Source organism: Numenius arquata, chromosome 1, assembly GCF_964106895.1.
Source record: "Numenius arquata chromosome 1, bNumArq3.hap1.1, whole genome shotgun sequence".
NCBI lineage: Eukaryota > Metazoa > Chordata > Aves > Charadriiformes > Scolopacidae > Numenius > Numenius arquata.
In genome coordinates, this window is record NC_133576.1 from 65,091,590 (window position 1) to 65,163,678 (window position 72,089).

A 72,089-nucleotide genomic window follows, 5' to 3' on the forward strand; every position below is an offset into this window, starting at 1 on the left:
GAATCAGCAGCTTATCTGATTAACTATTTACAGTGCAGCTGGTATGCTTGAGGAAGCTGGATTCTCTTCCCTTTAATTAGGGGAAAACATGTTCACTTGAGCATTATAAGTCTGCAATTTACCCTTAGTGCAAGCCTGTTATGAAGTTACTATGCTCTTACTATTTAGAAAAAACTCAAGTGACCACTTAGGCTTTTTATGGCATTTTTAGCTAAAGATGATGTTATCATTCCCCATCACAGTGTGATGATTTCCATTTGCTAGTCAAAGGTACTTTAAATCTTTAAAATATCTGAAAGCATGGATAAAACTCTCAGGACACATCTGTAAGTTCAAAAAGCCACATTGAAATCAAACTAGTAATAAATGCTCCTTGACTGATATCTTCGATGCCAAATTGTACTCTGGAAGCATTTTTTATAACCAAATTCTGAACTCTGAAATAGAGGTTTATAACGGAAACAATTACAAAAGCAAGGCCAAATCCCTGCATCTGGATTCAATGGGAGCACCGTAAGGCTTGAATGTTCTTCGTGTCTGTACAAAAAAATGTTAAAAACTCAGTAGTGTAGATATAGTCATGTAAAAGTCTATGGAGGCATACAGTTTTTTGTTGAGGAAAATAAGAAAGAGGTAGTAATAAGCAATAAATATTTTTAAATGTATCTACTTTTTACATAGAAAAAAATGTATTTTTTTATTTTTCAAAATATTTTTTTCTAAATACAGTGATGTAGTACTTTAAACTCAATGCTATGTCTGTACTGATACATTTAACCCCACTCCTAAGTATGACCTCTGAGTGTCATTTGGGGTGTATTGTAGGAGAAAGCCTGGATTTTTGCTATGTCTGTTTATTAGAGCAGCTGCATGCTATGTATGCTTCTCTCATACCAGCAGGAAGACAAATCAACTTCAATCAACAATCAGACTTTCTGAGAAGTACCCCTTGGTTGTATACTGCATGGGATTGGTATGGAATGGGACCTGTAGGCTGCTTGAACTGGGAATGCTCTTATAACAACAACATCTTACAGCTAAAGATGTGGATAAGTCAAGTGGAGTCAGATAGCAAAGTGGCTACTCACTTTGCTCTTTGTCTCATACTCATAGAAATAATTTGCTTACCATCTGGTATTACTAAATAAATGCATGTGATGTGTGCTACCAAAAAAAAAAAAAAAAAAAAAAGAAAGTAAAATCATACATCATATAGAAACTCTGATTTCTAATATTTTGGTCCATGGTCATTTAGCCATTCATATAATGTAGACTTGTCTAATGCTGCACTATTAAAAAGCATCTTAAAACTGAATAAGGTACAGCAAAACATAATCTAAATCTGCACTTATCTGCCCTTTTCTCTTTGTTCACATTCTGTTATGCTATTTACAGAGTTCCCACACAAAACAATTACCACTGTTCATTCTGTATGAGTATATGTAAATAAATCAAAAAAACTGTTAATTGCTAAAATTCTGTAACCTCTAAACTTAAACATTAGGATTGGTCCATTCAGTTCAGTTCTTATAGAGGGTATTAAGATATTTGTGGCCTATAGGAATCTTCCTTTCCGTAGGAATCCTGATGGAGCAGGACACATATATCACAAAATCACTTCTCCAGGGTTTGCACTTGCCAAAGTGTGATTAAATACCTGGCACCAACTATTCAAAGCCTACTTCAGTATGGCTACTGTCAGCGCTACAACAAATACATTCAGTGACAATGCTGCTGGGGATCCACTTCAGGATTTTGGGTTTGCCTTCAGGCATGTAAAATCCAATGACTGGAGTGTTTCTTTGTTAGTCTTCAATGCAGAAATACATGTGTGAGAGTACAAAAAGAGGTAGGAGAGGCATTTGTCTAAATTGAGGGAGTGTTTGCAAAAGCAGGGATGGATAAAAATTGAGAGTTGGAAAATGGTTTCTAACTTAATATGCTGGAATAGCTGTCCAGTGAAAGTAAGAGGGGAAAGATCTCTGATTAGTTTTTCAAATAACCTTGTTAAACTTCTGAAAAAGGTTGTACATCAGTGTAGCCTGTGTTAATAGGAGGCTAAGTTCATTGAGCTGAGTCACATGTGCTTGTTAGTGTGATAATGAGAAGTGACTGCAAAGTGTTTCAAGAGTACATCATATATCTGGGCATGTTTAGTTTGGAGAAGACGAGGCTGAGGGGAGACCTCACTGCCCTCTACAACTATCTGAAAGGAGGTTGTAGAGAAGTGAGTGTTGTCCTCCTCTCCCAAGTGAATAATGACAGGACCAGAGGAAATGGTATGAAGTTGCAGCAGGGGAGGTTTAGATTAGATATTAGGAATAATTACTTTACTGAGGTGGTCAGGCACTGGAACAGCCTGCCTAGGGAGGTGGTGGAGTCACCAACCCTGGAGTCATTAAATACCCAGGAAGTATTTAAGAAACGTGTAGACATGGCACTTCAGAGCATGCTCTAGTGCCCAAGATTGTTGGGTTGGGTGTTTTGTTTTGTGTTTTTGTTTGCTTGGTTGGTTGGGTGGGTGGGTGGGTTTTTTGTGTGTATGGTTGGACTTGATGATCTCAGAGGTCCCTTCCAACCATAAAGATTCTGTGATTCTGTGAAGAGCGTTAGCAACAGGTGGATCTTAAAGGGAAGCCCACTGCTAAGAGATGGATATTTGGTTCTAGGTTTCATTGGCAGAAGGAACTTGTGCAGCTGAGCATTGGATTGGCAGCAGACTTGCAAGGACAGAATTTGTTCTTCAATTTGAAATGTTGTTCTTCAGTACAAAATGCACAACGATGGCTGAGAAGGTTAAAACTGAGGAAGTGGAGGAACATTTCATAATTTGCAATGCCAAATAATGCGGTGCAAACCACAGTCACCCCAGTAAAGTGAAAGAGACTCATGTGGAGAATGTTTCCTGCACGCTGCCACAGATCTGTATTGCATTCCTTTTTTTTTTTTAATACCTTAATAAACTTGAATTCTTGGCTAAGGAAGGAAAGCCCATGAAGTAAAGTTCTCATCACCTCTTTTATTTCAGCTTTTCTTTTGAAAACAGTGAAATATTTTTCTTGCTTCGGTTAATTCTTTAGCTCACAACATAAAGAAGAGAATGTGACTCTGATACGTTTCATTTCATAGATGTGAAAGTAGCACAGAAACCACCCAACAACTGTTTCCATGTTATTACTCCTGGATTATTAACGGTCTGATAGAAGTATCCTATGCAGCTGAATGAAAAACTTCCTCTTCACACCATTTCACTGGGAAAATAGAAACAGAATGAGAGGAAAAAAGAGATAAAGGAAACTAAACCTACTTCCTCCGGTGATATCTCCCATTAAAGATTGCAGCAGATTCCTTCACTCATCCTTCTCATCACAGTGTACCTTTAAACACCTTCACTTGTTACTACTTTCAGGCACCACATCATTTGCTGCCCTTTTGCTTTGTCATTTAGAGCACAAAGGTAAAGCAGCGCTATATCTCTCAAAGTACCAAGAGGAATGAACTTGCCCCCCAGGTTTTAATCCAGATCACCCCTCAGATAAACCAGGTACAAATGGGCTGCACCAGTTTGGGGGAAGCCAAAAAGCCCTGTGTAGCTGCAGCAGTGTAGATAACACTTTGTCCTGTGCTCAAAGATCTCCGGATGTGAGTCAGTCTGGAGGTGCCTGATGGGCAGAAGTGTTAGTGCAGCACTGTGCTCAAGCAAACAAACTCCATGGAAAGACAGACATGGGATCAAGCTAACACAGCTACACAATCACCGTCTGGAGCTGGTCTGCATCCACAGCCAGTGGGCTCCCGCCACCCACCAGACATACCCAAAGGCACTGGAAACGAGGACTGTCGTGTGACATCTTTGTTTGCACTGGCAGAAGAAAACAGTTCTGTTTTGCCGATGCCAGCTGAGAGCCCACCAAGGCTGCAGCAGACCCATTGATATGATCTATTATTAGTTCCCTGCCTTCCCTTGTTGCCTGGGTTTTCTGCATACCTTGGTGATTATTGGCCTATCATTGCTTTCCCTCCCACACTGCTGACCCTCATTTTTCTTCATTTCTTGTTAATCAGCATTTACTCCAATTAGTTAGTCATAAAACTTGTCAGGCACTACAGTTCAAACACGTGAAATATCAAAAAGCAAATAAAAGAAACACTGGGACTAGAGTCAGCATGCTCTCCCAATATAAATACCCAGCACCTGAAGACAAGTAGAGAACAAGTCACAACAGCACACAAGTATTATTTCTGTACGTTAACAGTTTGTTTTTCTGCATCACAGAATTGAATTCAGTCCATCAACTTTTCTAGAACTCCTCATTTTTTCTGCTGGAAGTTAAACAAGGCCCTAATTCATCTGCAGAAATTTATTCCCAATTCCCTGCCAAGTGGTAAAAGCAAGAGTTAATTTATTACCAGCTCCAACAGAAAGCATTTAAAAACTGCTGCTTTTTCACATATGTACCACTCACTGGATTTCAGTCTTCTGGGCTCCATCCTCTGCTGTTTAGGAGACAGCTGGGAAAGTCAACTTGTCCATCAGGTATATTCATCAGTGGGACTGTGACGGTCTATTCCTCTCTCGGTTGACACACAGCAAATAAAAGTATTAAGCTTCAGCTTCAAAAAGCCTGTCCTGTTTAGTAAACAGAAGATCTGTACTCTCCCTTCTCCCTCCGTGAGGCTGATTGACAAAGGAAGCCGAGAGAGGAGCCCGGGTCATCGCTGTGAGAAGGACAGCACTGGATGGAGGAAGGAAGGAAGGAAGGAAGGAAGGAAGGAAGGAAGGAAGGAAGGAAGGAGGGAAGGAAGGCAGGCTGAAAGTTTAATGCCATATGCAGCTATTCTTTAAGAAAGGGCTGTGGGACAGATCAGTACACTCTGATATGTCAGGAAGCAGAAGCTGGGGCAAGAAGAGTAGCTAAGCAATGGAAAAACAACTCCAAACAGGAAGGCCTAAAGGCAAGGAGGAGATAAGTTGTCTGAAGGAGAGTATAGAGAAAAGCACTTGCCTGAGAGCAGCGATATACAGGTACCGCAGCTGCAAGGAAAGAGCAGAAATGATCCTCTCCTGGAGGTTCGGAGAATAAAGATCAGTTGGTGAACCATGAGGTCATAGGAGGAAAGAGGCACAAACCTTCCTATGCAAGCATAACCACATGGATGTACAGATGACACTTCCCTCCTTTGACACTCTCACCCACATGTTTTAAATTGTATAAATCAGTAACGACAGGGACTCTCAGGAACCAGTAGCATTTATCTCTCAACTCAAGCAAAAAGCCTTGAAAACTCCCTTGATTTTTTTCTTTTTTTTTCATTTGGCTGTACTGATCTATACCAGTCTAGAAAAGAACAAACTCTCCTTACAATTCTTTGTTATCTGGAGTAATAATTTACTATGGTGTCAGATTTCAGACTAAGAAAGCCCACTGATTTTTATTCATTTAGAGTCATAAATTCATGTGCTCCCATTTGAGTAATCTCGTCTAGTGAAAGGTCTACCTGCCCATGGCAGGGGGGCTGGAACTACATGATCTTTAAAGTCCCTTCCAACCCAAACCATTCTATGATTCTATGATTTCTATATCAGCTGTGGGCTTTTATACTACACTACCTTGTAAACCACAATACTTGACTGACAAGATTTGTAAGATTATGACTTAAGCAAATGCCCATTATTCAGAAATTTGGTTATATTGAAATCTGTAAAATATGAATAATAGTACGTTTTCCTATCCTCAGCTATTACAAATATAGTTGGTGACTTTATTAAAATGTAAATACAGAATTCCTTTTTTTAACAGAGAAATTATTCCTCAAAATGCCCAGAACCTCAACCTACTCAACCCTCACTCCAGATGTCTGCAGACCAGATGTCTGCAGGCCACCATTGCCTCACGGTATACATGCGTTCCTTACAAACTGCTATTGCATAACTTGCTAATGCTTTGTTTCAGTCTTTGATTTGGGTTCCTTGGTCCAAACTGTCAAAAATACTTAGGCAAGAGAACTGGTTTCTAGAAAACCCAAAACTTTGTTCCTGAGAGAGCATCGGTGCTACAGTAGGTTACCAACACCCTACTTTGGCATTGGGTCAAGAGGAGAAGGTAACTTCGGAGGCTGTAACTGATACTTAAGGTAGTGGAAGGGTAGTGATACTGATGGAAGTTTCCCTCAAACACTGCTGATCTGAACTGTCACAGCATTTCACAGTAAGTGAAGGACAGTGAAAATAAGAAAGACAGCTGTCTAATAACACCCTTTCTCAAACTGTCATCCTTGATTTACCCTTCATTGCCTCCTAGTCTTGTCCAAAAGCATGTAATTAGTTGCTGCCGTCACCCTCTTACAACAGACAGATTCTTGTTCATGTGAATAGCCTTTTACCTTGGGGCTATCTTTCAGAAATGGCTGTATCAGCAACTCCCCTGGTGCTCCCTACAGTTGTCTGGTAACTCAGCTTTACTTCCCTTGATCTTTTGAGGCATTTTCCTGTCACTTTGCAAACACTGTGTAAGCAGCAGGTACCGCAACTAGAATGGCACATATCAGTGGCATGGATGATTATCTTCACCATTTATTTGCTTTGCCTGTCCTTACCCACTGCATCAAAACTTCAACCAGCATAACTAGAGTTTATAAAGAGGTTTATAAAGTTATAAAGAGGTTTTCCAACCATTCACTACAACAGCTACCAGACAATCTTGCATCACTTGATTGACATCAGAGAAATTATACTGATGTACAACAGCTGTCAATCTAGATACCAGTAAATGTCTCTTGTTGAAATATAACTGAAACCTCAAACTATAAAAAATATTGGGGCCACAGAGCTGCCCAGGCCTATGTAGCATCTACAAGTTCCCTATCATGGACAACCTTACTGCTAAGTCCCTAATTGTATCTGCTACACATCAATTAAAAAATTCCCTGTCCTTAATACGTGTCATTCCCATAATTTCATAACTGGATTCAAATGGATTCCATAAAAAAAAAATTGTAAAACTTTGGAATAAGGTAAACATATAATAGAGCTGGATGGACTTTATTGTCAAAGTAGTGTGGTTTTACCTCATGAAATGTTGATGCATTTACTGTTAATACACAGTTGATACAACAATATGGTTTGGTATTGATATTTGCTTGTCTGAAAAATTATTTACATTGAAGATAGTGAACATCATGTTAGTGATGCTATTTTAAAATGTCACTGTAATAATTTATAATATAGTTTAAAAACTTGCTCTCAAACTTTAGCACATCTTTTTGAATTATATCTTTTCTCAAATTTCAAACTCCAAGTAATGAAGAATTTACTGTATAGACCTAGCGATCTGGATTTCTGCACCTTTTTTCCCCAGTTCTAGTGCAGATTTCTACTTCTGCTTGGCCTTGTGATTTATTTGAATTTCACTAATTTTCAGAATGAACATGGAATCATAGAATCACAGAAAGGTTTGGGTTGGAAGGGACCTTAATGATCATCGAGTTCCAACCCCTCCTGCCACAGTCAGGGACACCTGCCACTAGACCAGGTTGCTTACTGGTTTTGGAAGGGGTGGAGATAACGTTTTTCGTAGCAGCCTGTATGGTGCTGTGTTTTGAATTTGTGACCAAAACAGTGTTGGTAACACAGGGATGTTTTATCTATTGCTGAGCAGGGCTTACACAGAGTCAAGGCCTTTTCTGCTCCTCACACCACCCCATCAACGAGTAGGCTGGGGGTGCACAAGAAGTTGGCAAGGGACACAGCCAGGATAGCTGATCACAACTGACCAAAGGGATATTCCATACCATATGATGTCATGCTCAGCAATAAAAGCTGGAGGGAAGAAGGAAGGACATTTGGACTGATGGTATTTGTCTTCCCAAGTAACCGTTACACGCGGTGGAGCCCTGCTTTCCTGAAGGTGGCTGAGCACCTGCCTGCTGATGGGAAGCAGGGAATTAATTCCTTGTATTGCTCTGCTTGTGCACATGGCTTTTCCTTTACCTATTTATTTACCTAAATATTTCCTTTTCCTAAAGGAAATATTTACCTATTTCCTTTACCTGTCTTTATCTCAACCCACGAGATTGTCACTTTTGCCCTTCAGATTCTCTCCCACATTCGACTGTGGGGCAGTGACCGAACGCCCGGGTTGGGCTGAGCTGCCCACCAGGATTACACGATGACAAAAAAGAAGTTCTGCAGCTAACACCATGGAAATAAGTTTATTTCATAAAGTGAATCTTTCACGGTGCATTTTGAAGATATGACTTGTCCAGATTCTGATGCCAACACCAGCTTATCACTAACAGTTGAAGAAGTTTCCTACACTCACACTTTTTGATAATCACACTTTTTACAGGTTTCAAAGCCAAAAATGGTTCATTAACTCATATATCAATTCCTTCTGTAAGTTTGGTGATGATACACTTGCCACAGCTTTACAGTCTAGAATGTAATGCCATTCGCTATATTTACTTACCTGGAAATCAGAATTTGAAAGCTTCACGCCAAAACTCAGAGGGATTCTTATGGCTTAAGATGCATCTATACTGATTTCTGCAACTCTTTTGTGTCTTGAAAGACTAAGTTCTTTGCTTTTCTAGAACAAACGAGGGTAACTGACACATCAGCTATCTAGAGAACAGAAAATTGTGTGTATCCAAAAACCACACAGTGGAACTAAGTAGATGATAGTACATGGTCTTCTGTGATACATTTGAATGTTGCATTTTTCACTGGACCAGAAGTAAGTTTACTTTCGTGTACTGAAAAAATTGCTAATACAGGACGGAAATTGGGGAGAGGAATGTTAATGATTTAATGATTCTAAATTCAACTAAATTCTTCTAAATATTGACGATTTAATGATGCTAATGATTCTAAATAATACTCTGTGAGCAACCTGGTCTAGTGAGAGGTGGCCGTGGCCATGGCAGGGGGTTTTGAACAGGATGATCTCTAAGATCCCTTCCAACCCAAACTCTATGATTCTATGAAATTGAAGTTCACTTTTCTGCTGGATTTTAAAGGTAGAAGTCAATTCATGACCAAGTCTACATTCAGTCTGGTTCATGCTGTTAGTGGTTGCTACTTTTTCCTGTATCGTTGTCATTGCCTCTCCATTTATTTGAGTGGGTCTCCTCAAGTAAGATGCAGGAGATCAAGTTCTCACATACAGACTGGATAAGGGTCTCTGCAGCAGTATTGCGCCAGTACGCTCTAACGATCATGATGAGGTTGGTTCTTTGTGTTGTGATGGGACACCTATATCACTATGAGAATAATAAGAAATCCAGACCGACTGGTTCAGTTTTGGGATTATATCATAGAATCATAGAATGATTAGAGTTGGAAGGGACCTTGAAGATCATCTAGTTCCAGGCCCCTGCCACGGGCAGGAACACCTCCCGTTAGAACAAATTACTCAATTACTCAGCCTGGCCCTGAACACCTCCAGGGAAGGGCCATCCATAACTTCTCTGGGCAACCTGTTCCAGTGTCTCACCACCCTCACAGTAACGAACTTCTTCCTAGTGTCTAATCTAAATCTGCCCTCTTTCAGTTTAAAACCGTTACCCCTCGTCCTATCGCTACACTCCCTCTATATGCTGGATTCTGTGCGTGTGTGTGTGCGCGCGTGTGCGAGTGCACAACGCGGAGAGCTGCTCATCTCAGCATTCCAGTAGTGCTGGACCCGCCCAGGTCCCAGCAACGGACCTTCCGTGGGCTTCAGGTCCCGGACCCAGGCGTGAACTCCACCTACCCAGCTGCGGCCGCAGCTCCCGCGGCACCCCTCCCCGGGCTCCGGCGCCCACCTCCTACCCCCATTCCCCCCCGCCCCCCGGTGCGGGCCCGCCCGCAGCCCCCCGCCCCCCCCCCACCTCCCCGTGGAGGGGCCGCCCACCCCGCAAGAGGAGCCGCTCCGCCGCGCCCTCCCCCGGCACAGCGCCCGGCGCGGGCAGGCGGAGCGGCGGAGCGCGGCGCCTCGGCACCCCGCGCCCCTCCTTCCCCATGCCTCGGAGGGCGGCGGGAGGCTGCCGCCGCGGGAGCTGCGAGCCCAGGCAGCCCGGCAAGCGGCGGGGAGCCGCCGGCATCGCCTTCTCGTCCGCTCGCCCACGGAGATCCCGCAGCGCCCGGAGCGACGCGTTCGGCTCCCGCTGGGGCTGAGGGGTCGCGGTGCCCCGGCTTTCCGCGGGGTCTCGGGGCTCCCGCAGGAGGCGAGCGCTCAGAGAAACTAACGGCAATTTAAAAAACAAACACCGCAGACGGTGTCCTGCCTGGCCGTCGCGCATCGCTTATGCTTATTCGGGGGGACACACGCAGGGCGGCGGATCCCGCAGGATGACGGGCGATGAGGAGCCCTAAGGCCGTGTCGAGGCGGGCCGCCGCGGGCGGCGATGAGCCTCGGCCAGCCGGTGCCGGAGGGTCGGCCGGGAGCCAGGTAGCCGCCGGCCGCCCGCCCCGCCGACCCGCGCCGCTGGCCGCCCGTAGCCCCCCGGGGGCATGGGAGCGGCGGGCAGCGCCTGCTGAGACCGCCGCACCCGGCTGCAGGTAAGGAGCCCGAGGGCGGCCAGCGGCGACGGCTCGGGCCCGGTTGGGACGGGGTGGGGGGTTGAGGGGTGTGGGCGTCCCCGGCGGCTCGGTGCGGGAGGAGGAGGAGGGGAGCGGCGCGGCTGCCGGGCTGGCGGCGGTCGGCCCATGCCAGCGCCCGCTCCTCAGCCCGTCCGCTCCCGTCGCGCAGCCCGGCGGGGACATTCTTCCCTAATGGGAAGCATCTGCCCCTCCAGTACGGTCAAAAAAAACGCGGGCCGGGGCGGGGGTCGGGGGGGAGGGGGGGGGGGAAACGAACCGCGCCTCCTCCTCCTTCATCCCCCTCCTCCATGGCCGCGGGGCGGCGGGCGGAGCAGCAGGACTCCCCCCGTGTCCCGCCCGGTCCCCCCCACGCAAAACTTCCCTGCGGGGCGGGCGCGGTCCCCGCCGTGGGGGCAGCGCCGCGGCGGCCCGAGGCTCCGCGCCAAGCCCCGCCTCCCTGCTGGCTCCTGCCCAACCCCCCGCAGCCGCGCCCCGGCGGCGGTGGCGGAGCCGCAGCCCATTGGGTGACCCGCTGCGCGGCGGCGGTGGAGACGGCCAATGAAGGGGGCGGGGCAGGCGCTGGAGGGCGCCCCCGGGCGGCGGGGCGGCGCTGAGAGGGTGCGGCCTCGCTCCGGGCCCCGCGGGTCCTGGGGTTTCTCCTGCCAAAGCAGCCTGGGCCAGGGTGTGGAAGGCCCTGCGCTCGGCCACCGTTGTGCCTCACCCGGGCAAATCACGGGTAAGCCCCCCCTGGCCTCCTCCTCCTCCCCAGCCCCTCACAAATCACTGCCATTTCCTTGTAACCTCGGCGAGCACCTCCTGTAAGGAAACGCGGTATGCCCCCTCAAAATGGGCAGGATGGTTTTTTAGAGGGAGCTTTCATTAAAGAGAACATGACCACGCGGACAGCGACAGCGGCAGCGGTGAGTGCTGCAGCTTTAAACTCGAGCTAGAGGGGGCTTCCCGGAGACGGAGAGGCCGAGGGAAGGCGGAGAGGCCCGAAAGGACTCGGGAATCGCGAGAGGGAGCGAGAGGCTGACGTGTCTGGGGGCGGGCCGGGCGAGCCGCGGCAAACTTAAAAGCGGCCATAGCGCGAGCTTCGCCCAGACCACGCGGACAGCGACAGCGGCAGCCAGCCGCAGCAGAGTCAGAGCGCCTGCCGGGTGCGCGTGAGAGCAAGGGCAAATATATTAGCGCACGAGCGCACAGCGGGTGGGAGCAGCCATCAGTTGTCGATCCCCTCGTGGCTCTAGACAAGAACATGGCCCCAACACGTGCAAAATGCCCCACAAGGAAGAATGTGGAAACTCAGACGGAGGTCCCACAAAAACACGTGTCTGTGCAGGTCTCCAGCTGCAGTGAATGCCTCAGCCTGGCATGTGTTCCTAATGGAGCCAGAGACACCGCATGTGTGCGGTGTGATCAAATAAACCACCTACTCAGGCAGGTGGTTGAACTGAAGGAAGAGGTGGATAGACTTAGAAGTATTAGAGACAGTGAAAGCGAAATAGATTGGTGGAGCCGTACACTGAGGCGTAGGAGTGGGGCAGAGGCTCTGCAGGATGTGGATGATCTCCCTTCTGCTTGTCACCAGGCAGAAGAAAGGAACCTAAGGGACAATGAGGAATGGAGGCAGGTCCCTCCTCGGAAGGGCAAGCAAAACTCCTGCCAGCCCCCGTCACCTTCCCAGTTGCACCTACAAAATAGGTACGGTGCTTTGGAAGTCGAGGGCCAGGCATACGAGGATAGGGACAAGGATTTAGACAGTGAACTACCCAGAGTCAGCCAGCCACCCCCACGCCTTCGGACTTCAGCAACAAAAAAAAAGAGGAAGGTAATTGTGGTGGGTGACTCTCTTTTGCGGGGAACAGAAGGCCCCATTTGCAGACCGGATCCTTCCCACAGAGAAGTCTGCTGCCTCCCTGGGGCCAGGATTAAGGATATAAAGAAAAATCTCCCTGCCCTGGTCCGCCCCTCGGATTACTATCCATTATTGGTATTTCAAGTAGGCAGGGATCAGGTAGCTAACAGTAGTCCAAGGGCCCTGAAGAAAGACTTTAGGGCCCTTGGACAGCTGGTTAAGGGATCAGGAGCACAAATTGTGTTCTCCTCCATCCCATTACTTGCAGGGATTGATGAGGGTATAAATAGGAAGAGCCAGCAGATTAACTCTTGGCTCCAAGGCTGGTGTCACCGTCAGAACTTTGGTTTCTTTCATCATGGGATGTTCTATAGGACATTAGACCTGGTGGCAACTGGTAGGGCAAGCCTTACCCAAAGGGAAAGAGGAATATTAGGACAAGAATTAGCAGGGCTCATTGAAAGGGCTTTAAACTAGGGTTGAAGGGGGATGGGGATGAAAGCAGGATTACTAAGGAGGAGCCTGGGAGCAGATTACCAGTGCCGATGGGTAAAAGTGCTAGCAAGGTCTTGTGGCCTGTTGCCTCAGCAGAGGTGGAGGATGGTAACCCATGTGGTAATGACATGAGGGACAGTGATAGGCTGGATACCACAGAAGGGTCTGAGCATGGTCAGGGAGGTGTTGGGCCTCACCCCCCCATAAAAATGGCAAGAAAACTAGCCCAGCTAAAGTGCATTTACACAAATGCACGTAGTATGGGCAACAAACAGGAGGAGCTGGAAGCCATTGTACGGCATGAAAGCTATGATGTAGTTGCCATCACGGAAACGTGGTGGGATGAATCGAATGACTGGAGTGCTGCAATGGATGGCTACAAGCTCTTCAGAAGGGACAGGCAAGGAAGGAGAGGAGGAGGAGTGGCCCTGTATGTTAGGGAGGAATATGAATGTGTGGAGATAAATGAGGGTAATAGTAGAGTTGAGTGCCTGTGGGTACGAATCAAGGGGAGGACCAGCAAGGCTGATATTGTGGTGGGAGTCTATTACAGACCACCCAACCAGGATGCAGAGGTTGATGAAATGTTCTATAAGCAGCTAGCAGGTGTCTCGAGATCACTTGCACTTGTCCTGGTGGGTGACTTCAACCTACCAGATATCAGCTGGGCACTCCATACAGCTGAGAGGGAACAGTCTAGGAGATTCCTGGAGTGTGTTGGGGATAACTTCCTGACACAGCTGGTGAGTGAGCCAACTAGGGAAGGAGCGCTACTTGATCTGCTGTTTGCAAACAGAGAGGAACTTGTGGGGGATGTAACAGTTGGAGGCCGTCTGGGGTACAGTGATCATGAAATGATAGAGTTTCTGATTCTCAGGGAAGCAAGAAGGGGAACCAGCAGGACTGCCATCATGGACTTCCGGAGGGCAGACTTTGGTCTTTTCAAAAGTCTGCTTGACAGAGTCCCTTGGGAGGCAGCCCTGAAGGGCAAAGGAGTCCAGGAAGGCTGGACACTTTTCAAGGAAGAAGTCCTAAAAGCACAGGAGCAGGCTGTCCCTGTGCGCAGGAAAGCGAGCTGTCGAGGGAAGAGACCGGCCTGGCTGAACAAAGAGTTAAGGTCACAGCTCAGGGAAAAAAGGAAAGTTTATGTCCTTTGGAAAAAAGGACAGGCGACTCAGGAAGATTACAAACGTGTAGTAAAGTTATGCAGGGAAAAGATTAGAAAGGCCAAAGCTCAGCTAGAACTGAACCTGGCCCTGGATGTTAAAAACAATAAAAAGAATTTCTATAAATATATTAATAGCAAGAGGAGGACTCGGGAGAACCTCCACTCTCTCCTGGATATGGAAGGTAACATAGTGACAAAGGATGAGGAGAAGGCTGAGGTACTGAATACCTTCTTTGCCTCGGTCTTTAGCAGTGGAGTAGGGTGTCCCCCGAGTACCCAGACCCCTGAGCTAGCAGTTAGGGGCGGGGAGCAGGACGAAGCCCCCGTAATTCTAAGGGAGATGGTGAGGGACTTGCTCCATAACCTCGACATAAACAAGTCTATGGGCCCAGATGGGATTCACCCGAGGGTTCTGAGGGAGCTGGCAGAAGTGCTTGCAGAGCCACTTTCCATCATCTACCAACAGTCGTGGCAAACTGGGGAGGTCCCAGCCGACTGGCGCCTAGCAAATGTGATGCCCATCCACAAGAAGGGTCGGAAGGATGATCCAGGGAACTACAGGCCTGTCAGTCTGACCTCGGTGCCTGGGAAGGTGATGGAACAAATCATCCTGAGTGCCATTATGCAACACATGAAGGATGCCCAGGTGATCAGGCCCAGCCAGCATGGGTTCACAAGGGGCAGGTCCTGCTTGACAAACCTGATCTCCTTCTATGACAAAGTGACTCGCTTGGTGGATGAAGGAAAGGCTGTGGATGTTATCTACCTAGACTTTAGCAAGGCCTTTGATACAGTGTCCCACAGTATCCTGCTGGAGAAACTGGATGCTCATGGCTTAGATGGGTATACTCTCCGCTGGGTTAAAAACTGGCTGGAGGGCCGGGCCCAGAGAGTGGTGGTGAATGGAATGAAGTCCAGTTGGCGACCGGTCACGAGTGGTGTCCCACAGGGCTCGGTACTGGGGCCGGTTCTCTTCAACATCTTTATCAATGATCTGGACGAGGGGATCGAAAGCACCCTCAGCAAATTTGCAGACGACACCAAGCTGGGTGGCAGTGTTGATCTGCTGGAGGGTAGAGAGGCTTTGCAGAGGGATCTAGACAGGCTGGATCGATGGGCTGAGACCAACGGGATGAGGTTCAATAAGGCCAAGTGCCGGGTCCTGCACTTGGGTCACAGCAACCCCAGGCAGCGCTACAGGCTTGGGGAAGAATGGCTGGAGAGCTGCCTGGCAGAAAAGGACCTGGGGGTGTTGGTCGACAGCAGGCTGAACATGAGCCAGCAGTGTGCCCAGGTGGCCAAAAAGGCCAACAGCATCCTGGCCTGTATCAAGAACAGTGTAGTGAGTAGGACCCGAGAGGTGATCGTCCCCCTGTACTCGGCACTGGTGAGACCCCACCTCGAGTACTGCGTCCAGCTTTGGGCCCCCTACCACAGGAAAGACATTGAGGTGCTGGAGCAGGTCCAGAGAAGGGCAACGAAGCTGGTGAGGGGTCTGGAGCACAAGTCTTACGAAGAGAGGCTGAGGGAGCTGGGGTTGTTCAGTCTGGGGAAGAGGAGACTGAGGGGAGACCTTATTGCTCTCTACAAGTACCTGAAAGGAGGCTGTAGAGAGGCGGGGGTCGGTCTCTTCTCCCAAGTTACAGATGATAGGACAAGAGGCAATGGCCTCAAGTTGTGCCAGGGGAAGTTCAGGTTAGATATTAGGAAATATTTCTTTACTGAAAGGGTTGTCAGGCATTGGAATGGGCTGCCCAGGGAGGTGGTTGAGGCACCATCCCTGGAGGTATTCAAGAGAGGAGTTGACATAGTGCTTGGGAATATGGATTAGTGTTGGGTGGTGTGGTGGTGTGTGTGTGGGTTGCGTGTGTGGTGGTTTTTGTTTTTGTTTTTTTGTGTTGTGTTTGTTTGGTTTTTTTTTTTTTTTTTTTTTTTTTTTTTTTTTTTTTTCATTGGTTGGACTAGATGATCTTAAAAGGTCCCTTCCAACCTCTGTGATTCTGTGATTCTGTGATTCTGTGAAGGAAAACAACACCTGAATATTCTTAAATTAAAAGCTGTTTGTCTTGCAAAGAATGGTAAATGTCTCATTAACTTGACCACAGATATTTGAGAAAGCTCTTCGTCCCGATGAGCCTCTCCTTTGAACTGTAATGGCTTGCACATGATGGTCTTCGGAAAAAAAAAAAAAAGTGTGTCTGGTTGCTAGCAGATCTGAGAAAATCTGACTTTTATACTAAAAGCAACAACTAATGGAACTAATAATACCTAGTAGAACTGAAAGACTTTCCATCGTTGTCACACAGTTACACAAGAGCAGGAATACTAAATTTCTGCTACTAATAGTAGCCTGCATTCTTGTATGGCTGTAATCTGAAGAGCTCAAATTCTTCTGGTGGTAGGGATAAGAATAGGGATATTTCAAACTCATTTCTCCAGAATAAGACTGCTTAATCTGTAATTAGACATCTACATAAATCATTTTATTTTCAGAAATTATTAGTGCTCAAGGTCAATAACAGTTGTGTTTTCTTGTCTGCTCTAGCACAGTGTGCATCTTTAAATGACTCTCCACGGGTCTAGACACACGGTTCTGAAAATCTCAACTTGAGCGTTGATAGATGTGGCAAGTTAATAAATAAAAACTTCCTTGCTTACATTTCCTCTGAGGTCTGTGCTTATGCTTCTAAATAAATTGTCAAATTTTAGCAATTCCGATCATTCGTAGCTCCTGTTCGGTTAAGATTGCAATGTAAGAGCACATCCAACATCACACAGTAATGCGTGGCAAAGGATGTCAGAGTCCAGATCTATGGCCAACCAATTCTTTCTTTCACTCACATTCTCTCCTAGTGATACCATTTCCCATATACATAGTGAATGGGATTCATTCAGCCACATTTTACCTTCCTGGAAGTTAGTAGCTTGTCTAAAAATTTGGCAGCTAGGCTCGGTGAGTTAGGTAATTAGGGTCCTAATGAGGCTGATTTGTACTATTTCTAGGTATCTGATTAGGTAGATACCTGATTTTATTCAAGTCAATATGCGTAGCTTTTTTTCTTTCATTGACTGTAGAGGGAGCCATGGCAATTTGCTTGAACTAGATCCTACCCTTGAAGTTTTCTAATTTTTAGGTAAGGCGAGTACTACCCTTGGTGTTTAGAGCCAACCTAAAAATTTACAGCCATAAGGAGACAGCGTAAGTTTAGTAAAATAGGTACTGAAGTGAATTAGGGGGGAGGTTAACTTTGAAGTAGCAAATTGCTTGGAAGAAACCTCTTTCCGACTGAACTTTTCCTTGATTGTCTGCAGGCCTTCTGGGATGCTGCAGAGCATCGCTAGGTCCATAAAGCTTTTTCAGAGGATGACAAAATCACCGTTTCTTCTCTCTTTCTTCCCCCACCCTCTTCCCACTCCCGCTGTTTCCCCCCGGACGACCCAGGAGGAGCCAGTGGAGGGGAGGCGACGCGATGGGGGCGCGGGCGGCGGCGGGGGCGCTCTCCGTGGTGCTGATGCTGGGGCTGGGGCTGCCGCCGGCCGCCCGGGCCTGTCCCCAGCCCTGCGCCTGCTACCTCCCCACCGAAGTCCACTGCACCTTTCGCTCCTTGGCAGCCGTGCCGGCCAGGATTTCGAAACATGTGGAAAGGATCAATTTTGGGTTCGTATGGCGGTTTGCGGCAAAACGTTTTACGGTCTCGGTGTGGAATCCCGGCATGCCGGACGCACGTGCGGCACACCGGGATCTCAGCATGTGCTTTTTAAGTAGAATTGCAGAGGTGGGTGGTTACTTTCAGGCGTTGTGTTTCAAACACGGCAGTTACTGTCATGGAGAAAGTTTTAGTGTATCCCTCATGTTTCAAAGAAAAGTTACTATTATTTTCAAATAAACATTTATATCACGATGTCAGTTCTTGGCAAATACTACCTCTAGTCTTTTGCAGTGTATAAAAAACTATATTGAATTAAACCTACTATGGGATTTCTACTAAATGTTGAGTTTTATATGTAATGTAAAAAAATACAGTAGGACTGAAATTCTATAGTGTAGCCAGGTAGCATTTTGGAGAACAATGAAATACAGCATATCTTAAAACAATACATTAGAAGCAAAGTTATTCCATTACCTTAGCAGTATTTTTTTTTTTTTCAAGGAACTTAAGCGCAATATAAGCAGACATCAATGTTTTGGGGAGAGATTGCTCAGGCTCCAACTCACTTTCCTCTGCCAGGGTATTGCCAGCTCACATCTATCTGTCAGACTGTGAGATGAGAAGGCAGGGATAGTTGGCAGGCTGTCTATCACAAAAGTTCTGCGTAGGGTCATTATGTGATGTGGCATGGTATGAGAGTCGGAGTCCTCTTCTGCTTGATATCAGGGTTGCATCACTACCTGGTAGGAACTCAGCCTGACCACCCCAAGACCTATAGCTGTGATTGATCATGCAATGACTGACAGGGAACTTGATATTTTTTTTTTCTTCTCTGTAGTTAAAATGTCTATCCACCAGCACTTTATCCATCTGAAGCCTAATGTTAGTCTCAAAATTCCCTTGTAGTCAGTCAATCTGTATTACAGCAATCTGTACTTCTGTGCCATTTTTGAGTCAAAAATGTCTCCCTCTTCTCCCACATTCAAATCCATACATATACACAGTCACCTTTCCCCCATATGTAAACATTCTATGGCAAATTCTATCCCTAAGTTGCTTTTGAAAATGGGATGTAGGCTTCCAAGTTACTTAGGCGTTTCGGCTATTTTTTAATAAAAGTACATTATTTGATACTGCTAGCATGGAAGTCGTTACCTATCTTTGTATTTTATCACTACAAATGACATTCTCTGAGTTGTGCTCTTTGCCAGGAAGAAAGAGTCCTAACAATCTGTTGTTGCATTTCTTTCCCTTTGGAAAAGAGCGAAAGCTTTCTATTTTAAGATACTATATATTTAGCAGGTAAAGATTATTTTTGTAATTGAAAATAATTTAGGAAAAAATTTTATTCAGAGAAGTTCATATTTTTCAGAAAGGCTAATGTTAAAATAAAGAATTTTAATAGGATGGCTGCTATAAGGCTAATAGATCTGTAGTAGAAATAAAAATATGAAAACAGTCGTCTAAATTTTTAGAAAATTCAGAGTCTTCTGATAGATAGCGTGGTGAGGATCTAAAGTATTTCCTCCATATTCAAAGTATTTTAATTTCTTCTTGCCTCTTCCCTTCCTTTCTAGAAAGTGTAAAAAATAGGAAAAATCTTTTAAAATTCAAAGCTTAATTTAGAGACTTCATGCCGAGATTAGCTCATACGTTTAATTTTAAGTCTATGTATGGAAAACCCGAATGTAGGGCTAGGCCGCCAAACTTAAGACTTCCATGTTGGCAAATAAAACCTGATTTATTTGTCTGAAGTGAAATTGAATTGTTTTCAAAAAGTAGATTCTCTGTATTCCTTCTCTAAAGGGAGTTTCTAGGGTCAAATTATATAATTGGAAGGTCAATTCCTAGATCTTATGTAATTAGCTGATGTAGCCAATTACATGTTGTAACAGTAAGTGAAGCAGGATGTGACTTCCTGCTTCTCATGCTGTTTGGGAGATATCCATTTTTAATGTCCTCTCTCCAAATCTTTATTCATTTATTGTTAGATGCTGTTTTGGCAACACTTCAGCCTGTCTAGTTTGCCAGGCTCCATAGCATCATTGATTGGCTACAGGCCATTAATTTATTACCATTCCATAAACTCAGCTGCATGGAAAAACATAATGACAGCTATTAGAACTTAAATGCCTATTTATTACTCTTACTCCTAAGTTATAGCTAACATGCCACAAAATGAGTTAAAAGAAATCTTAATGTAAACATGGACTAAGTATACTTGGCCTTGTAAAAATGTTTCAGTAACTTCTGGCCCTTTGACAATGCACTAAGATCCTTCCAATTTTTCCTGAAAGTTAGGTTATACTAATTTTACATTTGCAGTCCATGACGGTCAGTGCATAGAATGTAACTGCATATGTGATTTTTTTTCCAGGTTTAACAGTATACAGTCTATATACGAAAACTCCTTTGCAGGACTTACAAAACTGGAATTGCTCATGATACATGGAAATGACATTCAGAATATACCTAATGGTGCTTTGAAAGATCTTGTGTCTCTACAGGTATTGTTCAGGTCTTCCTAAATTTCATAAATTCTAGCTTGGATGAATAGCAGAAGACAAAATTACCTGAGTTTTATAGTGTCTTTCTTAGGATTAAGATACCGTTTTTTACCCAAATACATTTGAGAGTTGTTAACTGCCTATGTCATACTTGGTAATGCCAAATACTATTCAGCTGTATTCTCCCTCTTTGACCAGGATATGATTTTTCAGTGGTGCACAGGATATTTGAACGTGGAAGGAAAACTTCTGCATGCTTGCTGTTCTGTTTGGATTTAGATCAAAACCCAGAATTAATCTCTTCTATTCCTTTTTTTAGGTTTTCAAAATTAGTTATAACAAATTGAAAGTCATAACGGGCCAAACTCTCCAAGGGCTTTCAAGCTTAATGAGACTGCACATGGACCACAACAGAATTGAGTTTATTCATCCAAATGCTTTTAATGGATTAACTTCTCTGAGACTGGTCCACTTAGAAGGGAATTTGCTCCAGCAGCTTCACCCCAACACCTTTTCAACATTTATGGTCCTTGATTATTTCAAACTGTCAACAGTAAGACATCTATACCTGTCTGAAAATGGTCTTAGGACCTTGCCTGCAGGGATGTTTCAAGGCATGCCGCTGTTGGAGAATCTTTACCTTCACGGGAATCCATGGGCCTGTGACTGCAGCTTAAACTGGCTCCTTGAATGGAATGAAGTTTCTGGAGGTAAGAGCAAAAATACCATAGTAGTGCAGAACAGGAAAAAAATCTAACATGATGAGCATTATTACTTACATGATGTCTATGTTCCATTGCCATTCAATAAATGCAATATTCAATAAATGTTTAAAAAGCAGTGTAAAGAAGAAGCAGTTGTGTGTCACTAGCTAAAAATATATATTTGACAACAAAGGAATTAGCCTTTATATTCAAGATGGAAAAAGTACCAGTAAAGTTTACAACTGGAAGAAAATAGGTTATAACGTGTTAGTGTTTCTTTGCACAGTGGTACACCTTTGACTCAGGGCTGGCATTGTCCGCAACCAACAGAGCTAGTAACTATATGCTCTCATGGAAGACGGGAACATTGGATTTGAACATGTTTGGCTAAGGAAGGAATGGAAATCAGGTTTGAAAATTCCTAGCTGAGTCCTTTATTTAACTTTGATGCTATTAACTTTAAGGCTGTTTTGTAATATTCATGTATCCTTCATGTCTATCTGTGCTTCTTCATTGACGACAAATTCCTTTTATGAAGGAGCAAATCTATTTTAAGTGGTTTCAGAGAATACTTACAATCCTGCATTTTTTTTCCTGGAATAACTGGTCTGTCTTCATTCAGGCTTAGATGTGAGATAAGTATTACACTGCTTAGGCTGAAATAGTTCTGGTCATGTGCAGAAGCTAAGTATTAGCAGCAAAAAACCCACCCCAAAACCAGTTTTATAATGCCTCTATATCAGTAATACACTAAATGAGGGCTTTTTTTTATTTAGGTAACTTAAACTTTAATAAAATTTAAAACTTTATGTATTCTCCTTGATCCAAATGAGTATGTCTGTTAAGTGTACTTAAGTTGCACTGTAAGTTATAACAGTACAGATGAACGAACTTTCCTTGCACCGTGTTGCCTTGTTACAATTTTTATTCAATTAGATTCCCTTTTTACACTACAACAGTACTGATTTTTGGGAAGAGAAAAGAATTTATCCATGTCATTTTCATGTATGCAGATTTTGTATCTTTATATAGCTATAACATTAACTTCTTGGCAAGTTCTGTCCAGATAATGTTATAAAAGTGCTGTTTCATAGATCACCAGTGTGGCCACTGCCAAGTTGATTGTGGGCCAGTTCTGTCATAAATCATGCTTTCCTTATCTTTCCTTATCCTTATCTGGCAAAACATATATTTTTCAATTAAAAAATCATAACAATTTTTGACACTTTTTTCCCCTTCTGCTAGAATTTTGCCTTATAACCCACTCATATATAGTTAATTCATTCGAAGATCCCTCATTCCTCAGGAGTGCTTAGCATGACACTTATTCCTAGAATAACTGGAGTACGTTTTATTTACAACATGTTTCCAAACTAAATATGTAAAAAGTGACATTTGACATTTTAGCGAGCAGAAAAATGTAGTAAATTTATAACTGTTATTTTGCAGACCAGAGTCTTTCTGGCATTGATAGAAAAGAGGAGTCAAGACTATAATTTCTGTTTTAGTTTATATTTTATCATTACAGAGTTTACAGTTATTTCAGAGGTCAGGGAAGAAGTGGCACTCTTTTTTTTGTGTGCTGATGACAAATAGCTTGTAAGTGCAGGAACTAGTCAGCAGATTTTGGTACCTACAATAGAATGTTTTGTGTGTTAACTAGTACTGTGGTTAACGAACAGAGAAAAATAAAAAGCTTCCTTGGTTATTTAATGAGGAAGTCCAGCATTTCTCAGGTAAATGCTGCATTTTTGAAAGCTGAGGACCCAGTCCTCTTCATCTTAGATCCACAAGTTAGTGTAATGTCACTGTACAGATGCAGACTTTTTGCCACGGCATAGCTTTTTACTCACTTACGAAATGTTACTCAGAACACTTCAATTTCTAGGCATTTTATTCAGAGGGAGTGAATCTAATTTTCAGAAGGATGGAGTGTTCAATCTTTTCATTAAAGTCAGATGAAATTGTGGACAGTTTTAGAATCAGGCGCCCATTCGTTTGTGAAAACAAAGAGATGCCATTTTAAAAGCCTTCCCATATTTGTTATTGCCATAAAGTGTTCCTTATGTGGCCCATTTCACAATTTTGAGAGTTCTCTAACTCTAGAACAGAGTTCTTCAACTTACCTTTCCCCCCCCTTTTTTTTTTTCCTTTCTTTTTTTTTTTTTTTTCTTGCAGGCATTTTGAAATGCAAAAAGGACAAAGCCTATGAGGGGGGACAGCTCTGTCCTAAGTGCAACAGCCCAAAACAGCTGCAGAGAGAAGACGTTCTAAACTTGAAAGATATTTCCTGTAGGAAACCTATTATTCAGTCCTCACTGAGGCAGAATAGCAGCACCCAAGATGAAGAAGATGGTGACAGTTATGAAATCCCTCTAGAAGAGCTTCAGTCCTCTCCATGGAACATTACTCTAAATATGACTGACGAGCATGGCAATGTAGTCCATCTGAACTGTGAAATCAAAAAACCAACAGGCTCTACGAAAATTCAGTGGAATCAAATCCAGACTCAGGAGATTGATATAAATGCAACAGTTTCACTAGATTTTGAATGTCCGATGAATCGAGAAAACTATGAAAAATTATGGAAACTTATAGCTTATTACAGTGAAGTACCTGTCAAGTTAGAGAGGGAACTTATGCTCAGCAAAGAGCCTAAAATAAGCTATCAGTACAGGCAAGGCTCAGATTATGATGCTCTTTACTACACAGGTGTAAAAGCTCAAATACTGTCTGAGCCTTCCTGGGTGATGCAACCTCTTATAAATATCCAATTAAACAGGCGCCAGAGTACAGGGAAAAAAGTGGTGCTATCTTTTTTTACTGTGTTTTCTCAGACAATTCGTACCAAAGACACCAGACAGCAGAGAAACTGGGTAATGATAGAGCAAAACCAGAGCACAAGGGCAGCACAGAGTGTGGTGGAAGGGTCAGAGTGTCAGCTGAGCTGCAATGTGAAAGCCTCTGAGAGCGCCTCTGTTCAGTGGCTCTTTCCAGATGGGACTAAACTGCAGGCACCATTTAATCAGAAAGACAGCAGGTTTTCCATTCTTAGTAGCGGCCAGCTAATAATCAAAGCAGTGGGTTACACTGATGGTGGTTTGTACCACTGCGTCGCCCAAGTGAGAGATGATATGGACATAATGGCTTACAGACTTCTCGTACAACCTTCAGCTATTCAGGCAGCTGATTCAGATGTAGTTAGAGTTGAAAAAAATGTTGGAGATCCAATAGTTTTGCCATGCAAAGCAGTTGCTATCCCAGAGCCACAGTTGAGCTGGATTCTCCCAAACAGCCAGGTCCTTAATGAGTTATCAAACTCTTCAAAAGGATATATGTTGGACAATGGTACTTTGTTTATTCCAAAAAGCCACGTCAGTGATAGTGGCCATTACAGATGTGTGGCTGTCAACCAGCAGGGATCAGATCAGTTTGTTGTAAGGGTCACAGTAAATAAAATGGTATCTGACAGGTCATTTAAAAGGATAAAACTGAAAAAGCGCCCAAGCTCAAAAAGCTTGTCAAAACCAAGAGGGCGGGTCATAGATGATGGAGAAGGATCAGGGGCAGGAGTGATGGATGAGTCTCCACGAAGAAAGAACCACTTGAAAGACCGGGAAATATCCTTTAAACAGAAAAATGACAAGGTGCCAGAGGCTCAAATTAAAAAGGGAAAGAAAGGCAGAAGGAAAATGAAAATCTGGAAAAGTACTGATAGAACCCAAGACAGCAATGTTGCAGAAGGCCGGAGAGTATTTGAATCTCGAAGAAGAATTAATATGGCAAGCAAGCAGATTAATCCACAACACTGGGCTGACATTTTGGCAAAGGTTCGTGGGAAGAATCTTCCTAGAACAACAGCAGCTACAACCATTTCTTTAACAACTACATTGGCATCAGTCCTGCAGAAAACTACTCCAGACCCTCATCCGGTAGCCAGCCCTCCACCTTCAGAGACAGCACCTGATGGGGTAGATTCATCTGCTGATGCATCACCTGTGGGTGAAGATGAGCCATTCTCAGTCACTGTTTCCCACAACACTAAAGCATTTTCAGTCCAGTCTGTATTAACAAGGTCAGAAACTGAATCCTTCTCTGACCACAGGGCTTTAGAAACACCTGCAAGTAAATACTCTGTAGAAATCCCCGAATCGGGTTTATATTTGACTTCTGTCCCTGCAACTGTGCAACCCCAAGACCATCAGCATCTTGATGTCAGGACTGGGGATTCAGTTGTGGTCATCAGTGCTCTCACTGAAGAACATCTAACCAGACAAATTGTTACAAACGTTCCTAATATTCAGAGCAGTTCATTCACAGTAGAAAATGTAGATAAAACTGTAACTTCACCATCAGAGGAAAATTCTGCTTTTGCTGAGCTACCACTTGATGCTACTGTCCTAGCTGAATCTCAGACTGTGGATCTTCATAGCGTCTTGGAGACAAGCGTGAAGTTAAATGAAGTGGACCAGAAGAGTGTTGACACCATAATTTTAACACCTCAGTTGGGTGAAATCATCCCAACAGATTCTGAAACTACCATTTCTTCATCTGTTTCCCCACTTGTTACAGAAAAGAGCAATGACTTGATACACCAGCACAAAGAAGTATCCACAGGTCAGACAAAAATGGCAGACTTAAGTACAAGTTTTCCAGCTGTCACACCCATCAGGGTTCAGAGCAAGGAAGAACCTGAGACCCACAGGAATACAGGTGCCCAAGAAAGCATGTCCAGCAGTTATGTGGAGAGTTTTCAGGGAGGAGAACACCGTAACCTGGCTACTCCAAAACCAGATCTCAGATTCACTTTGCCAAGTACTAATGCTCTTCATATAACAGCAGAGGGGATAAAAACTGCTTCTTCTGTCAGTAGGTTGACCACTGTGGCCACAACAACAACTCCCCATAGAAAGACCATGCCTTCACTTGTTACTCAGCATGCTAGAAAAAGGCCATATGGGAGAAGGAGATTGAGGCCAAACAGAATCCGACAAAGACCAAAGTCTTTCCCCCATGTTGTTGTAACCACAGAGGCAATGCCTGTAGTTCCAAGGACACCTGAAGTTGAAGCTGTGACCAAAACTTCTTCTGCAACTCTTGAAAGTCCTGATCTTAAACACAATGACAAAATACAGGCTAAGGAAGAGGAGCATATGGAATACACTCCTTCGTTAGTTACTGATCCAATTGTCTCAGAGAAAATTACCAAAAACAGAGAGGTGGTAACAACTTCCTTCTTTAGACCTACTGCTTCTCCTCCTGAAGCAAAACATGTGACTCTCTCTACTGCTCCTGAAACCTCGGCACTTCCAGTGACTGCACCTATCACGATTTTATCATCATATGTTGTACATGACACAGTTCCCACAAAAGAGTCAAGTGCACCTCTGAAACCAGAGCAAAGTGAAGTGCCAACATACCACTCATTAGACAATATATCTGAGGAGAAGGGCATTAAAGCAGATTCTAAAACTATGGATAGTAAGGCAGAACAATCGAGCACAACTTCTCCTGAGCATGCAAACAGCTTGATACTATCTCCAAAACCAGAATCTCAAGAAGAGCCTATCATATTTGACTCAGAAGTTGTGGTTAATGAAACAACCTCTGGAACATTCCAGCTGATATATCCCACTATGACTGACTTAAGTATTCCTGTTGGCACAGTGGAAGTTTTTAAGGACCTCTCAGTTTCAAAGGAGCCATGGAAGTCCACAGTATCTTTAGAAACACCAGGAATAACTGAGCCACCTCAGCAATATGAGATGATTACCTTGTCCTCCTCCTTCAGCACAACAGAAACTCAGACTTTTCCTCTTAGAGAAACAAAGAAATCTGTTGCTTCTCAGACTGGGACAAAGCCATCTTCCTTGGATAAAAAGGAAGCTATGTCACATGTATTTCATCATGATCCCACTTTGCAGACATCTGAAAAGCCTCCAACTACATCCACTGCCTTTATAAATGGAATAAAGCTTGTCACTCTTCCCCCTTCCATTTCAAGCACTGCACACCCTTCCCTTCATTATACCTCCAAGGAAAGTAATGTCTTCAATCAAGAAAGGTTCCCAGGAGCAAAACAAGTTGAAGCAGATGGTAGCAAAATGATAGTGAGCTCAAGATGGAATGTACACCCTACTCCTTCCTCTAGCCAGAACAGAATTAGCATACAGTCAAAAGAGGAGCAATTCAAAGAGATGTATACTAGCAAGTCAAACAACAGTTTACTGCTAAAGCCAAACTTTCCCCATCCACCTGCTGGAATGATACCAAGCCTAAACCAAAGACTGCCTGTTGTGCCTCCAAAGAATGTTCCAGTAAGAGGTACAGTGAAGCCTCCATATATTGTAACACAAGGTTCATTTCGCAATTTTATAACACATCAGCCTCTTCACTACACAAACAAACCAGAGATAACAGCATATGCAGCACATACTATCCAGGACAAAAAATCTTCTGCCTCTCAGAGAGAAACAACTACCCCAACACAAGCTTCTCCATTTCATAAAACAAATCCATTTACTGCAAGTAAATTCAGTAATCAGGGTCAGAACAGGTACAATATTAATTCAAGATTTTTTGGAAATAATTATGTTCCAGATAACAGAGGCACAGCAGGGAAACTGCCAAGTCAAGGGGTCCCCTATTATCCCAGTTCCAGAATGCCATTCCTTTTCAACAGAACAAGGATATTCCCTCACTTAGGTATGCATCCTAAACCAGTCGTCCCTAGTCAGCTAGTCCCAAAAGACACAAATGAGAAGAAGGTTGCCCAGGTTTCCCCTAATGGAATTACAGTGCAGAGAGCTACAGCTATTCCAGTGCCTCCAGTGCTACACACCACAACCACCACATCACAACCACCGGCGATTTTGAAGATTACCCCTTCAGCCTTCGTCTCTCAGCGCACAAAACCACAGATACCCACTACAGTTCATCCTTTTAAAAATGTCCATCATCATCATCAAAAAGTTCCATCTGTGCCTTATGTGGGAGGCATTATGCACCACAATTCAACTGTAATTCAGTCTTCCAGTAATTTCAGGATACATGGAGAAAGACCTAAAATTATCACAAAAGGGTCTCAGAGCATATCCATCCTTGCTGAAGCAGATGCTTTTATCCCTTGTGATGCAGTAGGGGAACCCAAGCCTTTTATTACTTGGACAAAAGTCTCTACAGGTAAGACACAGAAAAATATGTTCTACATGTTTTGTTAAGGGTACAAATACTTGGGTTGTTGCCTAGAAATGCAACATGATTGCAGGAATAGTCCAAAACACTGAAGAATAATTTCTGTGTCTTTTAATCTTTATAGATAAAATGCGACTAACTGCAACTAATCATTACAAGTAAAAATAACTGCAGTATTGCTTGTAGTAAAAGAAAATCTCTACCGTTTAATGAGTTTATTTTTTGAAGGGAGAATAGCAGCCAACTCTGATTACTCACAGCAGCTAGAATTTATGATGATGCTTGTGAGTATGGTTTTGTTAACATAGCTGCCGTAAGTACTGATGTGTGTCATCTCCATAAGCAAATGGAAAGGAGAAATTGGATAAAGATTTAAGAGGAATCCTAAAGCATGAAGCCCTTAAAAGTTGCCACACTGTACAGGCTTGTAAGCTAGTATGGTTAGTTCTGCAATAGAAACAAAGACTAGTTTGAACTATGGAGAGCGTCAGAAGATGTCATGTGATCCACCTAAAATTGTAGTTGGCTTTAAGTAAATCTAAAATCTTACATACGAATTCTTCAGTGTAACAATATATGTCTTAAACCCTTTGACTTTCCGTTTCTTTCTTTCCTCTCACTTTCCCAGGAGCTCTAATGACAGCCAACACCAGGTTGCAAAGGTTTGAAGTATGGAAAAACGGTACCCTCCTTATCCGAAATGTTCAACTTCAGGATCGTGGACAGTATTTGTGCACAGCTCAGAACCTGCATGGTATAGATAAAGTGATCATTGTGCTCACAGTTGTAGCCCACCAGCCCAAAATTTTACTTTCTCGCTATCGAGATGTTACGGTCTACTTCGGAGATACCATAGCAATTGAATGTCAGGCTAGTGGGACTCCAAGCCCACATATTTCATGGATTTTCCCAGATAGGAAGATTTTGCAGACAGTCACCACCACAGAAAGCAGGATAATGCTTCACGAAAATCGAACCCTATCTATCAAGCAAGCAACTTTTTCAGACCGAGGAGTTTACAAATGCGTAGCAAGCAATGCTGCAGGAGCTGACAGCATTGCGGTGAGGCTGCACATTGCAGCCTTACCCCCCATCATCCAGCAGGATAAGCAAGAGAACATTTCCTTGCCCCTTGGCAGCAGTATAAACATCCACTGCACTGCCAAAGCAGCACCTTCTCCCAGCATCCGCTGGGTGGTCTTTGATGGCACACAAATCCGACCTTCTCAGTTTGTCAATGGGAATTTATTTGTTTTTCCCAATGGAACTCTTTATATTCGCAACATCTCCCCCAAGGACAGTGGGACCTACGAGTGCATTGCTGCTAACATGGTGGGAGCTGCCAGGAGAACAATACAACTCCATGTAAAGAAGCATACATCTAATGCTAAGATCACTGGGAGCTCTCCTCTGAGGACAGATGTAACATACGGCAGTGTCCTCCATCTGGACTGTAGTGCTTCTGGTGACCCCTGGCCTCGGATATTGTGGAGGTTGCCTTCCAAAAGGATGATTGATTCCCTACACAGGTAAATTACTATTTGAGGTGTCACAGCTAAATTACAGTTTACATGAACTTAGAGAAAAGACCATTCCTACATGTACAAGTTTCATTCTTGACTTCTGTGAATTTTCAATAAGGCCCCAAATCCTTAATGAAGAATTTGAAATTGTATTACAACATAGCCAAGTTATGACTTAGCGTAATTTCCTTGAAAACAATAGTACTCTTGATAAGTCAGCTTCAGGTGTTTAGGATAAACTGCCACTATCCGTCTTTTACAGCCACTTGTAAATGTAGTGAAAAGTCCGGTGGCAAAAGTTAAGATATACAACTCATGTACTGCTTGTTCCAGTGTGCCTAGTTTGTATAGAGTTGCACAGGTGCCTGCATGGGTTGCAAGGTGACATTTATTTATACAATGATGTTAAAATGCAATAAGGTCTGTGCAATCCCAGTTGCATATAAATGCTTAAAACATTATCTTCTCCTGTGTTCACGATATCAAGTAAAATATCACTTCTCCAAAACTACAATAAATCTAAGACTTTGCTGAAAACATAATTTCTGCTCTAGCCATTATTCATTACTCACTCTTTGAGCACTATAGACAGATGAGAAATGTACTGAACTTAAAATCCTTGCTTTCTTGATAGCTGAATGTAGTCATCATTTTTTTTTGTACTGACAAGAAAATATATTTAGGTAGCTGGTAGATAGCACAAAATCCAGAATTCATTTTATGCTTCATAGTGATAGCAACAAAATACTAGTATTTTTCATACTAGTATTTTTCTCATGATCTTAATGTGTGTTGGTTTTCAAATACAGCAGATCTTTGGGGAGAAGGCTGGGGCTACTAAGGAAATTAGTTTTGACCACAGTGCACCAATTCCATAGTGAAGTGGAAAGGAAAACCAGCTTTTTAGCACCTTGAAAATATTTTTTCCCATATTTCAAAGCTTAGCAATATTTTGCTTCTTTGTAGGCATTCTAGAGATTACCTGAGGTCAGAGGAAGTTACTCATCTTGACTTGTTTTCAGCTGAGGACCCAAGTGCCAGACTCCACAGTTATGGCCCATAACCTGTACGTGCTAGGTGTATATAATTCAGAGGTCCTGTATTTGAATGTTAGAGAGTACTGTACAGGTAGTCAGAAGAGTAAAAAATGCTACCATTTGGTATTTAATGGTTGTTTAATGGTCAAATACTCCATTATAGTCATTGAATGTAACAGAGTAGAATTGCTTGGTTACAAGTGAGTAGAATTATTTTTTTCCATTTGGTTTTTGGTGGAGAAAATCTTCGACATTTCAGACCATCTAATTATCTAACAATGGCAATGCTCCTCTCCTTTATTTCAGTATTGTTGAGTTGTTGGGTTATTTCCCCAGGTTTTACTGAATAACTAATAACTAAAATGTGATTTTGCAGCTCATGTGCTGTTCTTTTTTCTCTCTTTACAGTAGCCTGGAGACTAGAATCAAAGTATTCAGCAATGGGACTTTGGTTGTCCATTCAGTTACAGATAAAGATGCAGGAGACTATTTGTGTGTGGCCCGCAATAAGATCGGGGATGACTATGTGGTCCTCAAAGTGAATGTGATGATGAAACCAGCAAAAATAGAACATAAGAACGAGAATAACCACAAGGTCAAGTACGGAGGGGACCTGAAAGTTGACTGTGTAGCCACAGGTCTGCCAAATCCTGAGATCTCCTGGGGTCTGCCAGACGGCAGCATGATTAATACCTTCATGCAGTCGGATGATAGTGGCAGCCGGACAAAGCGATATGTGGTCTTCAATAATGGAACCCTGTATTTCAATGATGTTGGACTGAGAGAGGAAGGGGATTACACCTGCTATGCTGAGAACCAGATTGGGAAGGATGAGATGAAAGTGCGGGTCAAAGTAGTGGCCGAGCCTGCAACTATCAGGAACAAAACGTATGTCATTATTAATGTACCCTATGGTGATGTTGTGACAGTAGCATGTGAAGCCAAAGGAGAACCCACTCCCAAGGTGACTTGGCTCTCCCCAACCAACAGGCCCATTCCTGCCCTATCTGACAAATACCAGGTCTACAGGGATGGCACCCTCCTCATCCAAAAGGCCCAAAGATCTGACAGCGGTAACTATACTTGCGTAGCACGGAACAGCGCTGGAGAAGATCGGAAAATTGTCTGGATCCATGTTAACGTTCAGCCTCCCAGAATCAATGGTCATCTCAGTGCAATAACATCTGTGAGAGAGACAGCCATCAGGGATAGCCGGAAGCTTATTGACTGCAAAGCTGAAGGCATCCCTGCTCCACGGATCCTATGGGCTTTTCCAGAAGGAGTAATCCTGCCAGCTCCCTACTATGGGAACAGGATCACTGTGCATCGCAATGGTACTTTGGACATCAGAGAGGTGAGGCAGACAGATGCAGTGCAGCTCATATGCATTGGACGGAATGAAGGAGGGGAAGCGAGACTGATTGTGCAGCTCCTCATCACAGACAATTTGGAGAAACCCTCCTTCAGAGACCCTGTCAATGAAAGGATCACTGCCATTGCTGGGCACAGCATCAATCTGAACTGCTCAGTTCAGGGGAACCCCAAGCCCATCACAAGCTGGATCCTTCCCAATGGTACTGAAGTGCTGAGTGGCAGCCGTCTGCACAGATTTTACCACAAGAGGGATGGGATCTTACACATCAGCAGCCTCTCCGCTGGGGATGCTGGGACTTACCGCTGTACAGCCAGAAACCCAGGAGGTTATGTGGAACGGGTAGTCTTCCTGAAGGTGGGACTCAGGCCAGAAATTAGCAACCAGTACAACAACCTGGTGAGCATCATCAATGGAGAGACTCTGCAGCTCCATTGCATCACCCAGCCAAACCAGCGGACGCAGATCTCCTGGACGCTGCCCAATGGGATGGTCCTGGATGCTCCGCAGGCTGTGGGTCGCTTCTCTTTGCTGGAGAATGGCTCACTGACAGTGCGCGAGGCTTCTGTATTTGACAGGGGCACTTACCTGTGCAAGGTGTCCACAGAGTATGGCACTTCTGTTATGAGCGTGCCTGTGATTGTGATAGCCTATCCTCCCCGGATCACCAGTGAGCCAGCACCCGTCATCTATGCCAGGCCTGGAAATTCAGTAAAACTGAACTGCATGGCTATTGGGATTCCTAAAGCAGAAATAACATGGGAGCTTCCAGACAAATCACATCTGACAACAGGAGCTCAATCCCGTTTGTATGGAAACAAATTCCTCCACCCTCAGGGGTCATTAGTCATCCAGCAGACTACTCAAAGGGATGCGGGCTTCTATAAATGCACTGCTAAAAATATACTAGGCAGTGATTCGAAAACAACATACATACACATATTCTAACACTAAAACAAATACCTCTGGTTGGATACTAGTCTTCAAATCACTGCCAGGCAAGTGCAACAAGGAAAGCACTGCTTGCAACAAAGCCAGGAAGGCTGAGGGCAGAAAAAACCCCTGTTATCATGCAAAGTGCATTGCTTTTTTACTCAATATGGTAATATGTCCCTGCTATAAAAGGAGGCAGTAGACATACTGAAATTGAGGAGACTAACGTTGGAAAAGGTCTTTAAATTGTTAAGACAGTGTAGTGTGGTTTTTCATGCTATCCAATAGCATCTGAGACCTAACGTACTCTATTCTTGTCAATAGTCCAAAGCTATTCCTTGTTTTAACAAGCACCTTAAAAGTACCAAAGAAGTATTAACTCTTAATAAATGAGCTGCAGTGATAGAAGTGCTTTAGTAAAACATAATTTTCTTTATACCCTGCAGCACTTTTACGTAATCTAGCCTTATAGAATATGATTACTAACCTTTCTGTTCATTCTTCTATCAACTCTTCAGAATCAAAGACTAACTTAGCAAATGAGTGATCTATTTTAATAAAAATAAATGCAGACAGTAGTTACCTTAACATATGAACAAACTTTTTCCAGCTAATAAGGATGCTACAGTCAAATCATTCATTATATATTTTATATATATTTTTAAATCAAGACTATGAGACTAGAAAGAGTAACAATGAACTTGGTCTCATTTTATAAATTATTGGTCTTTACAAGACTCTGATACATTACAGTGTTTTATAATATTAAGGTCAATATACTGTACATTTTATAATAAAAAATATTTTCAAAAAAATATATTCACTGTGGTTTTCATTTTGTTTCCAGAAAAGGAGGAACTCTGAACACAGAGTATAAAGTTAAGTCAAGAAACAGAAGTCATGTAGTGTCATACATACTCTTTATCCTTCTAAACATGATTTCTTAATTTCTTAATAAAAACTTAATTTCGGGATACATTTTACCGAATTTCACTGAATTTTTAGAGTTGGAAGGGACCATAAAGATCATCTAGTCCAACTTCCCTGCTGAAGCAGGATTGCCCAGAGCATGTTAGAGCATGTTACTCAGGACTGCATCCAGGTGGGTCTTGAAAATCTCCAAAGAAGGGGACTCCACAACCTCCCTGGGCAGCCTGTTCCAGGGCTCTGTCACCCTCACCGTAAAGAAGTTTCTTCTCATATTTGAGTGGAACCTCCTATGTTCCAGCTTGTGCTCGTTGCCCCTCGTCCTCTCAGTGGCAACCACTGAAAAGAGTCTGGCTCCCTCCTCCTTCAACCCACCCTTTAGATACTTATAAGCATTGATAAGGTCTCCCCTCAGCCTTCTCTTCTCCAGGCTAAAGAGTCCCAGCTCTCTCAGCCTTTCTTCATAAGGGAGATGCTCCAATCCTTGAATCATCCTCGTTGCCCTTCGCTGGACTCTTTCCAGTAGTTCCCTGTCCCTCTTGAATTGGCGAGCCCAGAACTGGATGCAGTATTCCAGTTGTGGCCTCACCAGTGCAGAGTAGAGTATTTACAAGTTCAATACTTTTCCTGTGATCAAGGATGTTTTATTGGATAATGTACATAATTTTAGTAAGATTTATGAATTATGCTATTGAAATAATTACTACAAAATACTGCATATGCCCATGTTTCAACAAACTACTCCAAACAGAATTTTGCAAACGTTAACTCACTTATAAAATACATGGATACTCTGAGATTCTGAATTCTTAAAAGTTCTGACTGTTCATAAAATTATGTCCATGTTTTAGAATATGATGAGAATAAAAGCTTTATTTTCTTTTTCTCTATTGATTAAAACATGATAAAGTGTAATTATAATAATTACATTTTTAAAAAACTATAAACAAAGATTTCCTCAACCCCAGAAATTTATCCAGATTAGGAAAATTATAAGATGTTGTAAAATGTATATTTATCATCATAGTAAACAGAACTGAACTACTTGAAGTAAAAAGTATTTGATTAGAACAAGGATGTTGGATTAAATGACAAGGACAAGGACATTGCTGAAGATACAAGGAGCATAATTTATGTGATAAAATGCTTTACAAAACTTTTTAAAAATTCAGTGCAAGCTAAAAAGGTGTGGTTTGTACACAAGCATTTATTAAAGTTACAGTTGTGTTACTGGCCTAATTAAATAGCACTTAATTATATCTTAGTTTCTCTTTTATGGTTTAAGCCCTTGGGCTCTAAATCAGCAAATCAATGCTCAAGGTGAAGCATGTGCCTAAATATCTGGCAGGGATGTAGCTGCTTTTGAGAGTAGTTAATGAAAGAAGTGACAAGTATTCAAGATTTTTAAGTAGATTATTCATGTGGTCTTTTCTAATCTGGATATTTTCCTTGAAGAAGTCACAGATTAGATATATCTTTAGTTCCTTTACTTAACTTCAGCACTTTTTATATTATAGTAATTCTTGGAAAACAATAATACAATTTTTAATAATAACACATTTTTTAAAAGAGTCTGAAGTCAGCATTTTAGCATTGGAGTAGGAGTCAAGCACTATTCATTTGTCTGTCCAGTCTTCAGTTAACGCTTACATGAATTTAGAGGTATTCTTGGATGGTGAATGACTTCTATATATTTCCATTAAGCAGAATTTTTTTTAATGTTAAGGGAAGAAAATAGAATCCAAAATCAAATGTTTGATCTGTTAGGATCAAACAAAGCATCTGATACTGTTTTATTCATCAATCCAGAATTCCCAGTGCTGCCAATGGAAGTTTTGGAGGCACAAGAAACTAAAGATCTGGCTCCAAGACCTTTCCTTAATTCAAGTCAGTACTTGCATGCTTGCAAAATTACCTCAAAATTGGACTTAACATTTTTTTATGTATTATAATTTCCATTACGTTTGCCTTTACCCCTTTTACGAAAACATACTCCCAATGAGAGGCCTATAAAATATAATTCTCTTCCAAAATAAATGTAACTACAGCCTAACAAATATCATATGAACACTTTTTACACTCAAGCAGAGTTTCACTGTCTGTCTTGTATTCTTTCTCTGGTGAGATACCAGTTGTCCAGGGTATCTGTCTTGAGTTCCTTTTGTATAAACCAAGAAGTTCACAGGGAAACGAAGTCTGTCCTAGGACTTCTTTTCTTAGGTCTGAATCTACATTTCACGCCACGTGCTGAATCATCCATCAAATGAAAGAAGTCATAGAGCTGTGAATTTAAATCATAACTTCTTCCTTTATTTCCATGTAATTGTCTGCAAGTTATGTTAAATAAATCAATGACAAATTTGCATTACTTCAAGGACTCAACAATTCATTAATTTATTTTTTTTCCACAAAGTCTTCATTCATCTTTCAGACCATGCAGGAAACATGCATTCAAGGAAAACTGAGTTTGTTCCTTTTCTGATTTTGAGAGGTGCTGGGAAATGAAGTGCTTGCTCTTGGTTTGAGAAGATTTCACAATTTTTACTTGATCAGTCAAAGCAGGTCCTACAAAGTTTCCATGGAAAGGAAAACTTGCCATTCCTTGCTTTTTGCTTTGAAAATGGAGAAAAAAAACCCATTTGTTTGACATCTTTTTTGGAGAAGCAGAGTAACAAGGTGTCTCACTACTTCAGCATAGAAATTGCAAATGACTTGTGAGTTATGTATACATTTTCTGCTTTGACCTTCACAAAGAGGTTCACTGTGACCATATCCCTAACACAACTAACAACTAATTAAAAAAATGGAGGTAGGAATACAGGTCAGAAAAGCAAAAACCAGGGAATTTAACAGGATATTCATGTTATCAATAGCTGGTAAATTCCTCAAACACTAGCCAGTTCACCTACATGTTTTAGTGATTATCTTCAAAAACTCATAAAGGCCAATTGAGGTACAAGAAGACTGAAGAAACGCTAAAGCTGTAGTTAAGGAACATAAAACAGCCAAACCCCAGTATCAAGAGAGGTACTTTGTTTAGTTCATTACTAAACAATCAATCTAAGAGCATTTGTACAATAACACAGTGATAAGAAGCAGCTGCTCTGGAAGTTTCCACAACAAATCATATAATAGCAAACCAGTTACCTTCTCACAAAAGTAATTAGTCCAGAGTATGGGAAGAGAGAGAATTGGTATGGTGTATCTTACTTAGCAGAGTTTTTTACGTAGTCACATAGGATGTTCTCGTGTCCAAACTAAAGAAATGTGATTTATCTATTATAAAATGGGAGAACAGATGTACGTGTGAAAAACAGGAAACTGAAAGAGACTAAAGCACATAGGACCCAACTGCAACGCAGTGATCTTTCAAGATTGGTGAGATGAGTGGAAATTAAAAAAAAAAAATCAGTAAATACAAATGCAAGAATTATATTCAAAATGAAGAAACTGAATACACATACAGCAAACAGCTAGTGAAGGAGGAGTTGGAGTTGCACAAGTTAACAACATGATGTCATTTCAAACAAAACATTGTCATTTTTATTCGCATGAGGGTTGTGTGAAGTAATATAATGGAGATAATGGAAATAATTACTCTCTTTGTAGCCAGGCCCGAATACAAAGAAATGGGAAAGAATGCAAGAAAGTGTTTTTGGAAAGATAACCTATAGGGATAAGTTGAAATAGGATGTTTGTTCTTAAGAAAAAAAAAAAAAACAGGTGAAATATTAAATACAGAAGTTAATCAAATGTGTAGGAAATCCTTATAGAGACAGTGGTCAGTTGTTTTTCAGGTTCACTGAGGTTAGTATGAGAAATAATGGAGTTAACTTACTCCAAGCAAGTTGTAGGCTAGATAATAAAAGAAATTTGTAACTGTAAGAAGAGCTGAACAATGTATTATTTTTCTTGAGAACATTTTGAAATGCCCATCTTTGGAGACAGTTAAAAACAGTTTAGTCTGATATGTCAGTCAAGATCCTTGTCCAAGAAACTGAGAAATCTTGGGGTTCTTTCAACATCTACATTCCTGTCTTTCCTAGATTTTCCTAGGACTATGGTAGATACTATTCTCTACACCAGTAAAATAAAGATTTGTTTGCTAATTTTACTTTATGCTTGTGATTTTTATCTATGTAATCTTCATGATAATCTATGAGAGATTCTTAACTGTTTACTATGTGACAGATATGGTCACCTGACAAATATGTTCACTTTGACCACATTTTTATTGTGGAAATCTCATGGAGGGATTTCTAGAAGCAGCTGCATTGCAGGATCTGTTTATCATTGAAAGAGTTTAGTATACAAAGGCATCTCACACCAGACCATTCACAGAGTTGCACAGAGCAGAAATAAAGAACTGCAAGGACTTTAGGTATTTATTTTACCTAATCTGGGTTTTATTTATCCATATGTTTTCAAATAAGCATTTGTCTTTCAAGCATTTCAAATAAGCACTGTCTTTCAGTGTACCAGCTGACATGAAAATATCCTGAAAGCTGTACAAGCATATGTGTAGCTCGTACTCTCATTTCCTTTTATTGTTTGCAACTTGACAATAGTGTATTTTGAATGATGAAATACAGTGTAAGTCTTCACAGAGAACAATTAACACTCCATTAATCATCCCTTAAACATTTTTCCTGAAAAAGATAAACCGTAAGACAGAAGCCACTGCACACAGTGGGGAAACACATGAAGTAGATCATGGAGGATTATTGTCTTGAGGTAGAAATAGTGGCTTAATAGAGCTGTTGCCATTTCTTGATGTATAAAATTGAAGATTGGTTTGTGTGTCCTAAAAGCTTGTGTAATTTTTGCAGCTATTCTTATTGGCCTAACAAAAAGTATTCTTTTTCCCTACAAATGTGTTTTTGCTCATTCAATTCAATAACACCAGGACTGAAAAATCAGTTACCATAAATGTTACTAACTTTGGTAAATATCTGGGTTAGAATCTCACCTGCCCTAAATTGACTGAGCATGGCTGAAGAGCCACCCAAAATATTCACCCATTCTGTGAGCATCCCCACCTCTTTTGTTGGAAGTTGAGTTCCATTGGTGATGTAAGAGAGAGAGAGTGCAATCAATAGAGACACAGTGTGGCAGTAACTGGGAACATTCCTTTTTTTCAACACTCTCTTGCACATGGGAAGTTCTGACCCAGAGAGAGTTATTCTCTCTTTTGAATAAGCAAACTGTTCGTTGTCTGAGAGGCAGACCTCTCATATTTCTTTTCTTCCCATAGGCAAGACCCACTGTTACTCTTCATATGATGATAGTGATGCATCTGACACCTGGGGTGATGTGACAGGAAAGATGCTATGACATTGGACTACAGATGCTGTGACATTGGACTGCAGCTGTGTACCACCTACTAAGCACTGCTTTGAGTGTGGGGCCTCCATAAAGGGAAATGCATATTGGCAGCAGTACCACAGTATGGCTTCTTCCCTACTCCATGACCCCATTCGTCAAGCACAGCTGGCCATAATATCAAAGAATTCAAAGACTGGCCATGTCTGATGTGCCAGATCACTGAGTGGGAAAGAGGCCTAAATATGTGATGTTTCCCAGCTGCCAAGAACTGGAGATGGCAGCCAGCAGTGAGAGTATTGACGGGTGTGAGGGTGGAAGGACATGAGATTGATAGTCATATTATAAAACTAAAAGAATAACTGGTGCTGTCACACCTAATTACCTCCTGTGGTGCTCTGTATCACTCAAATCACACCTGACATCATATGCATATTCCATAACCCCTGAATTAACAACACATGCATGGGCTTCATGGCTATCTTTACTCCCAGTGTTAGTTACAAAATCATTAAGATTCTGACTCAAAACTAGACATTTTCCTTGTTTCTACACATATGGTCAATGGACTAAACCACTATACTTGCCTGCTACGAACTGGTCTGTGCTTTTATGAGCTTCTCTGGAATATTACAATAACAGACTAAATGAGCAACATTTACATAAACCCTTATTTACTAACCTGGGGAAAGAGGTCTAGTAGTCAAGGATGACAAATGCATGCAGCTCCTGTAAAGCTAGCAAGCAAAATATCCCACTAAAATCAATAGGAAAGTACTTGGACTCTAAACTGTCTATGAAAAGAAAATCTTAATGTTTTCTTAACAGATTTTTTTTTTTTTTTAAAGTGGGCCTGGGAGCTTTTAACAAAATTGAAAATCTGAGTATTTTAAAATAAAAGAAAAATATGGCAATTGGGACTTGGATATTTGATAGAAGTGACCTTTCTTATACAAAATGGAGGTTAACATTTAGTTGTCTTCTTTTAAAAAGCTAACACCTTGTCGAAGTTTCTTCACACTGTGCAAGACAGGTACTAGCCTGTTCAGTTGTTTTTAAAAATCCTGCTAGTATCTTGCTTAAAATCTGACTAAAAATCTTATTGTCACTTTTACAGGATTACTGTGCTGTTATTACAGTATCCGTAGAAGGTATATGTACATAAATAAATGTATGTAGTTATTAAAAAAAAGTAACAGGCATGTTATCATAGTGCATTCTTAGTAAAGTATTGTAACCTGCAACATTGATATAATTGAAATGTATTTCTAATCCTCTTTAAGTCTCCCATGTTGTCCCGGTTTGAAGTACAACCGAACCAATTTTCTGTTCTGTAATTTTACATCCTAGCTAGGCCTCCTCTAACTCTCTGAAATTAACGGCATATTGTGGAGAAAACTGCTCATTCTCAGAATGATAAGCCCAATGTTTGTGCTCCATGCCAAGGAATGGTATGCAGGGAGGCCCTTGCTTATACTTATTGCTATAACAACCAAGGTCAGCCAATTTCGTTATTTGCCCCCTTAGAGGGTCAGAAACAGAAAAACGTAGAGGGGTCACATCAGTGGGGAGGAGTGGACAGGACAGGTGACCCAAACCTGACCAACTGGGGTATTCCATTCTATCTGCCCCATACTCAGTATAAAAGCTGAGGGATCAAAGGGTCAGCCCCCCTTCCTGCGATGGCCGACGTCCAGAGAGGACTCTGTCTGTTCATCTGCCTTTGATCCCGATCCGTGTGTTCCTGACTCCAGAGCTGGAGTCCAGTTCCCATTCGTCACTGAGTCCAGTCTGGGACTTCCCCAGTGCCTGCTGGTGACGTGACTGTCATCCTGGGAGCTTGATACGGTTTTTATATATATTGTATCTATTTAATTATTTTCTTCTTTATTTTTATTTTAATATTAATTCTTCATTAAAGTAGTTTAGTTCATTCTAAACTTCTGAATCTCCTTATCTCTTTCTCTCCTCTCCCTCTCTTTTGGGTGGGGGGAGAGGGGAGGGAAAGGGCCATCTGTCGGTCTGGTTTTGGTAAATTCGGCCAAAACCACAACACATGTGTAACGCAATATGGTGTGTGTGTGGACAAGACTTCTAACAATGTAGTCAGGCAAGGGGAGGTGAGCTGAACTAGTACGTTACTGGTACGTAAAAAAAAACCAAACCCACAGTCTGCTTTCCCTGTTCCAACAGTAAATTTCTCCTAGATCCCTTACACCAACTCTTGTTAATGTGGGCTCCCTCTCAGTGAGTTCAACTCATTAATTTGCTAAAAAACTAATCAGGGTGGGGTGGGCAGTGTGGGGAGCGTATAGTTAGTGAGCTGAACTGGCTCATGCAGGTAGAAGTAAAATGCCCATGAGTGAGAAGAAAATAGGCAGTGATTTGGAATGACATGAGGGGACACAGAAGCACCTCTTCCAACAGCAGTAAATTTTTAAGCTTGCCCTGACATTTCATCTGACTTTGCCCTGTGGGTAAATGGGGAAAAAAACCTCTTAGAATATAACAAGATTTTTGTATGATACCTAAACTGTTCAATATCCATGCTTTCGTATAGTCTTGTGAACGCTTTCCAGAAGCATATGGAAGTGTACATTTACAACTGTATGTAGGTGACACTGACCAGAAGGACACTGTAGATGGAAGACCCACATGACAGCGAACCTGGGCAGGTGCAGGCCTGTGCAGTGCTGTGCTGGACACACAGCATGGCCTCCAGACCCATCTTGTGCTGCTTGCACTCCTTGGCCATAGGGTAAATTTTGCCAGTAATTCTAAGAGAGGTGTCTGCAGGCAGCTCCCACTCGGTGCCGGCGATTACACCACGGGCGAGGCTTTGCCTTTATCTAACAGTGTAGCAACTAGTTCATTAATATCTTCTTTGTTTGACAGTAGAAATTATGACTACGGTTGTTTTCTCTTAAAAAACATCTCAAATGGCCAAACTGGGGCAACCCTACTACAGATGGGCTCTGCACAGTGTGCTGGGCCCTGATTACAGGCCCATTCGGTACCGCACAAGTCAGAGTTTCCAGTGCCTGAAGGGGGGCAAGGTTATCTTATACAACCCTCTCTTTCTGTATAGTGCTAGCTCTAATAGATGCTATTTTAAGCAATACTTTAGAAAGTGCCTTTATTACTGAGATCATAATGAACCAGTACCTCCCGGTGCAAGGCACAGTGTATTCATTCCTGTTGATAGCATGAAAGCTGTACAGTCCAATAATCATTCTAGTGAAGTGTTATCTTAATAAAAGGCAGAGTTGGTAAGAAAGAGAATATTCAGGCAAATTATCTTTTACAATAGTTTTCACTGCTTTTCACAAACTATGAATTAATTGCACATTCTCTAAACTATCCAGGAGGAACTTTTTGAACTGAATTTGTAGCAACTTTCTAAAGCCAGAGGAATTTACGCAGATTTTTCCTTGTATTCTGGATGACTTGAAGGTTTGCCCTCGAACAGACCGTGCCCCAGCTTTTCTCATAACCTTGCACAACAAAAGAAACATTAATTTATACCCTAGTCTCCTCAGCACATTGAACACACAATTATGCTTAATAACGGTCACAAAGTTAACAATAATGAGAAAAGCAAGTGTCTCAAGAAAATTCCTTTCCCCCCTCATTAATGAACATTTTGCATACCATGGGAAGCACTGTAAGACACACACTTACGACAAAGGTCCGCTTGGCCCCATGAACTTATGCTATATGTCATGCTGTTCCATCAATCATAGTGTTTTAACTCATATAAATAGTTTCCTGCTGTGTCGAGAGAAAGCCATGTAAGGGATTAAATGGAGAGGAGACATGAGGTGAGACTCTGGATACATGACCCCAGAGCATCAAAATTATCTGCAGAAAAAAGGTTTGGGGGACTGACTTTTGAGTTTTCTTCATTGTGACTATTTTTTTTTTTTTTTTTTTTTTTAGTATTTCATAATTCATTTTGAATGTATTTTGGCTATATGGTGCCAAGCCTTTAATAGAAAATTTATCATGTTACAGTTTCCTTTTACAGCCTTCAGTTCCATTCGTAAACTGCTGGACAAAGTTTAAGAGTTTTCAGCTTATCCAGTTGAACTTTTAGAAAAGAACTATTATTAGAATAAAAATAGTCTTGGTGATTCATGCAACACGTCAGTGAATCTGAGGAAGATTCCCAGCTCATAAAAAAACAACGACAAAAAAAGAAATAGGCTCTTTTTGCATAATCGCATACAGCAAATGCTGAAAGGCTTAATAATTGTTAGTTAAGGGGATCAGAAGACTTCTTTTTTTTTCTCTCTGATTAACCTCACATAAAACAGGGTAACACATGCACATATAGCATACAAAAATATAGGCAGTGAAACTATGTGATCATGGGAGACTTACTCAGCAAAGATTGGCTTGAGCCCTTCCTCATTAGAGATTTCTTCTTACTGGATGTTGTAGCCCATCAGCCAAATTCAATTACTGAAGACTAAAATTGTGCTTCCTGACACTGTATTGGTTTCCAACAAGCTGAGGAAAACAAAAAATTAGTGGTAATTAGAGGCGTCAGACCATCCCTGAGAGCACAATGTAGCTCAGAGTAATGTCTTATACTGACAATGTCCTAGCTTTTGCCATCCTTGCTATGACCTTTCTGTGAAATTCAGTTGAAGCTGATAAACTTACATATGAAGCAAGGTATTACTAAATATAGACTGAAATGTGAAAAATCTGGTCCTGGGTATGGGGAAAAAAAATGGCTAAGGTCTGTCTCCTATTCAACAACATCCTAATGGATTGTGCCATCCCCATCGTTATAGATGTTCTGTGAGTCTAAGTGCCCCTGGGAAAAAAAGGAGGAGGTGAGAAGCTGTTGTTTATGGCCAGTTTGTAAGAGCCTGGGTCAGAGTGACTTACTCCCCAAGTAATCCTATGTCACGCTATTCAACATGGCTGTCTGTATCATAATCCTCTTTCAGTTTTCACCCAGACCAAATGCCCAGGTAGAAACCTCAGGATTAAGCCATTATATCACGTTAAAAATTTAGGGTAACATTCTACACCTATATTTGTTTTCTCCAAAGACACAGATCCTAGTATGTGTACCTGTGTTTGTATGACCCTCTCTCTTTCTTTGGGTAGATATGTGTGTGTGTATCTTTGTGCATGTGTATATTTTATGTGGTTTTATGCATACATTATCTTTGCATATAGATGTACATACATACATTTTTCTTTATGTACATTCTGCCCTTTCTGTATGGATAAACGAGGAAGAAAAATTGTAGAAATACACCGAAGAAATTAAACAAAGTTTGTCCAAACTTATTTGGCTTGATAAGAAAAAACATGTCCTTTTCCTTTACTGCAAAACATGAAGTACTATACAGTCCTGCAGAATGAAATCTCAGATTTGAGGAAGACCAGCCAGTGCTCCGACAGGCTGGAATACCACACTTGACTCAGGCTGTTGGAGGGACCATTTCTGATGACTTTGGAAGCACCTAGATATTCCACCTCACTCAGGAGCTTAGTTATTGTTTGTCCTGGCAACAGAGTATCTTCCAGCACATCTTTGAATAGCCGCTCTTTACTCTTCTCAGCCAGCGTGAAATGCTTTGGAAATCAATGACCCAGCTGCAAATGCTAGAGTGAAACAGCAAATTTTGCAATGCTTTGATCATCTCAGGAAAACTCAGCTCTGGATTCTTTTACCTTCTCTTCTGCCAGCATGATCCAGAGAAGACACTAGCAGTAGCTAGCAGTAACTAGCATCTGCTAATGTTACTTGGATGAGATTTACAATCTACATAAAGAAAAGCGACTTTTAGAAAAATCCAGCTTGATTTTCCTTGGCTTAATAATAATACAAATGAGCTGGGAAGGATCACACTGTACATTTAAAAATTTGTATTTTAAAAAGGTATTGATGAATTTTTTTAATTGATTGTTTTCTGGGACTTGCTACACTTCTCTTTAAAAATGCGAAGCTCCCTGTTTTCAAGACTGCCAAAATCTATATCTAGCACAGCAAGGGAGAAACAACGTCTGTTGAATTCAAACATGCTTGGCTGATGATGGATATTTATACAGCACTTCCTATTTAACCTTTCCCTCTACTTTTGTACTAATCTGAAAGACATGCTGAGAAAGATAATAAGCAAGATTACAAGATACAACAGGCAAGACACGCAGAAGTCATCAGAAGAATTATTACTGTTATAACAGGCTGATAGAGAATAGAAGCAAGTGAATAAATACTGCTTTGTTTTGTGTTGGTATAATCCTATTGACTTTGGTGAGATTAGATGGTTGAAAATTAGGAAAGATTTTAGCCTATGATCTCAGCTGATACATAAATATGGCACTTGGCACATTCAAACCACAGAATCACAGGATCACTGAATCTTTATGGTTGGAAGAGACCTTTGAGATCATCAAGCTCAACCAAAAAAAAAAAAAAAAAACCCAAACCAAAAAAAACCCAACAAACCCACAAACAGACAAACCAAGAATCTTGGGCACTAGAGTCTATATGTTTCTTAAATACCTCCAGGGATGGCGACTCCACCACCTCCTTGGGCAGGCCATTCCAACACCTGACCACTCTCTCAATAAAGTAATTCTTCCTAATATCTAATCTAAACCTCCCCTGCCGCAACTTCAGACCATTTCCTCTGGTCCTGTCATTATTCACTTGGGAGAAGAGGCCAACACCCACCTCTCTACAACCTCCTTTCAGGTAGTTGTAGAGGGCAATGAGGTCCCCCCTCAGCCTCCTCTTCTCCAAACTAAACATGCCCAGTTCCCTCAGCCTCTCCTCATATGACTTGTTCTCTAGACCCCTCACCAGCTTGGTGGCTCTCCTCTGGACATGCTCCAGCACTTCAATCTCCTTCTTGTAGTGAGGGGCCCAGAACTGAACACAGCACCCAAGGTGAGGCCTCGCCAGTGCTGAGTACAGAGGCACGATCACTTCCCTACTCCTGCTGGCCATGTTTTTCCTGATACAGGCCAGGATGCCGTTGGCCTTCTTGGCCACTTGGGCACACTGCTGGCTCATGTTAAGCCAGCTGCCCACCAACACCCTCAGGTCCTTTTCTGCTGGGCAGCTTTCCAGCCACTCTTCCCCAAGCCTGTAGCGTTGCCTGGGGTTGTTGTGACCAAAATGCAAGACCTGGCACTTGGCCTTATTAAACCGCATCCCATTGGCCTTGGCCCATTGGTCCAACCTGTCCAGATCCCTCTGTAGAGCCTTCCGACCCTCAAGCAGATCAACATTCCCACCCGGTTTGGTGTCATCCGCAAACTTACTGAGGGTGCACTCAATCCCCTTATCCAGATCATCAATAAAGATATTAAACAAGGCTGGCCCCAAAACTGAGCCCTGAGGGACACCACTGGTGACCGGCCGCCAACTGGATTTCACCCTATTAATTACAACTCTCTGGGCATGGCCCTCCAGCCAGTTTTTTACCTAGTGAAGAGTATACTTGTCTATGCCATGATTCGCCAGCTTCTCCAGGAGAACGCTGTGGGAGACGGTGTCAAAGGCCTTGACAATGACTCTTCAGTGAAGAAAAATTAAGACGATACAGAAACATGAGGACTCTCAGATATAAGGTAACAAGATACTTTTTTTTGGACACTACTTTTTATTATGATATTATAGCATTGAGACTCTCTTCCTAGTTTTTAGTTCAGGAAACGTATAAAACAGTCATTATGTTTGGCACCCGTTTTCAAATCACAGGACAGTAATTGGCAGATCTTAGTGTAAGAATAGTACATTAAAGACAAGCACTGAAAATGTTGGAAAGAATTATAAGAAAAAGAGAACTGAACATACAAGGTGAACAAGAATAACACCAGAAAACACTGGATTGTTTAAATCAAGGTAAACTTTGAAAAGTTTATTTGCACAGTATTTCAAAAGTGAATGGCCTAAACTGCCTGAACTTGCTAGTGTCTGATTATTTAATTCCGTGTGTTCATTAGATTAGAACAACACTCAGACACTGAGTCATTTCTACATTAGCTGCAAAAAGACTCTGAAAGAGTTTATGTATGAAACCAACAACTAAGTAATCCAGTAACTGCAGCCTTTGCATTTTTGGGGGGACAGGAGTGGGGGATTGTGTTGTAGGCATAACAAGCCATAATGTCTAAATTAAGATTCTCTAACTCATTGGAAACACTGAAAGCCTCAATTTGCAGATATTTACAACTTCGCTGAACTAATTGCTTGGATTGAAATTTTCCATGTTTGTCCTTAGCTTCTGATTCAGGATTTATGTTTTTATTTTGTTCCTTTTAATTCTTAAAGGGTATTGCTGAAAATGGCTCAGTTGTTTCCAAAAATGAAGTTAAGGAAAAAATTTCTGCCAGTATTGTGAACAGTTTCCAATTATGTAATTGAAGCTTTTGGTGAAGAATATGATGTTTGGAAGAACATAATCCTAGAATCAGAGAGGTGTGTGTATGTGTGTTCTGGTTTACATCCCAATCTCAGTTGACTCCTTCTTACCCCAAGTGATGTGTATAAGGGTAGAACAACACAATGTCTAATATGGGTCCCAGGAATAAAATGCTGTGAACTAAATTCTCAGTGGTACCCCCATATCCTGTAAGGATTCCAGATTCCAACTTGGGGAACAAGAACCTAAAATTAAGTTACCACATGTACAGATGTTTAGCATCTCTCAGAATAGGCTGGGCCTCTTCATTGTGCCTGAATAAACCTCAAGTTAAATTGAATAATTATTTGATTTGCTTGCAAAGTATGGCAAACCTTGAAAATGCTGAACTAGATTATAAGGAAAGGGAAAACCAAACCAAACCAAACCAACAAAAAAAAAAGAAAAAAACACAAAAAAAAAAAAGCAAAAAAATCCACATGGGAAATCAAAATGCATCCATGATACCACAGGAATGTAGTTTTTAAATTACTTCACTTTGACGAATATAGTTATATTGAAATCAACATCTAGCACATTGGTGGTTAAGAGGTCACCATGTAAAAAAGTCAAACAAATATCTAAGTAAAACATAAAGATAGGTGAGTATCAGAAGACCATAACCTTTCAAAAAGTGTCTCATATCTACATGGGAATGAAGATACATGTGATTCAATAATTTTGCTTACAACCATTCTGGGAACCTCAACCTGGGATAGCAAGAAGATGAAATGGAGGCCTCAGGTCCCCAGACAGTGTGCTGATTAATCATTAACCCATATTGGCATGTTGTAAAATTCTGGGTAAGCATGATATGCCTAGAGAGCTTACCAATTTTTCAAACATTTGAGAAATAGTTATCTTGGCAGAATAGCTTTTTTAGATGCTATTATGTCTCCTTTCAGGAAAATGCAACCAAATGTATAGCAAATGAGATCTTTCTGCTCTGCCCCAGTTTGATTTCCAGTGAGACTGAGGGTTTGGAAATGAAGTAGAACTGCTAGAGTGATCAAATCCCTCCTGCTTTACAATACAATATGCAATTGAAAAAGAAATGCATTGTCTAGACTTACCTGCTGGGATTCACTGCAGTGAAAAATGAGGTCCTGGTCTCCTGGTCTTCCAGTTCAGATATCTGTCGGAGTATGTCAGGGATCTCTGAAAGCTCACATACCCAGGCCTCCTTTCTATAAAAAAGAACCTGAACACAGAACAGAAAGGTGACTGACATGCCAATATCTTACCTCAATATGAATACAGGATATTAGGAATTTGAAGCCCTTCCTGAGCTCAGTAATGTAAATAAATCTCTTCATTTTCAAACAAAGAAGAAAGTATTGTTGCTTTAGAAACTTTCCATGTTCTTTCTTTTTTCTTTCTTGATCTAAGATAGGGCCTGCTTGGCTGACAGGCAAACAGAATAGGGCAGGAAGGATATCTGCTTCAAAAGATTAAGTTTACTAAGTGATGACTACAATAGTAGCCATACATTTGACTTCCTTTCTTTCAGGATCGTCTGCAGTGAAACCTAGATGGAATTTAGCTGCCATTTATCTAAAGTGTAAAAGATGGGTGTGTGTTGTAAACCCAGATCAATATCTAAATAAGCGGATGGACATAGCAGACAGTGAAAACTGAAAAGAATATAATTTGTGTCCTGATTCTTTGTGTGTTTTACGTAGTGGTATTGAATCAAAATGAGATGTCAGTGCAAATATGTCTGTATGTCAAAAAAAGACTACTTAATTCACTTTAGAGATTATTTCGAATAAGAGACGTATTACATGTATTTATTAAAATAGAGCAATCCTAAACCAGTATATGCTAGCAATGAGAACAAAGTTGGAAAATAATTCACAAGTGTATTAGCAGAGTGCATAGGTAATCACTGTCTTTGATCACCTTTTTGTTTTTCTAATTCAGAATTTTTATTTAGTTGTGGTATTGTTAGTGTTTCCTGTTTATTATTTCTCACACATTGCCTTTCCTTATGTTTCAAAATCTGCTTCTGCAAGACGGTAATTATGAGCAAGATGCTATACTGATTTATTCTGACATAACACTGGCATTAGATCAGCTCACTGTCTATTTCCAAAACTCTGCTTCAGCAATGTAAGTACCCAAAAGTGAATATAGGATTTAAGACGTATCGTGACATCAGGAAAGGCTTTTGCACTTAATGTATCTTCCAGTTCTTCTGGCTATATTAGTTAGCTTTATAAAATGTATTCTCTATTTCTCCTAACCTTGTCTTGCTTTTGTCTATAGACCTTTACAGCTACAACACCATTCACTTAAGCACTTTCTAAAACTGGACAAAATACATATGGTTTGGATTAATATGAGGAGCACTCATGTTAATTGGAAAAATTAAACACTCCTGAGTAAATCTGTCATGTTCGTTTTAAATTTCTCAGGACAGAGGATTTCAAGTTGTGTTAATGATATTGATTACCCTCCATTTTTCTCTTCTCTATTTGAGACACCTCTAGAGGGCATAAGTTTAAGGAAGATCATTCACATTGGTCCCACCATTGCATTGCCAGTCTCAGCTCTTGATTTGTGCTTGTCTAAGTTCTCTGAATATAAAGTATGCTCTATATAAGGGGAAGAAAAAAACAAGGCGAGAGGAGAGGAGAGGAGAGGAGAGGAGAGGAGAGGAGAGGAGAGGAGAGGAGAGGAGAGGAGAGGAGAGGAGAGGAGAGGAGAGGAGAGGAGAGGAGAGGAGAGGAGAGGAGAGGAGAGGAGAGGAGAGGAGAGGAGAGGAGAGGAGAGGAGAGGAGAGGAGAGGAGAGGAGACTAATAAGATTCCCTTACGCTTTCTTCATGAGGATCATAAGAAATCTACTTTTTGTGGATTTTCATTGGAAAGAGTTATAAATATTAGGGATAGCTTATATTCCAGTTGCTGTGTAGTGGATTCAATCTGTATGTCTTTTTGAGACTCTGTTTTAAACAATTAAACACCAGAATACCAGAATTGCTTTCAGTTCTGTTCAGTTTATGCCTAGGAAGGTACTTTGTTACCTTTTTTCAACACAAATAACCTCAAGTACTATGGCCCTGCTCAGTGTTCACCTTATAGGGACTTTTTCTTCAACTGTGTTCTGATGCAGTTGAAATCCGTGTGTCTACATGTGTCTCCTCGTCATTTATTCTCTCTTCATTTTGGGATATTTTATAATGCTTCATAACCTAAGTAGTGGTTCTTAAAGTACTGTAAATTTTAAAATGTGTTAACATATTGTGATGACACGGGAAAAAGGACTTCACTGAGAGGTTCAAATTAACAATTTATTTGGACTTCACTCACAGGTCCAATACGTCACTATTGCGAGTTCTATGTGTACAATGGCGATTACCCTATTGCAATTTAAAAGCAATTCGCGGAATACACTATTGCAACCTACAAGTGATCCCAAAAAGTAACAACACAAAACCACAAGCGCGCTAGATATTAACACCTTAAAAGAGTGCACAAATCACGATCTTAATAGCATGCCATATACCATACGTATGTTTCTTTATCACTTACCCTTTCTCTCAGGTAAGGTCGCTCAATCCCTGGGAAGTTACCCTGTACAGCATCCTGGACAAGGCGGGGGACGAATCTCCTACAGGCCAGCTGTATCGTTGGAAGATTACCCCCATTTCCCTCCTCAAACCTTGGGGTTTATATTTCCTGATTCTGTGGGGGTGCAGGATTATGCCTGAGTGGGTTACACTATCTGGGATGTTTACCTCTGGTGGTGCGATGGCTAAGTCTCTGTTGCCAATTTTGTGATGTCTAGCACTCAAAGTCATGGGACTAGTGGTGGGATGGGACTCAGGGCATTTTATTTGTTAAGGGAGTTAAGGCTCCACTCGGTTTCGGTTCTTATTGTTATGCAATCTGGAGGCAACCCCGGGCTGAGCCATTTTTGCAGCTCTCCCCAAGTTACCTCTGCATAGACAAGGCAAGGCAGAGATGAAGTTGAGTCTGATGACAACTCCCTGCATCTCACCTATTGTGCTCTGAAACCGGTTTGGCTGGGTGCTCCCATACACATACATCTTGCAACACAAGACTCTTTCTAACCTTGCTTTATTTAGCCTTTGCATTTCTAGGATTTAGGGTTTCCTGTCTCCCCAGTCAGTCAAGTTATGCATTTGCTGAGATTCCTTATGATACATTTCTAATGTAGATCTTCAGTTTGATATCTTGGCCACACAGTAATAATCTTCTTCTGAACGGGGGCAGTAATTACTGACTTTGGGCTTGCATTCTCACCAATTGATTTAAAAAGAATACTCCCTAAAAGAAATATTGCTGACCAGGGTCCTAATGAAAGCCACTTGTATTTTCTTTTGAGGTCTTCATGTCTTTGGGACTTGAATGCCACCAATACTGAGACAATACTAGACACAGGCAGCCAGAGACTGAAATGACAGGACATTGCTCTCAAAGTATGGTCTTACTCGGATACTTAAAACATGTGTTTGTTTATATTGTATAGCTTCCTAGGCATTCTGCACCTTAGCAGTCCAGCCCTGCTGTCAGCAGTTTTGAAGTATTTGTTATTGCATACGCTGTTCTTGTCCTCCATTTATTTTCAGTTGAAAGAATCCTTAGAGGTTTCATTTAAACTTGTTTTGATTTCTCCTACTTGTCTGCTGAAACTGGTGTCACGCTCAGTAGCCAGTGGGTTTGTTTACTGCTATAAAAATAACCCTGACACTATGTCAAGAGGATCGACGTATTATATTTTTTTTACAAAACTTTTTTCTCCTTTCACAATATAAGAAAGATTTTTAATAATGAGTATAGCTATTGATGTATTTTCCTCTGCTTAGAACAAGAATGGATTATATAAAAACATTTTAGATTTTAAAATGCTACCACAAAGTACAGTAACTAGAATATGTGTTGTTCAGCCACATTCTGCAGTTGTCTGTGCTTTTGCCTTCAGTCTAGTTCTGGGTAAGATTTTCAGATTATTGTCCTTGGGAAATACTTTCCAGTTATTGACTCATAATTTTAAGTAGATGACTAGTCAACCATTGTCAAAGAGGGTACCCACATGCTTAAGTGCTTTGCTGGACTAGGGCCTTAAGCATTTTTTGAGTCATCTGCCAAGACTGTGTTTAGTACACTGAGACGCGATAGCCTTCTTAGCCTGAGCTGTCCTTTCCTGACTTGGAAAAAATCTCTCCCTTTCCAGTTTTTCTTGGCAGAGAGTCAAATTTTTGGTTCTTAACTCTGTGAATCTCTCACAGGAAAACTAATGAACTCCCCAGGACTTTTTTGCTTGGTTTGTGTCAGGTTTTGTTATCATTTTACAAATCAATCAGTCCAATAGTTTTAACAAGCCTTCAATATACTTCTTTGAGCTTTCTTTCCTACCCTAAAAAGCAGATTCGGTGATGGAAATCAGACATTTTTTATTTAAAAAAAAAACACCCACCAACATCTAAAGTAAACCCAGGCAAACTCAGAGGCAGCTTGATTCTTAATGAACTGATATAACTTATAAAGGCAAACATTCTCAAAACTACAAATTAGATCTATTGAAGGATTTAGTACAAAGTCCTGACATATTTTACATTACTTCAGGGGTAGGCTGCAACGGGAAGAATGAAAAATTTGATACCAAAATCCATATCTGATTTATGTTTGAGAAACTAGTTTTCCCTAGGTGACTGGAATTCTGCCCAAAGAAAACTCAACCAACTGTGCAGCTACAGTCTCTCTTAATTCTAGTCCCAAAATAAAGCCCAGTATGCTTCCTGAGGACAGATATTCATTGATGTCTACACAATTTTTAAGAAAAAGAGAAAGATGGGTAAACATGGTATTAGTGCATCTGTCTTCCATTCTCTCCTTTCTACTCCTGAGCCAAAATATCTGTAATTAATATTTTCATGGAGGGACTTAGTCTCTCAAATATGATGCTTAGTTCACTTTCCCTCTCTTCTAAAAAAGCATTGAAACTATATCTTTCAGAAGTGCTCTAATTCAGGTTTTCTAGTGAAAGGTGACTTTCCGTGTCCCTCTTACAGCTACTTTACTTCAAATTAAGAAAATTAGATATTTATGGAATCACAGACAGAGCAGGTCCAAGTGCTATATCCTATAACATGAATCACTCTCCATTTTCAACAGGATTTTGCTCTTGTTGTCCTATGGGGACGTTGTTTCAGCATCTCAATCCTCTGATGATTTGACGGCTGCTAACGTCTACCCTAATGCATATTATTCCTCAGTTTATACATAGTTTTCTCTTTACAAGACTATCCTTTGCAAATTTCCTGCTAGGGATGATGACAAAAAGCAAATTCGTTCATCTCCAAATCTTTTCTATGAAAGATCTTAGGCTTTCAAAGGGACAATTAAACTTACTTTTTTGCAAATTTCTTTCCTAGAACTTTTATTTCCCTAAAAAGAAGGTTTCTTTACTGAGCAGTATGTTCCCCCCCGCCCCCCCCCCCCCGCACCCCTTAGTTTAATAGGATCTTCTCTTATTCCTAAATTCTTTTCAGCATCAGCTTTTAAGCCAGTTCTATCAATAACTTTTCCTTACCAAAATTTTCCTGTGATTTAAATATAACTTCAAATAGAACAGTTTGGGGTTTTTTTTATTTTTAAGTCACTAGTATACAAGCTGTGACTTATCTCATACAGCTTCCTGATCCTTATATTCTAGTTGATTCCATTAACTAGTGCTAACAGTTTACCAGAGTTTAATTTTTTAAAAAACATTAAATGTTAAATTATTTATACTAAATTATTTCAAATATTGACTGTTAAATATTTAAATATTGGCTGTTGAATCTTAGATACTTTTGGATTTGGAGGGTGGGGTGGGTGGGTTGTTGTATTTAATTACTTCTGTTTTTCCTTTCTATTTAAACTCCGTTGGCTTGCTAGGGCCCAATCCAAAATTACTTTGTACATTTCTATGTAGTGTCTTCACTACTTTCCAACAAATCTTATATAGCTTAATTTATTCCCAGCTGTATAAATGATGAAGATATTTATTATTTCCTTCACAAACATCCTACCATTACTAGTATCATTTTCTTCTTGGAAATGAGTGTTTTCCATAATTGCCTAATTCTCAATAGTACTTCCCTAATAATAGATGGCAATCACATTGACTTCCAGCCCAAAGGAGGTAAAGCAAATTCCCATATGAAGCTTTATTTTTACACAGCTTTGACCCAATTAGTTCAATTTTCCATGTTATCTCTTAATATCCCCATTTGAGACTGTCGTGACATAAATGTAACTTTTTACGTTTTTTATCTTTATTGAGAAGCTCTTGAGCGAGCAGCTGGGTGGTCGTAGTTGCCACCTGGGGTTAAACCACAACAATGCCACAGCTCTTCCTGCTTTCTTATGGCAGTACATGCCCTCTATTTCTGCTTTACCTCTGCATCTTCCATTTCCTTTCTGTATCATCCAGCGTACCACATCTTTTCAGGCACTCAGTTCCCTACCATGAGTTCTGTGCCCTGACAGCCCCATGCTGTCAGTGTGCTTGTTCAGACAACATAACCTCCTGCTCATGTCATTCATGAGATGTCTGTAAATCCTCTTATCCATCTTGTTCATCAGACTTCTTTAAATTCTGTCCCATTTTTCAGATGTCTGTCAATGAGGCAAAACATGGAAATGTTGCTCATAAGGTTTTCACATGTGCTCGTCACCAGCATCCAGCCCCTTTTGTTGTCTATTCTTCAGAATCTCTCACTGCCGCTCTTGGTTGTCACCTTTGAAAGAGTGGGAAAAGGACATATAAGACTACGTTTCCTGCTCTCAGAATGCTGGCAATTTGGTTACTTGACCCTTTACCTTTGGGCAGTCCTGCTGTCTGAATAGCTTTGGAATTAATCACAAAGCAGTAGCGAAACCAGAGGGCTCCACTCCCATGCTGAGCTGCAGGATCTCTGTCCTCTAGGTAACACACAGCCCCCAAGCAGTTGGCAAACTAATAGACTGCTTGCAAAGGGCATGCCTTGTAAACTGCATCATACAAAACATCTTTGGATGGACGATTTATTTACCACCAAATAACAACTGACATCTTTTCCCTTCAAAAGCAGATATTACTTAAACTTTTACTGTCTTCTCTGTGGGCAGGAGAGAAATACATATGCATTCTGCTTATGCAAATATTTTACAGATTGATACTTTAACGGGACAACAGTACTTCCATCTTCCCTTGCCTTTCCTATCCCCTGAAGTAAACATCCTAACTTCTATGCTAACATCATGGTAAAGATGTCCAAGAGGTCTGGATTTGTTCAGGCTAACTTTGCACTCAGAGGCTTTAAGCTGTATCAGGGACCATCTGATCATGCAAGCACACAACCAGCCTGAGCTCCCTATCATGCAGTCTAGCTAATTTGTCAGGACAGAAATTTTGGCCTGTGCTTACAGCATGATCTGGATCCCGTTTGTGCCCGTGGGTGATACAGTGAACGCAGACTGGGAAGCCTGAGCCTATTCATGCAAGGAGAAACAGCTTCAATGGGAGGGATAGAGAATATTCTCCCTATCCCTCACACATATTGGCTCAATTCAACAATCTTCCTAGAGTGGTTTGGCACATCACACTTTTCTCTCTCAGTGCTGTGGGAAGATGCTGTCTCCCAAGAAGCAAGACAGCAGCAGTCAGCAGCTGGAAACAGCTGGCTCTCACAAACATCTTTCAGTGATCTACCAGCTGCTGGCTCTGCTGAACGTCATTCAAAAGCTGCCCTGTCTTAGCCTCAGTGCCTTCGTTGTTGACTCTGCTCTAGTTCAGAGCTAGCGAACTTCCTTAAAACAAGGTATACATGGGTAGAGATGCAATGAGGGAGAATTGGATCAAGTATTTCATACCTTCCTCCATGTGTTTTGTAAGGAGGTACAGAAGGTTATAACTCTCCAGCACTTAAGCCTCTAACTACAAATAACAGGTCAATATGAATCCCAGGGGAAGGCAAGATAGACGTGAATGAAACTCAGAAAGCCCAGCTGTCTTCATCACCATCTGTTGATTACTTTAGGAAAATTATCTTACTGGCTTTGGTAGTTTTTTAAATTCTGTATTATACAGAGTTCCTAGTCACCTCATGCAGGGCTTTAGTTCTGCTGTTCAGGATAAGTCCATTTGCATATGGAGGCCTGTGTGTCTAAAATAGCAACACAAAGAAAAGTGAATTTGTCTGCACTTGTCCATGCATCTCAAAAGTATTTGACTTGCCAGACTACTCAGCAACCATCAGAAAACACTGATGGATTATGATAAAATAAAACACTTTTCTCTTAGCATTGCTTTGCAGGTTTTCCTGTCATAGAAGCCTTGTTTTCTTTGGGACACGGGAAAATAAATCTCTCAGTCTTTTTTATAATTTAAACCTTTTGGATAAAATGTTTTACAGATCTCAGTTTCCACCATATATTGTATCAATTTCTTACTGCATGTATATCTTTTCTATTAGGTGTATTTAATTAGCACCTCACATATTTGAATTTGATAGGTTACCTTAAAAATAATACAGTGATTACACAATTTTATTTGACATGAGTAACAGGTTTGGTATGTACAGTAAATCAGGCAATTCCCTGCTTCCCTCACAAGAGCTAATGAAGTCACCACTTACTCTGGCCTTCACCAATGGAATGGTTGTCATATAACAAGCCAGCCTGCTTGCCACCACTTTTATAGGGCCATTGGTTGGTGGATTTCAGCTGGCAGTGTTTTAGGGCCAGATGAGCCACCCAGAGCAGCAGAAGTTTTTACCCAAATGTAAAATAAGCCTCTTCCCTCTTGTCCCCCACCCCAGCCAAGAGTAGTAGGAAAACACTTGGTCAGTTTTGTGTTAGACAAAAGAGAGATAGCCAGAGAGAGGGATAGAAAGGCCTCTCAGAGGCAATCCCACCAAAATTTAGATGCACACCTCCTGGGGCTTGAAGAGTTTCATTTTCCTTCCTTTCACATGGAATCATGGAAGTTTAACTGTATAAATTTTCACCAACTTTATCCATTCCTTCCTCCAAAACCGTTTGTAGATTCAAACTTATTTCATTTGTTTACATCCATGATCTGCTAAAGATTTGAAAAGCTTTTTATTGTGTAAGTCAAATTCTGATTTCAGTTGTGCACATCCAACCCTGACTCAGAAATATTACCTCATTTTCTTTCTGTAAGTCAGGTACTAATGTTTTACAACCTATTGACTAATTCTGAAAGCTGGATGGAAAACTGAAATTAAACAATATGGCTCTGAAATACAGAAGAGAGACATTTTTTGTTTGGGGTTTTGTTATACATAGGAATGAACAGTTAACTGAACTGATGTGGTGCAAAGCTTGCGCGTGTGGCATGCCAATCAAGTTAGCTCAACTGACCTTGCCTTTTTGCGTGCTGCAATGAATTCTGAAATGAAGCTATGGTCCGAGGCAATGGGTCAAAAACCCTTATCCAGGTTCCCTGTGGGAATTACGTTGGATCTGACCCAAGATAAGGCTCCAGCTGTGCCTCCCTGCTCCGATCAGACAGGAAACTCAGAAATCTCGGTTAATCTAGCCTAACCACAAAACTTTCATAACTATATAATAAACACTTTCTCTTTGCAAAAAGACCTGCTTTATTAATCAAATGAGATCAGCTAATCTTGTACGAACAATTTTCCTGTTGTCTATCAAGTGTCTTTGTCTTCTGCAGAGCTATATAGTAAATATATGAACATAGGCTCTCCTCGAAGCTGTACTATGTAACGGAACACTTTTGTAATATGTTTAAGATAAATTACCTGTTAATCTTTTCTTTGGCTTGCCACACCTTTTTGTTTAAGTAGAAAAGGGAACATTTGCAATTCTGTGCCTAATGATTAAGAAAACCTTTCTCTCATTCCAAAACTAGTTGGGGCCATACCCAAGTATTGCCATCTGTAGGAGGCAACATCAACAACAGCAGTGCCAGCCAGAGCCAATACAACATTGTCTGAGGCAGGGTGTTTTTTGACAGATGGACCAAAGCATGAAAAGAAGAGGCAAGGAATAAAACATTGTAGAAGAGGATGTTTTGGCAGTAATCAGGTCTGGCAGGAAGCATGGATATCATTCAAAGAAACTTTACTGGTGGCAAGATTCATCTGAAAAAACACATCTGGATACTACAGATAAACATCCAAAGCATACTTTACAGTCCTAGAAAGTTTCTTTGTCACAAGACTATTCCTATTGTCAAACGCTCAGCAGCCCTTCCACCTTAGACAAGCTACAGAGTATGCACCCCGCTGTCTAGAGCAGCTACCTGCTGAATGCTTGCCAAAGAGCAATTATTGCTTTATATGTGTAGCAGTGGAACACTGTGTGGTTCCCAATGGGTTTTATATACTTACAATACATTCCATTGGTGCGTCTTCCTCGACTATTAAAGCTATGATCCCTCCGTTTCCAGCTGTTCTGCATTTCCACCCGTTTTCAAGGTTTAATAATTCTGTCTCAAAAAAAGTTGCCACAGGCTCAGTTTTAGCAAATAAATTCTCAACAGAAGTAAACACTGAAACATGAACTTTAAATTGTCATCATGTTTATCTTTCATTATTTGTATGAAGTATTTCTTGCTTCTACTTTCTTAAAGAAGCAATTTATTCAGTAAGTCAGAATTTTAAAAAGTGAGCATTACTTTTACAGAATGACCAATGGTAAAGATGCGAAAAATAATGTAAAGAGATCAGAATGCACTCTTTGCATTTAGTGTTGCAACCTCCTTCTATTTATTATGGGACTTATTATGTACCTCACTATCTGAACAAAGATTTTTCTCCTTTTCTAAAGTTTAATTCTGGTAGAGTCAGTGACTTGCAACAGCAGCAATACAACACCACAATACATATTGCATGTATGTTTGGGTTTATATAGACATTTCACCCTCATTTCTAAAATTCCTTCTGTTGCAGTAATTATCATCAAACTGTCTATATTACAGCATTGCCATGGATATCATGGTCATGTCTCTATTGCCCCTTACCCTTTGAATTGCTATCTGAAAAAAAAAAAGCACATTTCATAAGTCACACTAGTAAATGTTTCATAAAACTCAAGTTTTAGACATTATAGCTATTCTTTTTTGAATCATCTCTTGTACATATCTTCAAATACAGATCTTATCTTCCCACATAACCCAGGAAGATACCTGTGTGCTGTTCAAAAAAAATCTTGCCAAAAGAAGAAATAAATTACAGTGAAATATTTCTGACATCTCATAATTTATAGAGAATGAATGCCTGATGCAAACATTGAACACAGAGTCTTAGCTGATGTTCTTAGGCCACCTAATAGGTTTATGTCTCTTGACAATTATCATGTGTCTGTTTCTTCTCTCAAGTTATACTCCCACTTCCCTCTTTTTTTTTTTGGAGCAGTTCAAGAACCACATCGCTGACCACTTAGAATGCAAGGTAGTCTTAAATCACACATGAAGAAGGAAAGTTCCCCTCTTCCTGGAAACAAATGTTTTGCTTACTGGGCCTTGTCCAGGAAATTGGCTTTTATGAAAAGGAGCACTGATTTCCAGAAATGACAATACATAGAAAAATACTTTTTTTTCAGTTTTCAAATATTTGTGTAACAGATACCAAAATAGTATTGCAGATTACAGAAGATTTACCTTCAAAATTGTTGGTTTTTCTCTAAAAATATAGCATGTAGGGAGCATGGTCAAGCACACTGAAATACAAAATAGAAGTAGACCTATTCTTCTGGCCAGACTAGTTGGATTCTAGGCTTCATTGAGTTCTCCAGCAGGAGAAAAAAAAAAAAAGCCTGTTTTCTCGAGAATAGAAAGCCACAAATCTAGACATCAAAAGCAACAAAAAAAGAACAAACATTGGAACAGAAAACACTTCAAAAGGGAGAGTGAGCAGGAAACCCTCCTCCTCATGCCAGCTGAATGTTTTGAATTGAAAAATCCTGGTTTTAATAGAACATTTTGAAAATAAAGGTCCTCAATATAAATTCCTCAGACAATCCTAATTTTGACCCAGAATCCCAATCTATAGGCACCAGCACTGTGGCAGACATTTCATTCCCCACCAGTTCTGCTATATGTTGCAAGAGAATTTCACCCTTTGGCATGAAGGGAAGATTAAAAACATGTATTCATTAAATTACCTGCAAGTTGAAGTGCCAGATGTAGTGTATTTTTTTTTTTTTGTCATGTTATTTGTTTGCTTTAATATGAACGTTATCCTCCTAACATTGTGCTATTTCTCCCACATAATATTTCCATTTAAGGACCCTGTTTGATAGTCATTAGTTTTCAGGGCCACAAAAGGCACTGAGTGATCAGCATTAAAGGTCATAAATTTAGATATTTCATTTTAGATTTAACTCTATGAAATTTAGATAGTTTTATCCGTTTATGCCTACATACATACATTGGCATTGTTTTCAATTCTGTTTTGTTTAAATAATAAGTTTATTCAAATTTTCTAGGTTTTGTTAACTATATTGCAATTACGTTCCCAAAAGCCTCAAAGTGAAGCAGAATAGATATGTTTCTAAGTGCAGGCAAATGGATTTTAGTATAGAGGATAGACAGTCAAGTCAATGACTGCATTATATTTTTGGCAGGGTCGAACTGACTGGGCACTAAGAGAAAAGAAAAATAAGTTGTCTGCATTTAACATTATTAAAAACTAGAAATTATTATTACAAACAAGTTAGGTAATCAAAATCAACGAACAATTGTCTTTTCTGATCTGTTTGAACTTACGACTTCTTTATGTACACATAGACATCCTTTGAGTAAGGCCCTTGATATTTGTTCTCCAAGTGCCATGCCGCAGGATTTTGGTTCTGCTCCCTGACTGGAAGAGCCAAGCTCTACAGCCAAGCTCTACGGCTCTGCAGCTGCTCCACCCACAGCAAATTTTGGTTCCCTGTTTATTGGAACACATTTTGAGACAAAACCATGACTTACAGATCTGGAATCTGCTGTCTGAAAACATTCATAGGAACAAAAGTTTTCTCAGATTATTCACAAATGTTACTGAACAATAAAAGTCTCTGCACAGGCTAGAAGCCACACCCATCATCTAGTTAGTCTGAAATGGTTTTTAACATTTTTTTACACTGTTTCACCACTTCAAATCCAACACATTCTGTTTTTTCTCTCTTTTTGGTGTATTTCTTTAATCCATGTATTGTATTAAAACGGTTCATCTAATAGTTTCTCCCTTTAAGCCATTTTGGGTTTTATTTTTTATTTCTGCTAAGTTTATGTATAACAATAAATCACTGAGTTTGGCTAAAACAAATGTAAGGAGAAGAAGAGGTGTGATTCTTAGACTTATAGCTTCATATGATAATTCAGGTTGGAATGGAGTGACGTATCTTTCCTAGACTATATCGATTATTTCATAGTCCATTAACTAGCTAACATTCTGGAAGTCATATAACAAACGATGTTCAATTAATCCATTTTACACTCCATTTCTCATGTATCTTTGCTCAATGAATATACATATATCCAAATTCCAATACTTGAGAGTAATAAGGAGATGAATTCTGTATTTGATACTGGTTGGCTAAGCATCTAAGGGTGGATTAGGTCCAGATACTAAAAAGAAGATCCTTAGGGGCCTATTCAAAGTGTAATCATACATTGTATACACCATCTGCCATAACACAGTCCTTACCTGTCCTTACAGTACCTAACCAGTCCTTACTTGTGTGCCACAGATTTCTATGTGCCACAAAAATAAAACTACTCAACAAGTATCACTTCCATGTATTCACAGAGCTGCATGGCAGCTCAGATGCGATGTCCAGGGTATTGGACAGGACAGTGTTCGTTCACAAATTATAATCCAAGGTTATCGCCAGCTTCTCTGTTAAGGGAATAGGTGTGTTAGAAAGTTTTATTTCAAACCAGATGTCAGGCTATTCATCTCAAGAACTTACATTACTCTGCCAAAAAGGAATAAATGAAAATAGATTAATCAGTGATGACACGGGTATTAGGCTTCCAAGTGATAGCCTCTGAGAACTGGAATTTTCTTGTGAAACTTGCCTGCACTGTAGTTTGGCTCTGCTGAAATGGAAAGTGAGAGAACCTCTCGTTTTCATTGAATGATTCTATGATTCTATGAACCACAGAATTGCTGTCTCAGATGGCAGACTGTGGAGTAAGGGAACACATACTTGAAGGATGCTTATATTTAATGAATATACTTGCCAACAAGTTAAAGTCAAATTATGTGTGACCAGGACTAAAAAGGGATATGACATATGCACAAAATGTTCATGTAAGGTATCTAAAATATGTTTGAGCTTCTTTTAACTTGTTGAAGAACCTTTCTCCATAACCCAAGCATCATTATAGGTCATTTGACAGATTTTTTAACAATAAGAAAGCAGTACCCGCTTAAGTGGAAGGGAAAGACTTTCAGTGTGAGTTGGTCACCATTCCACAAAAGAAAAATGTTGACACTGGAGAAATTTGGATGTATCTCTATTTTCTTTATCCGAATGTTTGTGCCCGCAAAACTACCCTGAAAATTTCACAACCAATGCACTTGAGGAGGATGGTGTCTAGGCATTTCTTGTTCCAGTTGGTTTGGAAGTACTGCCAGAACTATCACAGTTGTCTCCTGCTTCTATGTTAAAATTGATGCAGGAATTGCACCAGAAGAAAGAAAATGAAAGACAGCTCAGTGTGGAGAGGAAGCACATGCCATGCAAATGCAGGCTTGATCATTTTATTTAACATTCATGTAGATGTTATCTTTGGAGGGAAGAATAAATTATTATGAATCATCTTCCTCCTCCTTTTGGTTATTATCTTTTAATAAAAGGCAAACAGAAAAGTTACTGTCTTATGTAAGCAATGTGAGAGATTAGATGTGAAAGATAAATGAGTATACAAGAGTTCAAGAAGTGTAAACTATGCTTTTTTGAAATAAGTAGAGATTCTGTAAACAATACTGGAATTAATAATACAAAATTTTTAAAGCAACAGTTTATTTCTAAACAGTTTATGTGACTTGAGCCAAATTTATTCCTTGTGTATGTCTACTCATATGGATTTGTTCCAAAGATTAGTAAATCCAATGGTAGGAAAATTCCCTCATCAGACTCCTCATCAGGATCGTTAGTGAGTATAGTTTTGACCCCGTATGCTAACTGGTAGACTATAGGCATGCTCATTTTTTTTTTTTTTTTATGAAAAATTCTTCAAAGCAAATGTTCTGTGCTATCAGTTAAAAAATGCTAACCAGATCACTGAAAAAAAAACCAAACCAAACAAAGTAGTTTTTTTTATGTAGTGATGAATTACATGTCACTGTATGGTAATAAGTCACATGGCAGGCACAAAACTTCAATCACTTTTCAGACTAATTTAAAAAGAAATAACACATATGTATTCCAAGAGGGAGGAGTTAATCACAGCATAAAAAACCCACACACATAAAGTAAAAATATGCATATGGTTCCTATTCACATGCCTATTTATCTGCATTCTTTTAAAGAGATGGTGTTATGATTGTGGCTTCTCCACAAATTTCCTGGGCCTGGTCCTCAGCTGTGCTAACATCAGTGGTCCATTGAGCCCTTAATGGACCTACTGTATTTGTGCACAAGGTGAGGACAATAGCAGTTAGCCTAGACATGACATGAGGGAAATGAAACATTGAGCAGACCTGTTAGATTTAAAGTGAAGTGAATCTGGATCTTCAGTTATGATGGGTGAATTCATCCCCCTGAAGATAGTTAGAAAACATTTCTTTTAACTCTAAGCCAAAGAAAGGCTGCATGAGAAAATGTAAGAGAATGAGAAAACTCTAAAATACAGCCAAGTTGCTGCTCTAGTGGAAGCAGATTTCCTTTAAAGTAATCTATAGAGCTATACAATGCATGTCAATCATGCCTGATCATGCCTAAAATAGTGGGTGACAGATGTGAAGAATGGGAAGTAACATCTGTAACTAGCTGCTTCTTTGTACCAGAATAAGGAACTCTCATATGAGAGAAAAGGGAGAAGTGATCCAGCACTAGATGGGAAAAAGGATGGTTTTCCCTCTAATAGCAAGACTAACAGAGCTACCTATTGACATAATGGAAAAACTCTCCTCGATACAAGCAAAGATTGGCCTCCAGTGAAAAAATGAAGTTAATAATTATTCATCGTTTGGGATTTAGTCAAATGGAATGATTTTAAAATAAGCTAGTAAAAACAAGTAGTACCACAGCAGCAAAAGTGTTTGCATAGTATGATTTTGGAGACACATATGATGTAGGGCCAGGACTTCAAAGGGAACTGGGAGAAAACAAGAGGTCCAATCACCATCTTGGGTACCCTGTTGAAAATGCAGATACTTAAAATTCCCCTGCAATGATTGCCTGGCCTAGAAGATGATTAAGGCCTACAGGCTGCCATATTGTCAACTGTTGTTTGGGATGGTTGAGTATCTGATGCTAGGCATGTCCATAAATGCTCACTAAATAGGCCTAAGCTCTACCAAAATTCACAGACAATACATTTCTCCATCTTCCTTAACCAGAAGACCAGATTCAATAGGCATGATTAGACAGAGTGCGGTGAGTGAAAATATGGCTTAGTCATGGCTCTGTTCAGAGGAAAAGGGATGAAAGCATTGCTCTTTGTTGGGTGACGAACCTCATAACAGGCTCATCTATTCACTCCTCCTCTTCCTCTGAGCCCAGTGAACATCTAAGTAACCCATGCTAACAAGAAGTGATTCAGGAGAAGATGGGGAGAGTGATCACTTTTAGTCATACATTACTTTTTTGGTGCCAGGATGCCTCCAGAGAGAGAAGGAGGTACAGGTCTGGATCTCCCACATTCCCACCTCCAAGATGTGGAATAAAAAAGCAGCACTGTGATCACCACTTGCATTCTTGTGAGTCTAAGAGGAAGGACTGAGCAGGCACACAGACACCTGGAAAAAATCTGGAGATGTGAATCCCAACCAGAAGATAACATTTTTTACAACCCAAAATATCTTCTTCTCTGCTCTGCAACACTGGGTATTGGCAAACAGCCCCAGGACCAGAGCTCTGGCTTTCTTCAGTGCCACCACCACCTTAGCACCACAATGCTATTCACAAACCCTATGGTCCACCCACTTCTGGAAATATTTTAGGGCCCAAGATGCCTCTAAGAACCTGATCCTTGGCACCTACCCGGAGCCATGAAATACACTTACTGGCCAGAACATAACAGTTAGTCCCCAAGACAGAAAGACATAAGCTGTCCAAGTTCTTCCTCAGTCTATTCCCCTTTCTCTGTTGGAGAAAAGACTTGAAGGCAGTTATCTATAGCCTAAAAGTAACTTGGGGAGAACTTTTAGTGACATCAAATAGCTACCTTGCTAGAGTTCACAGAGCTGGTCAAGTAAGTAGAATATTCACCTGACAAGTAGCCATTTTTTCTATCCTTGTATTATTTCTTAATGTAAGCCCGTCCTCTGGGGTTGTGGAAAAAATAAAATAAAAGAACCAGATCTGAACGGACTTAATGTCCTCAGGTTGAAAATCTATACTATTGTGAGGAATTGTACCTTGCTTTCAACTTCAGCTAGTTTTTAACCAAAAGTCCCACATTTGGTCCCTGTCCATCAGCAACAAAACACTTTAAAAAACAAAAATAGCTCAGGGAATGATAGGTATCTTTAACTTACATAAGGAGCCTGCAAAGCCGTACAATCATTCCCATCATCTCATGACAGTGTAGATGCTTTAATAGGCAGGGATAGACTAATGGACCCATGTGCTGGCCCATTAAACCCACTTCTTTATTAACAGCATCAAAAATAGAGTTAAAATGGCTACAATTTAAATGTTATATGAATAATGTTAATTAATTAAATTTTTAAACTTAGGTCATTGGACAAAACTACATTTAAGTTGAATTTCCTGATTAATGATGTCTGAATTTGGTCGAGGAAGACCCAAATGCATTGTAGAAATTCTATCACTGGAACTCTGGTATAAGTGAAGAAAAGAGTGTGGGTAAAAGCATCAAGGTATTAAAAAATGTACTCTAACCTTTCCCTTATCTCTTACCCTTTAAAACCTTGTTCTGTAATGTTTGCTACACAGAGCAATCTAAAGAACCTCACTATAGGTTCTTTAGAAATGCATAGAGTCTTAGTAGCTAATACAGGCAGTAGCACAGTGGAATGTCAGTGGGGATTTAGGTTAATGCACAGCATTACAATGCCTCTCCACTCTACACACTGCTCCCAGAGTAAGCCTATTACTGTGGTGTGTCTGGCTTCAAAAAGACAGGGACACATAACATTCCATCAGCTTTTTTCATTATGGAAAGCAGCTGAAAGATTATGTGTACACATATGGAAGGTGAAATGTCCTAATTTTGATGAACCTTTTGAAAGACAAAATTTAAATCTCCTTTTCACAACTTAATTTTTGTGGGAATAAAAAGAACTCTTTCTCAGTCTCTTTCTGCCAGACATTTTAATCCACTGGAAATCAGGTACGAGGGGAAATTTTTAAAATTTTTGTTCTAATACTGAAATGAAACCTTATCAGTATTTTGAAACTTTTATCAATAAACATTTTTTAAAATTAATTCTCTAATGTTTTTTAAAGCTGTTATGGATTATTTGACTTCTGTTTTTAATTCATTCTGCTCTACCCTACAAGAACAGAAGAACTGGTGGCTTTGCTGTCAGAATTCAAGAGGCCAGACTTTCCTTTTTTAAAATGAAAGTAGAAACCCTAGCCTCTCTCATTCTGCCTCAGGTATGGCTTTGAATTTGTAAGTACTGACCAGTGCAAATACTTATATATAAAAGTCTACATGCTGTTATCTGCCATGGTGTACATAAACACAGCCCTGTCGAGTTACTAATTTACAACCATAGTAAGAATATAAAGGAGAGCTGAAAGGTGCTGTTAGCAGCCCTTTGCCTTCCAAACTTTTCTGAAAAGGGTTGTCTGACCAGGTTCACTGCAATCAGCTAGACCCCAAAACACCACTCTTCAGTCAGTACAGGAGTTTCTTCTCACCAGATCTTGAACGGGCCCTCACTCAGTCCTTCCTTGGGAGGGAGACAACAAAGGCTGATTCTGTTCCTGATATCTGTGGTTCAAATAGGTATCTACATAAGGATGAGATGAACCCAGACCTCAGTAATATGCTGGAGTCACGCTACTCTAGCACAAGCCTGTAGTCATTAAATACTTAAAAATAAAGCACCTAGAATTAACTTTAAGTTATGTACTAGCTCATTTTAATCAACAGCTTTTTTAAGACCCTAATTTAGCCTTTCTTTTTTTTTTTTAAATCATTTTTCAGTGGAACAAACTCTTACTCAATATTTGTGTATGTGGGTTTGTTGTTAATGTCAGTGTGTATATAGGCATGTTGGAGTTTGAAGGGTTTGGGTTGGTTGGCTTTGCTTTTGGTGGGAGGATTAGGATGACAAGAGGAAGAAGGGAGACCTAATAGAATATACAATAGATTTGAAGACTTTAAAATCTTAAGCAGTGGACAAACAGACTAAATTCTGAACATGTGTTGGAGATGACAGGACAACACCTTCCCATCTGCTCTTCCCTGTCCACAAGAAAGTAGAGAAGTGTAATACAGGAAACATCTGGGTTAGAAAATAAAATTCCCAAATTAGATCACCACAAACCAGTAGTTAATGAAACACTAGGCTCTTCTCAGCATTGGAATAAATTATTCACTTCCAGCTAAAATTGTGGGGTAATCTTTTCTCATCTGAATGGAATGTTTTGCAACAATCATTTGTTTTATTTGCATTTATTCCCCTTTTCTATCTAAACTTTTATTCTGGATTGAATTAAATAGTAAATGCTAGTAAATTAATTTCATGGTGTGCTTCAGTGAAGTTCTTCACAAAGAATAAGATTTGATTTGAAAAGAATTTATGTGGGACTCAAGCATTAATGTTTATGCAACTGTACATACCTTGTGAATTCTCTATTGTAGCACTGAGAGAGTATATGCTATAGCTCCTTACCTGTACCTATCTGTTTAGAAGAGCTACATCAGCCATGAAAACTGTGGTTACATTCTACTCCTTATCACTCGGAAACTTTATGAATCACAGTAGTGTGTCTTACATGAACAGAAATATTTCCAGACAGGAAACAATATACTAGACCAACTTTAATTGTCACATTTGGTTCAAATGAGCACAGTATTCCAAACAACCTGGTTAAAAACAGATTAGTCAAGCAACAGTGAGAGAGAAAACAAACCAGTAACTTGCATGACATAAAAAAACCCAACCCAAAACCCCAGCAATAGTTGTTCTTAAATATTTGTTCCAGATTCTTCATATGAGATGTATATGTTGTTTGTTGATGATTGCTGAGTGTTTAATTATGTTTGATTAGAATAATCAGTGCATTAAAAAATTAGTACACTAGTAAATTTTCAATTAGCAGTAGATGCCTCACTTCTGTGCATTTTCATAGAATACTAAATTGCTTTACCATAGAAACATTGCCATAAAATTTCTATTCTAATTTACACCTCACTGAAAGTTTTGCATGACTTCAGTGAGTTGCAAAGGCCACACAAAAACTGTTCCATCACTCATACCATCTAAAACATCACACACATCTCAGAAGCATATCGAGTCTCTCCACCATTTACTTCTAAGGTGCGTAATATGTATTGCTCTGGGACCAAGTTATTAATTTTCTGCCAAGTTATTTTAATTTCTCTGGACCAGACAGTCAGTGAGTGACCAGATGAGACATTTAATGCCCAATGTTCTTCCTGATCAAGATCTCTGTTTACAAGAACAGTACTGAAAGGAAAATTGTGAGGGTGGTAGTCATAACAGCCATCATAGGAGCACATACCTGTTGGAAACTGCTCGACCGGAGAACTGGTCAGTTCTACCATCCTTATAACTAAAAAGTAGTCACTTTAAAGACACTGAGGTAAGGTCTCTTTTTTTCCCAAAAGCGTGTCAACCCAAATGCTATTGGGATGAAAGAGGTGGTGTTGGCATCTGGAGAATTCCATATGTGGATTAATTAGTGGCAGACTGAGTGTTGTATTTTTTTCTTTAAGATTTAGGGAAGTACTTCTGTAACTTAAGCTGCAGCTGCAATGTGAGGAGGCCTTGTAAAAGTAAAAAGATCTTTTAATGAGCAAATTAATAAAGGAAAATACAAAAGAAGACTGCAAACTGCTTTAAAAAAATCATAAAGTATTGCAAATATGTCCCATGCAAACTGTCATTCTTTAAACTTTCTATATATAATAATCTACTTTATGTAAATAATGAAAGAATTTACCATATGCTTAGGCTTTTAAGATTTCATATCTTGAAACCAGTACCCCGCAATTAGGCAAATATTCTGCCTGTGCACCTGACTTGCATACAAGCAAGCAGATACAAAAATACCAATATGTACACATAGGTTCACACCTTTCCTCCCTGTGTGGGTCCCATAGATATTTTGGCTGAGTAAAATCAAACTTATATTAGGTTTTTTAGAATAAATTAATTCAAGTTGAAACTGTGATCTGTGGAATGAATTTTCTGACTTAATGGATATTTCATTACTTTTTTCATCATATAGTCACAATATTCATGCTTAATTATGTTTATATAGTGAATTTGTAATAGATAGAATGTTTTGATGAGAATTAATATTCATTCCATGAATTCATTTTTCTTGACTCAGGTGACTGGTTTTTTTCTTTCTCCCCCTTACAAGACCAGCCATCTGGTCAAGAGACTTTTACTAGAGAAAAGTTCCTTCTTGAAAGAAATTCAGGGGCAGGAAATGTTGCTGGAGAAGGCAGCTGAAAGACTGTTCTTTTTCTTTCTTTTGGATATTCTCATGCTGCTGCACTTGGTGTTTCCAATCAAGATCAAGGGGTATTTCCTACTGTTTTGGGCCTGTATTAATTATTTTGCACATCTGTTCTTCCCAAACAGAGATCACAGATGTGAATGCTTGTACAAAAGGCGATAGTGGGGTGGTCTACAAGTATTTTAGATGTGTACTTGCCCTGTTCCTGGTAGGCAGGCTACTTCAGGCTTCTCCATAACTCTTCCTAAGCTAAAGGCAATAGGGATCAGGCTAAGACTGATTTTCTTCCACCCTCCTGGAACTGTGACCTCTGGACTTTTCATTTTTTGTAAAATGACAGCATCCTCCAGCAAGCAATAACACAGATTACTTTGACTGAACTGCTGTAAGACCACTTTCTAATCTTAACCCTACAGTGAGCTGTACTGTAGCTGATAAAAGCCTTCTCATAATATAACAATCAAGTCAAACAGACTTGATATACAAAGGAAATGAACAGAAACATATGCCTTATGTAATGGTTTCACATGTAATTAGTTTTCCATAGATTGGATTTCAGCCACAATTCCATCAGTTTCTGCATTTTTTTTGAATCCCTGCTGACATCTCAATAACTTTCTTCCATCACAGGCAGACATTTTTACTCTGGCTGGCTCGTGTAGCAGTATTAATAGTTTTCATGAGAGTTGCTGGAAAGAAAAACGTGTGTACAGTTGACCACAAAAACAAATAAAATAAAATTTTCTTCAAAACCAGAGATGCGTCAGAATCAATTTCTGCAGTGTGGTATGAGCCAAGTTCACCCAGAGCAGAATGACTGGTCAACAGAGAGAGGAGAAGATGTATTTCCCGGATCAGCAAGTGGCCCAGCAGTGACAACACCCACCTGCAACGAAGGCAGCTGAGATTGTCTCCTCTTCTGCTTGGTCTATGCCAGCAACTTCAGTTTCTCTCAGCTACAAGACACTGATTGAATGACCACAGAACAATCTGGTATTTCTTAGGTAAATGGGTTTCTCTCCTCTTTATCTTTTCTCACTTTCCTCTTTTTCACTGCAGATGAAGAAAGAAGACAAACAGTCTTAAAATATTATGGTGCAAAAAATGCAATTGTGATAAGATCTGCTTGCCATCTTTGAAAAGCTAAAGATTTTATTGCCAAGCAATTGACATGAAAATATGAAGAAAACAGTGAGGCTGATCTGAAAAGCTCCTAATATTCCACCCATCTTTAACTCTAATTTTTTTTTTTTATTCTACCATACAGGCCTAAGTGAGTTTTAATGACTGAAGACAGAAAGGCTGCAAAAACAGTCAAATTCAAGATTTTCTACCATGTATCCCACTGATGGTTGAGACAGTACCAAACCTGTTGACTTGGCCAGCAGAGGAGAGATATTGCTACAGGTTCAGACAGAGCAGAGCTATGCCAGATGGCTTGCTCAAAGTACCCAAAGGTATTTGCTGGGACACAGCACCACATTAGAACAAAGGTGTTTGGGGTACCTGAAATAGCTTAGGTACCTCTGACAATGTTTTCCACTGTGGAAGGAAGTCATGATCCTT

General features: G+C 40.6%; 1 protein-coding gene across 1 annotated transcript; it reads left to right on the plus strand.

The window, feature by feature from the left end:
- The first annotated feature begins 10,340 nt into the window (after nucleotides 1–10,340).
- MXRA5 (matrix remodeling associated 5) lies at nucleotides 10,341–33,810 on the plus strand. The gene is made up of 7 exons (XM_074153473.1): nucleotides 10,341–10,540; nucleotides 17,525–17,740; nucleotides 20,110–20,239; nucleotides 20,559–20,949; nucleotides 23,122–28,125; nucleotides 28,766–29,666; nucleotides 31,106–33,810. The coding sequence occupies exons 1-7, from the start codon at nucleotides 10,341–10,343 to the stop codon at nucleotides 33,015–33,017; spliced, it is 8,754 nt and encodes a 2,917-aa protein (XP_074009574.1). The 3' UTR covers nucleotides 33,018–33,810.
- Nucleotides 33,811–72,089: the final 38,279 nt, after the last annotated feature.

Excerpts from the sequence above, each read along its gene's own strand:
- MXRA5 (XM_074153473.1), top strand. The coding sequence starts at position 10,341 with ATGAGGAGCCCTAAGGCCGTGTCGAGGCGGGCCGCCGCGGGCGGCGAT. Across the intron at positions 17,741-20,109 it reads GTGGAAAGGATCAATTTTGG|GTTTAACAGTATACAGTCTA; the intron begins GTTCGTATGGCG and ends TTTTTTTTCCAG. Across the intron at positions 28,126-28,765 it reads TTGGACAAAAGTCTCTACAG|GAGCTCTAATGACAGCCAAC; the intron begins GTAAGACACAGA and ends TCACTTTCCCAG.